The following is a 72,089-nucleotide window of genomic DNA, read 5'->3' on the forward strand; positions in this document are numbered from 1 at the left end:
TCGTGGAGTCCGGCGGGACCAAGAGAATCTGTGGGAGCCGCGAGTCACTCAGCAGGGCTCAAGTACAAGTTCGGAGGTCTTACGATCTTCAGGGAGCCGCGAGTCACTCAGCAAGGCTCAAGCACGAGTTCTGAGGTCTTACGATCTTCAGGGAGCCGCGAGTCACTCAGCAGGGCTCAAGCACAAGTTCGGAGGTCTTACGATCTTCAGGGAGCCGCGAGTCACTCAGCAGGGCTCAGGGGTTTTCCAAGGCGAATCTGCCGGACAGTCCCAGAGCACCCCTTGTTATAGGGCGACTCCTCTTTGATGTCCGGAGTCTGTGCAGGCAGGGGTCTTGTCACCTGGGGGTCGCTTGTTGGGGTTTCCTGCCATTGTCCTTTGATCCTTTCAGGGCCGGGTCGGGAGGAGTCCCAGACACCCAGCAGGCGTGGAGCCAGCCCTCGGGGAGGCCGGTGGGTCGATCGAAACCCACCTTCCCAGGGAAGCGCAGAGGTGTGATGGAAACTGCTCCTCCCTTTCTCACCCCAAGGGGAGCGCGATGTTCTCCAGCCGGAGTGGCGCCTCTAGGCCAGGGTCGCGCTGGGGCCGGGCGGCCATCTTGGTGCATGAAGTGGGCACGCGGGCCCGGTGTGGCCGAAAGGAGGGAGGCCACGGACGGGGAAGTCCGGGTCGGGTGTGTGTGTTCTGGTGGGAAGGATCGGCTAGGCCGTGGGCTCGGGGGCTGGTGTGAGGTGCAGGGGTCAGGTCTGGCTATGTTACGAGGGCCGGGTCTAACACTGTATTTTAGGGTTGCCCGGGGCTTTGAATGGGCCACATCCCACCGGGTCTGAGACCAGGTAGTGATTAAAAAGGGACATTGAAACAAGTCTCTATCGGGTTCTATGTTCATGTCCTTAACTTTTTTGCAGTCAAAAGCACTGATTTATTCCGGAACAAAGAATGTAAGACATCTGAAGGTAATCCACGTTAGCTATTTCGCTCCCTATTATATTTTACATGTTTTACTTAATTTTGCATTCCTTGAGAGTGCCATCTGATTGCAGGATTTTGTGTTTCTGTATGTTTTTATGTGCAGCACACTACTCCCGGATAGTGCATATTTTGAACTGAGCTGGGCAATAATTGAGCGATCTAGAGTTGAACTCCAGAGGTGTGTGAAGTTGGTACACAGTTGCCTAAACATTGACAAAGCATAAGTAAAAGAAAATACAATGCTTGCAGGTGAGTGGATGTGTTGTATGTTTGCAGGGTGGTGAAATGAAGGAGATGCAAGGAAGTTCATTCAGGAGAGAGTGAAAAGAGGGGGCTGGAGAGGAAAGATATGAAGTTTAAGATATGCAGATTAAAGAGATGTGGAGAGAAAAGGGGGGTCCATGTTCCACAGAGTGAACAAAACAAAAATGAATAATACACTCTGAAGACCACTACCCCTTCCACAGGCTTCAGTAATGTTTAATTCACAGTCTCACAAATTCAGAATTAAATCACTTTCAATATTGGTTACAAGAACTGATTGCTGTTACTCACTTATCTTAAACAGCTAACACCCATTGACAAAGTCAGTAGTCCTGAGTGGATTTAGGTGCATGTTACTTGTTGTGTTATATTTCGTGATGCAATACCAAAGCTCAGAAGAATTAAAACTCTGGTCGCTCGGCACACTGTGGGAATCACAAAAAGTAGTTTGAGTTTAAGCAACACCTATATGCCACGTCCCTTTTAGAGACCCCTGACTTATTTCATTCCACTTAAAACCCTGGGGTTATCTTGTACAAATTGTATAATCCACATTGTAAGAAATATAAAATGAATGCAAAGCTATTTGATTATATGTATTATGCTGGACTGCTGACTTTACCATTTTGGCAGGTTCTCTATTCACACATCTCAATAGCACATCATACGAGATAGCAATCCCCCTTTTCCTGTGTTTGTAGGAACTTCACAAGCTTCGGGTACACTATCTTCTGCCAAGCGTTGCACCCATTACCAATGAGTAGGGACATTGAGATGACATGCCGGTGAGAAGCACGCTGCATCCCATACCTCGCTCTGATGCAGAGCCTCATTTTACTTGTCGCGTGCAGCAAATTCACTTCATAAGAAACAGCGACGGATTACTTCTGCACCACTTCCCTTAGAAGGATCTCAGGACCGACAAGGTGCTCCCTTTCATTAGGACAGGCAAAGGCTCTCTCGCAGAAACATTACATGTATGCCAGTAATCCTACTGTCCTGATGAGTTCCGCATATATGTACAAGGGTCCAAACGTCGTCGACAATAATACAACAAGCAATTATGGATTAAATATTGTTGTTTGTTGTAAAAAAAACTCACAAAAGAAATACTGCATTTCTTTATGTTTTTTCCACTTTTGGTTGTGGTTTTTGCACAGTGCACTGGGTACACATACCCCTAAAAACCTAATATCCTTTTGTGAGTTTTTTTTTACAACAAACGATAACAATATTGAGTCCATATTGTATTCTACAGTGTTGAATAATTTGTTTGTTTGTTGTATTGTTGCTGACGAAGTATATATATATATATATATATATATATATATATATATATGTATATATATATATGTATATATATTATCTACTGGCGGTCGCCAGTAGATAGTTATAGTTAGGGCTGTGTTTCCATAGGAAATCTCAAAATTCTATTTTGAATAACTTTGGCGCCGGTTGACGAATCTTCGCGAAATTTTCAAAACTAATGGGTCGCTCCGCTCAGCTCCTACCCTGAAAGTCAAGGGGTGATTCGTCAAGCGGGGGCCGAGAAAAAAGGGGGGTCCCAAAACGCGTTTTCCCCATGCATTTTTCCATAGGACCTTTAGTCGAAGGTACAGCCCGAACGGCTGAACAGAATTACTTGAAATTTGGCAGAGAGGTAGTCCTCAGGTCAGGGAAGTACCTTTTGCAGGTCTGGTGTCAATCTGTTCAGTATTTCCTGAGAAAATAGCATTTAAAAGCATATAAATATCTACACGCGCGCACGGTGCGCGCACGTGCACGTACGGTGCCGTGCGCGAGCGAAATTCTGATTGGTTGTTAGATGTCAGTCAACATTCGAATCGGTCGAAATCAGGAAGTGTCGCCGCCATTTTGTCTCTTGCACTGAAAAGGAAAGGGGGAAAAAGGTGGAAAACGTGAAAAGGGGGCAGGGAAGAGAGTTCCTGACCCCTAGCCTTTGTCAGGGGGTCACAGAAGGACCCCCCAGGGGAAAGAAAACATTTAATGTTTTTTTTAACAAATCGCGGGGTGCGCGCACGGTAAAAAAAAAAAAATATATATATATATATATTAAGAAATACATAACTTAGCATTTAAAAAAACGTACAAATTCCCTTAAAAAACCATAGGTTTCACACACGTTATAGTTAGGAATTAGCATTTAAAAAACCTTGCAAATTCACTTAAAAAACCATAGGTTTCACACAGGTTATAGTTAGGTGGATATTTCTCTCGTAAAAAACCAATGAAATTCCCCCGTTATAGTTAGTTCAGATAACTATAACTCACGCGACCGCCACTCTATCACAAGGATGATGTCATCAGTGATGTCATGAGTGATGCCACTGACCATGTCTTGAGTGATGTAATAGGTGACGTCATCAGCAGTGGATTGCGGGCGCGCGAGTTATAGTTATCTGAACTAACTATAACGGGGGAATTTCATTGGTTTTTTACGAGAGAAATATCCACCTAACTATAACGTGTGTGAAACCTATGGTTTTTTAAGTGAATATATATATATATATATCACTTTCTTCGTTTGCTGCCTTCGTGGTTTCACCTTCCTACGGTGTTGGTGCCTGCTGCGGCGGCAGCCGCCGTAATGTTTATTCCATCAAACTCCTTCTCTACAATTCCAGACAAAGAAGCAAGTGGCACACCAGGGATTATTGCACAATCTTTTAATGTGCACCAAGTCTTAAAAGATTGTGCAGTAATCCCTGGTGTGCAGCTTGCTTCTTTGTCTGGAATTATAGAGAAGGAGTTTGATGGAATATATATATATGCATATATTATCTACTGGCGGTTGCCAGTAGATAGTTATAGTTAGGACCTATTTTCCATAGGAAATCCGCAACATTCTATTCCCAATAAGTCTGGCGCCGGTTGACGAATCTTCACGAAATTTTCCAGACTTTTGGCCAGCTCTACTCCGCTCCTACCCTGAAAGTTTCGTGGTGGTTCGTCAAGCGGGGGCCGAGAAAAAAGGGGGGTCTCAAAACGCATTTTCCCCATGCAATTTCCCATAGGATCTGTTGTCGCAGCTACAGCCCGAACCGCTGAATGGAATTACACCAAATTTGGCGAAGAGGTAGTCCTCAGTTCAGACTCGTGCCTTTTGCATAAATGGTGTGAATCCATTCAGTAGTTCCTGAGAAAATGAGAGTTAAAAGTACATATATATCTATGGCCGGGGAGGATCCGCGCACCGTAAGCGCACCCTCCCCGAACCGAGCACGCACCCTCCCGTTCGTGCGCTGAATGCTAATTGGCTGTGGAGTGTCTGTCTACATTCAAAACCAGGAACTGTTGGCGGCCATTTTGTGCCTCGGTAGAAGCGAGGCTGAAGAAGCAAGGGGAATAAGTGCATAAAACATATAAAGGGGGCAGAGTGGAAATACTCTGACCCTCTAGAGGTGCTTAGGGGTCCCAGAAGGACCCCCTGTGGCCCCCTTTTTAAAAAAAACAAAAAACGGCAAAATGCGCGCAGGGTGCGCGCATCCTATCGCGTTTGGTGCACGGATCCTCTTGCGTTGGGTGCGCGGATCCAAAAACATGGAAACAAATATATAAAATAAAGTTTTGAACATAATATTTTGAAAAATATAAAAAAATATGTTTGAAAAACCCATTAAATTCAAATAATATTTTTTAATTTTTAAAACAATTAATTGAAAAATAAGTTTAAAAAATGGTGATAAAGTATTTGAAAAAAACCATAATTAATGAAATTGACACACTGAATTGGAAAAATATAGAAATCCAATCAAAATCATTAAACATATCTTTAGAGATAAGTTATAGATAGGAATTAGCATTTAAAAAACCTTTGAAATTCACTGAAAAAACCATAGGTTTCATGCACGTTATAGTTAGGAATTGGCATTTAATAAACCTTTGAAATTCACTGAATAAACCAAAGGTTTCAGGGGCGTTATAGTTAGGAATTGGCATTTAAAAAACCTTAGAAATTCACTGAAAAAACCATAGGTTTCAGGGGCGTTATAGTTAGCTGGACATTTCCCTCGTACAAAACCCTAGAAATTCCCCTGTTATAGTTAGTTCAGCTAACTATAACTCGCGCCCCCGCAATGCACTGCTGATGACGTCACATATTACATCACTCATGACATGGTCAGTGACATCACTCATGACATCACTGATGACATCTCAAATGACATCACTGATGATGTCATCCATGTGATAAATTAGTGCATCTTCTCACACCCTAATATAACCTTTGATACACCGCCTCAAAATTTCAGACGGCCATTTTGAAAACCATAGATACTCCAATATCAATACCTACATACCCACTCATTAACTCTTAGGTCTACATACACCTCCACTCACTCACCTGTACAGTCACTCATACTTACAGTCACTCCGTACAAGACTATCATATGCATTTATACACCTATATAGACACTCACACACCGCCAATCATCCATTGAGGTACTGACACACCTAGTCAGTCGTGCAAATAATTAAACACAGTCCAATTTACTCACCTATACAGTTAAACACACTCAAGTTCACTTAATCATAAAAATAGTACCACATTCTTACGCTCTTATACAATCATTGATACAAGCACACACTCATCCATACAGCCACTCTCACAATCACGAACTCTCACATATACCCACTTATATACTCTTACACACATATATACTGCCTTTCACATATGTAGTTAGTCACACATGTACCACTGAGATATACATTCAATCCCTAACACACCCATACATACACTCACCCAACCATACAGTCCTTCACAGATGCACTCTTAAAACCATGCACCCATAGAATCACCCACTCACACATCTATGCAAAGAGTCACACACACCCTACCCACACAAACACTCAGGAACCCATACAGATACTCAGACAACCAATCAATAACCCATATAGACACTCATATAGATATTCACAAAACCATGCAGCCACTTCTACACCAACACACAGACACATACAGACATTCACACAGTTTAGTCACTAGTCTGCAGTAAGATACATTTAATGACTCACTTATAGAGTCAGTTACGCACCTAGAAAATCATCCATTCACACACTTGTACACCCACTCATTCTTCAACAGACCTTTCCCTATTTATATTAAACATATTAAAACTGTACAGAAACACATACTCACTGGATGATGTCATCAGTGATGTCACTGACCATGTCATGAGTGATGTAATATGTGACGTCATCAGCAGTGCATTGCGGTGGCGCGAGTTATAGTTAGCTGAACTAACTATAACAGGGGAATATATATATATATATTCAATGTTCCTCAAGAGCCTCCTTCCCAATCCCGGGACTTCGGCGAAGGATTACAGCACCACAACCCATATATGTATATGTATATGTAAATGTATATACTAATTTGAAATTAATTGAAGTCTGGAATACATACAATCTTGGTACAGTTTGAGGAGGTGTTGCAGTTATTGAATAGCATTAATTGCATCCAGCGATTAAACTGAAAATTGCTTTAAATTGTAAAAATTACTGTTCGTGTGAACCACTATTTTCAAGAATATCAAATTATCCCGCATTTAAGAAGATGATGGCTCCGACGCGCCCGAGATAGAGAAGGTACCGGTGTATTTTGGGGGTAGACCACTGCTGTGGGGGACCTCCTGTGATGATTTGAACAACACTACTTTGCACAATTGTTTTTAATTTAGACGCTTGCTTAGGACTTGCAGTGTTTTTAACTTTAGCGTTACCGGTGTGTTTGGATGACGCTCACCTGTATTCTTGGCCTGCTCCTCCCCGTTCCACTGCAGCAGTTCCGGCTGTTTGAGTGGAGGGAGGATCAGCTAGGTTTTAGCGCACTTCCGCTTGTGGCCATTTCACGACGGCCATTCCTGAGAGGTGACGCTTTAGTATTTTTCACAGGCTCTCCTTTAAGCAGATGATGGCACCGACGCGCAGCGGACGTGCCGCTTTCGTACTGCTGACGCGCTTAAGGCAAGCCCGTCTGTGCCCGTCCACACCCGTCCACACCTGGACGACGCCAGGAGCCATACCCCTGCCCGTTTGTCCCTAGATAGTGATTCTAGGCATTCCTATACGCCCTCACAACTTCTTCAGCTGAAAAACCGTTTGACACCATGCCCACTTTCCTCAACATTTGCTAATCTTGAAGGTCCCTTCGCCTGTGTGTACTGCCACTTTCACAGCTGTGAGGATATCTGTTTCTCCCCAGATACACGGGGCGGCAACACTAGCTGCAATAGACTGGTAGGGGTGAGTGGGGTGTCTCACAGTCAAGTAAGACCCCTCATTTCAAACCGGACGTGTTCTTGCAAGGGGTTTCTAGCAAATGTGCGCTCTTTACCTAAACATGCCATGAAACCGTGGCATCTGGTGAGTTCCGATTCCCCAGATTTAGGCTTCCTAACGGAGACCAGGCTTCAATCCACCTCACTGCCGGATATTGCCCTTGCCCTTCCTGAGAATTACTGGATTCTTAGACTTGACAGAGAATGGAAAGTGGGAGGTGATGTTGCCATTGACTCCGCCTCAGACTATACGATGGTAATTTGTATATTCAAAATTGACCTGACCCCCCAGGATAGTCTAAAGGGCGCTCTTATGTATCGCCCCCCAGGGCTACTTAAAGACTTTAATTTAAAATTGATGGAGAAAATTGCCCCTCACATTATTACCTCCAAACACTTCTTGTTACTAGGGGACTTTAATATTCATAGCGACGATAGTGAGAATACAGAGGCTGCTAATTTCTTGGCCGATATGGCCTCCCTGGGTTTGGCGAAGATCAATGCTGGCCCTACACATTCGGCAGGTCATACCCTGGACATCATATTTACGAATTCACCCTTCATATTTTCTGATCCCCCTTGCCCGGTGATGTGGTCGGATCACTCTCTGATTCCATTTCGGATTAATAGTTGCATTAGAAACCAAACTGCTGCGGGTCCCCAAAACAGTCTCCGAAGGCAATGGCATAAAGACTCGTATGACTCTTTCAGCAAAAAATGTGTTCCTCCTATTTTAAATGAACATGTGGACAGTACTAAGAAGCTTAGGGTTTTAAATGAGGCCATCACTTCTGTGATAGATACTCTTGCCCCCATGAAACGACAACAAATTAACACTAAAAAAAGGACAGATTGGTATACTGTTGAGTTACGCAGTGAAAAATCTATATGCAAACACCTGGAGAAAATTTGGCGCAAAACCCATTCGGAAACGGAGAAGCTAACCTATAAAACTGCCCAAACCTCTTGCCATAAGAACTTAAAAAAGGCATGAAAAGATCATGTAATGTTAAAACTCAACCAGGCAGGAAATTTAACTAAGGAACTTTATAAAATTCTCAACTCATTCACCAATCCTACAGCTTGCTCCCAGCAGATTCTCCCCTCTCAGGGATAATGTGACAATATAGCGGAGTATTTTGATGATAAAATAAATCTAATTTACAATCAAATTTCTTACACCTGGATTTTTCTAACTCGAGACCCTCAGCTCTAAGAAGTTCTAATGAAGGCCTGAAACATTTTAATGCTATTCAGATCTCTCAGGCGGAAGCCATGCTTAGAGTAGCGAAATCTAGATCGCCCCTTGATGTGATGCCGGCGCATATATTCGCACTCCTAGCTCCTCTCCTGGCCCCCTCCATTTGTGATATTCTTAACACTTCTTTATGTGTAGGAGCCATGCCACATGATTGGAAGGCCACTCAAGTGCCTCCAATTAAGAAGAAAGCTCAGTTACCTGCCGAAGTGCTTTCCAATTATCGCCCCATTTCACTTCTGCCGCTTATGAGTGAATTGGTGGAGGGTTAGGTCAACACTCAGCTGATGTGTCACCTGGAATCTCAAGGCATCCTTGATCCTTCCCAGTCTAGGTTTAGACCCAATCACTCTACAGAGACTACCCTCATTGGGGTTATGGACTATATTAAAATGGCTTTGGATAATAACAAGGCAGTGCTGCTGGTCTTATTGGATCTGACAGCAGCCTTCGATACAGTCTCTCATCAAAAATTGATTTTTCAACTGAGAGAGGCCGGTTTGCAGGGACAGGCCCTTAATTGGCTCATTAGCTTTCTAGACCAGTGTACCCAGACAATTAATCTGGGTCCCTTCTGCTCCCAAACCTTGAAGCTTACTAAGGGGGTGCCCCAGGGCTCTTGTTTGAGTCCTATCTTGTTTAATATCTATGTGGCGCCCCTGACCAAGATCATTAAGGAGTATGGTTTTACTCCATTCTCTTACGCTGATGAAACACATCTACTCCTGTCCTTTGATAAAGACACAGAGATAGTTGAAAAGCGTTTTGCAAAGGGCATGCTAGCCATATCAGCCTGGATGACGGAACACTTCCTCCAACTGAATGCGGCCAAGACTGAAATCCTTCTGTTTGGCTCGGCTCAAGCATCCTTGCTCCCTAGGTGGTGGCATGCTGTTTTGGGCCCTGCCCTTCTCCTCCTATTGTGGCTAAAAATCTAGGGGTCCATCTAGATGTATTGTTGTCTATGAGGGATCAAATCATGACTACCACAGGGACCTGCTAATATACCCTGAGTCTTCTACACAGAGTGTTCCAGTGGCTGTCTCATTCTGTTCAAAGAACTTTGATTCAGGCTTTGATCATTGGTCGTCTGGATTATTGTAATGCTCTACTGGCATCTGCTAACGAATCCCTTCTGAGCAGATTACTGATTGTACAGAATGTTGCCGCACTCCTGACTCTCAAAAAGCCATCTTTTACCTCCTCGGGCCGTTGCTACAACAGCTTCACTGGCTTCCCATCTGCCAGAGGATTACATTCAAGCTTTGCTACCTTGTCCATGAAGCACTTTATGGTATGAGTCCTAGCTACCTGTCGGGCAAGTTTAAAGTTTACTGCCCGAACCGACTATTTATATCCGAAGGTAAAGGGCTGCTAGTGGTCCCCCGCTACAGGAAAATTCAAACAGGTGGCAAAACTGTCGCCTATCTTGCCCCGAAATATTGGAACATCTTGCCGGAGGCCTTACGCAAATGCCCCAGTCTTTTTTGTTTCAGGAAATTCCTGAAGACTGAATTATCTTGGGACTAATCTGTGCTTGTCCTATACCCTCTCTTTGGTAGCGTGGAGATACCCCTGCGGGGGTTATTCCAGCGCTTTATAAATCCCATACATACAGGTTTGCATGGGTTTAAGGGTAGCTTTTGTTTTGAGATATTAGACAGTAAATCGCAGCACCTGCTTTGATTCGCTTTGCATCACTATAGCGCTGGCACAGGCCTTAGTAAATCTGGGCCAGTATCTGACGGCCAAATAACTAGATTCTTTCCCAGGGAGGGCCTTGTGAACTAAACAGAGATCTTGAGATGAACACACATTTCCAGATTAACTTAGTAGGTCTCAGCAGTGGCCCCGCCCCCAAGCACGGCGCGGAACAGGGAAAAAATAAAATAGTAATAAATTCATTTTGTCATCATATTATTTTTCACCTTAGCTGCGCTGGCAGCAGGAAGGCGAACAGTGGCGGCTACAATATATAAATATGGTGAGGCGCAATATGCTCAACTCACCACAAATGATGCTCCCGCCCAGTGCGGCACTGCTTTCCCGTTGATGGTGGTGCCCACTATTGGGAAAGGAAAGGACTTCCCTTCCTCCCCAGGGGAACATGAATCTTGCCCAATCCTGGAGCTACTCTCATGCTGTTTTCAGTATAAAAGAAGCTGCAGGATTGGTGGGAGCAGGCTCACCCTGTGCTCATTTTGAGGCTGGGTGCCTGATGTAGCAATCCCTCTGCTGTTTTACAGCTGGGGGATTGCTGGGTCTACAGTGCGCATGTCAGGTTGGCTGTAGATAGCCAGCTGGCCAACCTGACATGCCCACTGAAAGGGGCAGCAGTAATCCTGCAACACTGCCTCACGCTGTACACAGTGTGAGCTGGTGGCAAAGTAAAATGGCATTATTATGTCATTTTATTTATTAGTGTTTGCCTCCTGCTCTCACAGCAGGCAGGGCGATGCTCCTCCCTATTTAGCAGGAGCCACCCCTGGAGGCGATGCTCCTTCGCCCTAATGGTGGGGCCGCCGCTGGTAGATTTACATCTCACCGTTACCTGGTTATATTTTTGACTGCCCATGGACATTCTCACATCAGCATTTGAGCCTAGCTGTAATCTGCTGATTAAGTACTTAACCCCTTCGGTGCTCATGACGGCCTGGAGCCGTCATGATACACAGTTGGCGTGTGCTCATGACGTCATGGCACCCACCAACAGGGGAAGCGCTGGCGCTCCCCCCCATGGGTAGCCCATATGCACCCCCAGGCAGGAATGGCAGCGGAAGAGTTTCCGCTGGCACCCCGACCCACCCCTCGGCGATCCTGTGACATCAGCGCGCAAAGCGCGCGCCGAGGTCATCAGGAAGTGCTTGGACGCCTGGAAGCCATTAGCTTCCAGGCATTCCAAGGAGGAAGAGGTGAATTTTGGGCTCCGGTGCGGCCGGGCGGGGGGCAGATCCACACGCCTTGAGCCATCGGGGGAGAGGAAACAGTGTTTCCTCTCCCCTGATGGCTCAATTCAGGGCATTCCTGCTGCACGATCGCGCACAGCGTCGCAATCGTGCAGCAAGAATGTCCCCACTAGACACCAGAGATGTTTTGTAAAAGGAAGCGACCCCCTGGGCAAGGGTCGCTTCCTTAGGGTGATAATTTATTTTAAGACTTTTCTGCCCACCCTGGGGACAGATCACCCGAATTGTGCGGTATGTCTGGCCGGGGGAGGGGGGCAGAAAACCCCACTAGACACCAGGGAGTTCTTTAAAATTAAAAAGGAAGCGACCCCTTGGGCTTGGGTTGCTTCCAGGGGACTGATGTATTGGTTATCTTTTTTTCTGCCCCCGCAGTGGCGGATCTGCACGTTCTTGTGGCCTTTCTGCCCCGGGGGGGGGCAGAAAACCCCACTAGGCACCAAGGATTTAGTTTTGTGTGTAAGGTGGTAAAATTTGGTTAATGTTTTTTCTGCCCCTTTTTAGGGGCTTTCTGCCCGAGGCGGGAGGCAGAAATCCCTACTGGGCACCAGGGAGTTATTTCTTTTGCAAGGGGGGCACATTTCTGTCTGCTGTTTTCTGCCCCACCTGGGGGACAGATCAGCCTGGCAGACAACCTCACCCGATCCCTTGGGCAAGATCACCCCCCATTTTTCTCAGCCCTATTTGAAGGCCCATCTGGCAGATTGACCATTTGGGTAGTGACATAGTGTGTTATAATGTTAATTGTTTTATTTCTTGTGAATTGCAATTGTAATGCTTTATTTCTCCCTTTTTGTTCTAGTGAAAGACGTTTTCTCTTTAGACTGTTCCGGTTTGCGGTTTCGTTACTGGTGGTTCTGCTGTTTGTGTAGTTGCATGTGTTTGGTAAGAGACTTTTTTTTGTACAATGTGTTTCATTTCCCTACATGAATGTGTTTTTTGCAAATGGTGTAATAATAGCGGTATGTTTGGCTTCTGTGTTTTGAGTGTCAAAATCTTTTTGCATTAGTGCTCAATGTGTACTTTGTTGTATTATGAGTAATTGGTTTTGTTTTTTCTTTCTGGGGGGATATCGTTGCTTTTTGCTGTGTCTCTGCAGAGAAGGTGTTGGTTGAGTGTAGCTATCTTTGGCAAGAGAGTTATATTGTTTTTGAATATATAGATCTTTGTGCTAAAGCCACACTTTGTTTATTACTTATTTTGCACAGTGTTGGTTGTTGTTGACTTGTTTGTGCAGTCTCCTTTCTTAGTAAGGATAATGGCTAGCCGCAGGATTACTGCTCAGCAGGTTGATGGTATGCTTTTTGAGTCTTCCTCTGACCATTGTTCTGAGGCAGAGGTGGGAGGGGAAGATTCAGGCAGTGAGTTTTCTCTCCACATGGAATCATCGGATGATGAAGCTACTCTCAGTGCGGATGAAGCTACTCTGTGTTAGAGGAGGACACTGATGTGTCGATAGTGCAGCACGAGGCATCTGGGCTGCAGCTTAGGGCTGCAAGGCTTCCCGTTGGTATAGTGCGGCAAGAGGCATCTGGGCTTGAACCTGGGGCTGCAAGGCTTCCCGTTGAAAGTGCTGACTTCTGGGTTGCCCCAGGCATGGTGCATCCGGCATTTCCAGACTTTACTGGTGTTCCAGGGTGTAGAGTGAATACTGAAAACTTTTTGCCGATCATTTTTTTTCAGTTGTTTATGGACGATGTATTTTTGGCAGAGATTGTTGAGCAGACTAATTTGTATGCTGAACAGTTTTTGAGGGACAACAGTGCCAGCCTTAAGCCCCACTCTAGAGCTACCCGGTGGACTCCCACAAAGAAGTTCTTGGATTTAACTTTTTTGATGGGCTTGCTAAGGAAGCCATCAATGTCTTCTTATTGGTCTACTAGTCCCTTGATGGCAACGACTATATTTCCGACAGTCATGAGTCGTGATAGGTATTAGCTACTGCTTCGGATGCTGCATTTTGTTGATAATGGTTTAGCGTTGGCAAGAGATCATCCTGATTGTGACCGTCTTTTTAAGATTCGGCCTGTCCTTGATCACTTTGTTGATCGATTTTCTGAGATCTATGCTCCAGGAAAAGAAATAGCAGTGGATGAGTCTTTGGAGTTGTTCAAGGGCCGCTTGGTTTTTAGGTAATACATTCCTAGTAAGAGGGCACGCTATGGAATTAAGCTAGATATGCTGTGTGACAGTAGGACTGGATATGTCTAATTTCAGGGTGTACACCGGTAAGGAATCCAGGATTAACCCCCCTGGTTGTCTGTCCACTTTTGGAGTGACTGAGAAAATTGTGGGGAACTTTGTAGAGGACTTTTTAACAAAGGCAACCATTTAAATGTAGATAACTTCTACACTGGTTTGTGGTTGTTCAGGGAATTGGCCAAAGTGGACACTGTTGCTTGTGGCACAATCCTCTCTAACCGTAAAGGTTTCCCAAAAGAACTTGTTTGTCAACAGCTTGTGCAGGGACAGTGCAGTGCGTTGCGTTGCAAGGAACTTCTCGCTGTGAAGTTTTCAGACAGGAGAGATGTCTACATGCTGACTACCATCCATGATGACTGTTTGGGGTCAGGTTGCGGAAGCGTGCAAACCTGAGTGCATTTTAGACTATAATAGGCTCATGGGTGGTGTTGACAGAGTAGATCAGAGTTTGGAACCTTACGCTGCTCTTCGTAAGGCTTACATTTGGTATGTTATGTTATGTTAAATTAATTTTATACAGCGCATCGCTACCCAACAAAGGTTTCCCAGCACTAAGCCTGACAGAGGGCAAAAGAAATAAAGGAAATCGGAAATACAATTCAAGGTAAATTATTGGTTAAATAACCACGTTTTTAAAAGTTTACGAAAATTCATATATGAAGTTTCATTACGAATTGCAATGGGAAGAGAATTCTATATAGATGGACGAAGACAGGCAAACGAACGACTTCCCATTCTTTTGAGTTTAATTCTGGGCACCAAGAATTTACCCTGAGTGGCCGAACGAAGTAAACGAGGGGGCTGGTAAGGGTGAACTAGAGTTTGCGAATATTTAGGAGGAGAGCCAGCTTTGATTTTAAGCATATAATCATGGCCTTAAACTTCCCATGGTTTTCAACCTTAAGCCAATGAAGCTTGCGCAAAGCACTGGAAGTAGAAGAAGTTTTAGAGAGCTAGCAGAGCAGCCTGGCAGCAGAGTTTTGTACCACCTGTAGTTTCCGTGTGACTTCCTTATTTGATCCCAAATAAAGGATGTTTCCATAGTCCATTCTAGATGTCGCAAGCGCCTGGACTACGGTTTTCTGAGTGGAAACCGGAAGCATCCAAATAATTTTTTTCAACCATTTTAAGATGGTGAAACAGGTGGCTGCCACCTTTACTGCCTGCTGCTTCATAGATAATTTGTCATCAATAAGGACTCCCAAATTACGAACATAAGCAGAGGGCTGAGGAAGATCGCCCATTTCACACGGCCAATGCTGGGGGCCCCAAAGATTTTTATTTTTTATTCAAAATAAGGACCTCAGTTTTTTCGCCGATTAGCTTGCATCCAAGATGCAATATTTCTCAGACCAGTCTGAAGAACTGAAGGTCCAAGCGTCTTTTCCGTAGAAAGGGAAAAGATGATCTGGGTGCCGTCAGCATAAGAGAAAAGGCACAGCCCCGCCTCCTCTGCTATTGTCGCCAAAGGTTTAACATACAGATTAAATAGAAGAGGACTTAGGATAGAGCCTTGGGGTACCCCATAAGAAAAAGAGTGAATTTTAGAAGTGGCTCTTGATGAAAACACTTGAAAAGTCAGTTTAGCAAGAAAAGATGAAAGCCAGCCAAGTGCTGAGCCAGTAATGCCAAAGGATTGCAAAGATTTAAGTATAAGACATTGGTATAAGAAGTTGGCTATCCATCTTTTCCACTTGGCAACCTTTAATGCTTTTGTTGTGTTCAAGGATTCTTGTCCTGAGTCGAAGATGACTTTTGCTAAGTCTCAGGAGTCTGTAATAGGCAGCCTTGTTCTAGTGGAAGAGGCAAGTGTTCCTAGAGTTGGAGTGGTGGAGTATGTGGCTACATTGAAAGATCGCCACTTTCCTGATCACATTCCTCCCACTCCCTCAAAAGACTTTCCCACTAGGAGATGTAGAGTCTGTTGGCGAAGAGGTATGCGGAAGGAGACACGTATGGACTGCCCAGAGTGTCCTTCTAACCCTGGGCTGTGTGTGCCGGCTTGTTTTAGAACATACCACAGGCATAAGAATTTTTGGGAGCATCCATGAGTGGCAAAGTGAACTGCCTGGTCTGTATTGTTTAAAAAAAATTGTTCTGTTTCAAGGTTGGCATTAGTGCAATGTATTTAGTTTCAGATTTTGTGTTAGTAGATTTGTATCTATTTGCAATTTCTTGTGCTTTCTTTTTTGTATAAAAAAATCCTAAATGTGATGGCGGTGTGTGTAGGCTGGCACTTGGCTGGTGGTGTGCGTGGACTGGCGCATGGCTGGCGGTGTCCGTGGACTGGCGCTTGGCTGGCGGTGTGCATGGACTGGCGCTTGACTGGCGGTGTGCGTGGACTGGTGCTTGGCTGGCGGTGTGCGTGGACTGGCACTTGGCTGGCAGGGTGCGTGGACTGGCGCTTGGCTGGTGGTGTGCGTGGACTGGCGCTCGGCTGGTGGTGTGTGAGTAGTGACTTGCTGCTGGTCACTACACACACTGCTAGCCGAGTGCCACTTCAGGCAATCCATCAGCTTGTGTGGTTGCTGTGTCAGGAATGTGGGAGTGTGAAAGTGATGGGTCCTTGAATTGCGCTGTCTGCTAGTGTGAGTGTTGTAATGTGATGGGCCCGCGGCTGGCTGTGTGAATGGTTTTGTATGTGTCACATGTATGAAAGGTGTATGAATGGCCTGTAAAGAGGTTGATGCCTTGTCGTAGCTTTACAGCTCACGAGCATGAGGTGGAAGCCGGGAGCCAACCTTAGCGTATTCGCACATTTTGCTCTCTTTGCACTCGTGATTTTAAAACTGTTTAATATTGATTTTAGCATTGTATTTTGGCTTGTAAACCTGTACTCACCGCAGCTTAGCCGGAGATAGTCGCTGGGAGGGGAGGTGAAATCGTTGCCCTCGGGAATTGCCGGCGGAGCGAGCCGCCATCTTGGGGGAAATTGCAGGGCAGTGGGCTAGTTCTTTACCCTTGACACCATAAATGCACGCGCTAACGCAACCGCACATTAGAGACTCCTGAGGCGGAAGCCGGGAGCCAACCTTAGCGTATTTGCACATCTTGCTCTCTTTGCACTTGTGCTTTTAAAATTGTTTAATATTGATTTTAGCATTGTATTTTGGCTTTTAAACCTGCACTCACTGCAGCTTAGCCGGAGATAGTCTCTGGGAGGGGAGGTGACATCGTTGCCCTCGGGAATTGCCGGCGGAGCGAGCCGCCATCTTGGGGGAAATTGCAGGGCAGCGGGCTAGTTCTTAACCCTTGATGCCATAAATGCAGGCACACCTAAGGAAGCCCGTCTGCGCCCATCCGCGCCCAACTGACCCCTGAGGCCAGGAATGCTGGCCAAAATGAGGTAAATAGCCCATATTCTAGCCATCTAGCATACTCTGCTAAATCCCTGTTCTCGATTAGAACACACGAACATGCTAGGCGTTCAGTTCATATGAGCTGTCCCAGGAAGATTCCGAATGTGTTGGAGGGTCCGGTAGCCTGTGGGCACTGCCGCTTTCAAAGAGATTTGACAATGGTTAGCCCATCAATTCCACTAAAGAGCATGGATCGAGATGTAGTTGGTTTAAACAGTATACTGTGTAATGTCAGATCTTTAGCAAAGCACCCTATTGAAATATGGGATTTGATTACTTCACATTCCCCAGACATCTGTTTTCTCACAGAAACCTGGTTAAACCCTACAAATCATCCTTTGATAACTTTGGCCATTCCAGACAGTTATAAATGTATACACCTGGACAGGGAAGGAAAAACGGGTGGCGGCATTGCCATTGCCTTTAAAAATCACCTTAATGTGAATTGGATTTCTACCTTAAGTAATAGTAGCATGGAACTGGGGCTCTTTAAGATCAATATATCACCAACAGACAGTTGGAATAGAGCATTGATCTATCGTCCCCCAGGATCTAGGGCCAATTTTATTGATCAATTGGTAGAACAAATAGCCATGCACGTGCGTGCACCTAATAAATTCCTTTTATTGGGTGATTTTAATTTTCATGGGGAAGACTACACCAATTTTGAAGTTAATCAACTTCTTTTTGGCCTAGACTTAATTGGACTTACTCAAAGAGTCAAAGGCCCAACACATCTGGCTGGCCATTCGTTAGACTTAATCTTTTCCAACACAGATTACCTGACTTGTAACCCTCCGGACCCTCTTACATGGACAGACCATTCTATGATTATGTGTTCTATTCAATCGCCGTGCCTGACGGGCTTAGCAGTAAACATAGAACCGAAAAAAAAGGTGCGTAGACCATGGCGCGACCTTACTTTGGAAGCTTTCAGTGAGGCATTCCATCCTATATTACCAGATAACGACTTGGAAGTATCCAAACTGTTGGAAGGCTTTAATTCCGCCTTTGTGACAGCACTGGATACAGTAATTCCACCAAAACATTATGGCTCTCTACAGCGGCGTCCATCAGCCCCTTGGTATACATCTGATTTAAAAGCTGAAAAATCCAAATGTAAAACTTTGGAGAGACTCTGGCGGAATAGTAAAGACCCCCAAGATAGACAACTGTATAAACAGTCTCTGTCCAGCTATCATCAGAATATAAAAACAGCCAGACGAACTTCTATCGTTCACCAAATGGAACACGCCAGTAATTCCTCAATAGTTCTTTTTAATATAGTAATGTGCTTCCTGTCCCCACAAGTTTGTAGACAGTCCCCAGTGGAATCTCAAGAGTTCTGTAATTCATTAGCGACCTATTTTCAAGAAAAGATCTCTACTATCTTTTTTTTTTCTTCCCAAGACCTTTATTGACAGTTTACAAGCAGACACAGCAAGATGCCTACATCCCCGTGGGCCGGCACTGCATCTCATTGGAGTTCATATCAGAAGGGGCAAAGGGATATTCACAGCAAGCCGCCTAAAACCCATCGGGCCGGCCGCGTAAGGGGGGAGCATGTAAGTTATTCAGCAAACTATTCAGGTCTTTAATGAACATTAGTAACCCGAAGAGAGAGAACAAATAAGAAACCAAAAAGTTAAAAGGCCACAGTTTTCTTACCACCGTTCCTCATCTACAATAAGGATCATTACCACCGTTCCTCACCATGTTCCCGCCTCCCTCTTCGCCGCCCCACTCAGAATCGCAGCTGGCATATCCCCCATCAGACCGTCCCCGCTATCCATTCATGAGTTTTCCTTCTCTCGGGGGTCCCTCCCCCGGCAGTCGGGCTGAGTTGGGATCATCGTCAGTGTCAGCATGGTGCAGGAGATAGATTTGCAAAGGGGCCCAAATGTCCCGCGGGCGAGTTGTAGGTGGGAGTAGTTCGGCATAAGTATGAAGCTGATCTTGAAAAAGGATAAGGTCGTTTATCCACTCCTTAAATTTTGGGGCTCGCCCTCTCCCCCAGCAGCATGCAATCCGTCTTTTTTCTACCAGAAGGGCCAAGGAAGTATATTTTCGGATCTTAACAGGCAATTTCTCAGTGTAGCCCAAGAGAGCCACAAGGGGGGTGTCAGGAATGTGCATCCTGGTCATCTCATCCAATGCGTTAAAAACCGCCCCCCAGTAGGTCCGGACCAGTGGGCAGCCCCAGGCCAGGTGTCCAAACCCTGCCCCCCCTCTCCACAGCGGTCGCAGCGGTCATGCTCCCGCAGCTGAAGACGATGCAATTGGGCAGGGGTATAGTACAGTTGGTGTAAATATCCATAATGTATGAATCGCAGTCTGCTGTTGGCCGAGATGTCCCCAGTCTGCCGACAGCAGAAAGACCACTGTTCTTCCGTGAGAGGGTGTCCCATGTCGTTCTCCCATCTGACTTTAGCCGGAGCAGGATCCCATTCCCTCTCTCTCTGTGTAGTGTTGTACAGGCGCAGGAATACGTGTTCTGGGGAGTCCTGTTGCAGTAGGACGTGCAAGGGGGCCATAATGGACGGCTCCAGGGGAAAGCAGGGCACGAGGGCATGAACAGCTTGTCTTAGTCGCACATAATAGAACCGCTCTAGTGGGGTAGAGGAAGAGAAGATCTCTAATATCTATGCTAATTTTCCATCTACTGCTTTACAGAATTCAGAATCTAATATTAGACTAGGGGAACTAGGAAAGGTGACACCCAGTACCTTGGACTGTTTTGAAACAGTTACGTCAGAGGAGGTTGTTAACTTTCTGTCTACAGCAAAATCCGGTTCGCCTCTAGATCTTTGTCCCCCGAAGACGATGGCTCTCCTAGCCACTAGCTGCGCCCCAGAAATTCAAAATATTTGTAATTGTTCGATACAAACGGGTATCATCCCCACGACATTGAAGGAAGCATATGTGCGGCCAATACTGAAAAAACCTACGGCTGACCCTCAAGTACTCAGCAATTACGGTCCTATTTCCTTGCTACCCCTACTGGGTAAGCAGTTGGAAAGTATAATAAATAGGCAGCTGAGTTTATATCTTGAATCCAACAAAATTCTGGACCCCTCACAATGAGGTTTCCGTCCGGGTTTCAGTACTGAAACTGCTATTCTGGCCGTGACTGACTCCCTTAGGCAGGTAATGGACGCTGGAGGATCAGTAGTATTGGTCCTATTAGATCTCTCTGCGACGTTTGATAGCATTTCGCACTCAAAGCTTGTGGAGAGATTATACGCCTGTGGTATCCAAGGCACAGCCTTAATATGGCTGCAGAACTTCATGTCAGACAGACAACAAACCATTATGCTAGGCCCCTATTTTTCAGAAAAAATGCGCCTGGATAAGGGCGTACCTCAGGGTTCCTGTCTAAGCCCGACCTTATTTAATATATATATGGCCCCTCTGGCAAAAATTGTGGAGCAGCTCGGCTTTGAGATAGTTTCATATGCTGATGATACTCAGCTCATGTTTACTGTCGGTCCCAATTTAGAAACAGAGAAAATCCGTTTCACTGCCGGAATGCTTGCAATCTCCAGCTGGATGACGGAGAATTGCCTTCAATTAAACCCTGAAAAAACGGAGGTCATGTTAATGGGGAAAGCCTCATCTATTTGGTCGGATGAATGGTGGCCCCAACAGCTGGGAACAGCTCCCGTACCCAAACAATGTGTAAGAAATCTAGGGCTGAAACTTGATTGGACATTAACAATGAAAGATCATATCGCTGCCACAACCAGCTCTTGCTACTACAGTCTGCGTCTTTTGCGCAAGATCCTCCCCTATCTGCCCGTTAACTGTTGTAGAACTTTGGTTCAGACCATGGTGATTAGCAGGTTGGATTACGGGAACGCTCTGCTGGCCGAAGTAGGAGAGACATTGCTTGCTAAACTACAGGTGATTCAGAACACTGCGGCAAGAATGATTCTGAATCGCCCGCCAGGCTTCCCCTGTGGCCCTTTGTTGAAAAAGGCTACCAGTGAGGAACCGATCATATTTTAAGATCTGCTGTCTTACATACAATGCCTTGAAAGGCAAAGGTCCCTGTTATTTGCAAAAGAAACTTATAAAACATGTACCATGTCGAAATCTTAGATCCAGCACATTAGCTCTCCTACAGGTGCCCCGAATACGTTTGAGTCGTACAGGGGGCAAAGCTTTTTCGTACCTTGCTCTAAGATACTGGAATAAATTACCTATTGCTCTGCGTGAAATTTCCACTTACAGTACATTTAGGAAACAACTAAAAGCGTACCTGTTTTAATTATGTATGGTTCTAACTTCCCAGTTTCAGGTTTGTCTCTAAGCAGCGCCAAGATGCCCCCTGGTGACTCGTGCGCTATAAAAGTAGAATTAACATAGCATAACATAATGAGCTGTGAGTCAATGGTTCAGTTTCTCGTCCTTTCAATTATTAACAGTGCATTTCATTTTTGTGAAATCACTTGTTAATACAATTATATATACTGAACCATCACTCACCCTCGTGCCAAATCCAACCAGTATGTGTGTGAGCCTGAGGATTAGATGGCTGCACAGTAATATTTGTCTTTTTTGTCTTTCTCAAGCAGTGTGTACCTTGTCCCTTTTTGTGAATGTTCTAATGTGTTGGTTTCGTGCCTGGTGGTGTGAACGGTCTTGTGTGTATCACGTATCAAAGGTGTGTGAATGGCCTGTAAAGCGGTTGGGGCCTTGACGTGGCTGTACAGCTCACGAGCTGCGAGTCACTGGTTCAGTTTTTTGTCCTTTCAATTATTGACAGTGCATTTCATTTTTGTGAAATCTCTTGTTAATAAAATTTTATATACTGAACCATCACTCGCCCTCGTGCCAAATCCAACCAGTGTGTGTGTGTGTGTGCTTGAGGAATAGATGGCTGTGCAGTAATCTTTGTCTGTTTTGCCTCTCTGCCAAGCTGTACATTTCATCTAAGAATAACCTAACAACTGTAGTTTTTGTTGTAAAATAAACACCCATGGGAGTACATGGTGATGTCTCTCTTGCGGATCCCAACAAGTTATCTTACCCAACCTCAAAATGTGACTATGACATTTTCCTTGCATTATTGTGCTCAAATTGTCACACTGTAGAAAGTAACAACAAATTTCCAACCCCCCAGCATTTCTCCAAGTATCCCAATAGAAATGGTACCTCACTTGTATGGGTGGGCCAAGTACCCACAACAGGGAAGGGCCCAAAATCTATTGATGCGACATCAAAATTACCTAACACAAACCAACCTGGTTTTGCAAGGGGGGTCCCATGAGTTTTTGGCCCGGGGCTCAGCGGCCATCTTGGGGAAACCTACCAAACCCACACATTTCTGGAAACTAGACACCCGGGGGAGTTCAGCGACGTATGGCTTGCGTGGGTCCCCCAACATTGTCCTACCCAGACTCCCCTGCTAACCTCAAATTTCGCTGAAAAAACTCACTTTTTACTCAAATTTCTGAATGGGAAAGTTCTGGAATCTGCGTGGATCCACAAATTTCCTCCCACCCAGCGTTCCCCCAGGTCTCCCGATAAAAATGGTATCTCACTTGCGTGAGTGGGTCAAGGACCCACGACAGGCAAGGGCCCAAAACCTATTGAGGCAACATCAAAATTACCTATCACAAACCAACCTGGTTTTGCAAGGAGGGTCCCTTGAGTTTTTGGCCTGGGGCTTGGCGGCCATCTAGGGAAGCCTACCAAACCCACACATTTCTGAAAACTAGACACCCGGGGGATTCCAGGGAGGTGTGGCTTGTGTGGATACCCCAACGTTTCCTTCACCCAGAATCCCCTGAAAACCTCAAATTTAGCTGCAAAAATCACTTTTTTCACACATTTTTGTGTGGGAAAGTTGTGGTATCATCGGGCTGACACAAATTCCCTACCACCCAGCGTTTCCCCGGGTCTCCCGATAAAAATGGTGCCTCACTCGTCTGGGAGGCCCAAGTACCCGCAGCAGACAAGGGCCCAAAACGTATTGAGGCGACATCAAAATTGCCTATCTCACAACGACCTGGTTTTGCAAGGGGGGTTACCTGGGTTTTTGGCCCGGTGCTCGGCAGCCACCTAGGGAAACCTACGAATCCCACACATTTCTGAAAACTAGACACCCGGGGGATTCCAGGGAGGTATGGCTTGCGTGGATCCCCCAACGTTTCCTTACCCAGAATCCCCTGCAAACCTAAAATTTAGCTGAAAAATCACTTTTTTAACACATTTTTGTGTGGGAAAGTTGTGGCATCACCAGGCTGACACAAATTTCCTACCACCCAGCGTTCCCCCAGGTCTCCCGATAAAAACGGCGCCTCACTCGTCTGGGAGGCCCAAGTACCCGCGACAGGCAAGGGCCCAAAACGTATTGAGGCGACATCAAAATTGCCTATCTCAAAACGACCTGGTTTTGCAAGGGGGGCCACCTGGGTTTTTGGCCTGGTGCTCAGCGGCCACCTAGAGAAACCTACCAAACCCGCACATTTCTGAAAACTAGACACCCAGAGGATTCCAGGGAGGTATGGCTTGCGTGGATCCCCCAACGTTTCCTTACCCATAATTCCCTGCAAACCTCAATTTTAGCTGAAATAATCACTTTTTTCAAACATTTTTGTGTGGGAAAGCTGTGGCATCACCGGGCTGACACAAATTTCCTACCACCCAGCTTTCTCCCCGGTCTCCTGATAAAAATGGTGCCTCACTCGTCTGGGAGGCCCAAGTACCCGCGGCAGGCAAGGGCCCTAAACGTATTGAGGCGACATCATACGTTTAGGGCCCTTGCCTGTTGTGGGTATGTAAGCGTGTGTGGAGTGCGGGCCGGATATACAGAGGCGGAGGCCGGATGTAGTGAGCAATTTTGTAGTGGTTTTATTAACAACAGTCCATCAGTCTTAACATTTAGGACATATAAGGGCTTCTTGGCTCGTTCTTCATCTGTTGGGCTTCCCGTGGTGTCTTGGTGGTTTGTCTTCTCCCGGATTATGACTGGGATATGGCGGTGGGCTTGCGGAGGCTTGTACAAGAGGAAAGAAACAAGAAGGAGCCGTCAACCTTTGTCTTTTATGGCATTCAGTAGCTATTGCTGACTGTCACCACACCCGGTAGGTGATAGCGGGTGGAACACGAGGAACAGGGAGTGAACGTGTAATAGGTAAAAGGGGAAAATAGCTGTGATTGCGAAGTAGACGGAATCCTAGAAGCAAGGTGAGAGGAAGTAAGGGTGGACTGGTTTCAGGTGCCTATAAGGGGTTGTGCGGGATGGCATAAAACAATTTGCTCGTGTCTCTTAGTGCTGTACACCCCAACGCTCCCTAACCCACCCCCGCTATGATCTCCCCTCTCGCCTCCCCGGTTCCCACTACCCGTACTTTTCTTCTGGGGGACTCACCGGCTCCGCCGCAACTCTCAAAAGTTGCGGCCGTTCTCCAGCATCCTCCGGTGGGCTCCACCAGTCCTCGCTCCACTCTTCATCCTCTCCTGGTTCTTCTGCTTCCTCTGCTGGGCTCGCGCTTTTCTCTGTCTCCTCTCCTGGGTCGTCCGCTTCCTCTGCTGGGCTCGCGCTCTTCGCCGTCTCCTCTCCCGGGTTGTCCTGCTCGACTTCCTTGCTCTCTGCAGACGCACCGCCGTCTGTCCGTTTTCGGGTTCCCTTTACCGGCCTCTGGTTTTTAGATCCGAGGTCGTTTCCGTCCCCTTCCGCTGACTCCGACCTCGAGATTGGCTCCTGTAGGGACACATGAGAAGGGGGCGGGGTTATCCTCAGTGGCGTTGGCTTGTAGTCCTGGAGGAGTCATGGGGATTTCGACATGTTTGGCCCAGGTCGTTCAAGATGTCGAGGTACTGTGTTGTTAAAGTCCTCACGCCCCTCACAGGGTACTTGGGCCTCCCAGACGAGTGAGGCACCATTTTTATCGGGAGACCGGGGGGAACGCTGGGTGGTAGGAAATTTGTGTCAGCCTGGTGATGCCACAACATTCCCACACAAAAATGTGTGAAAAAAGTGATTTTTTTCAGCTAAAATTGAGGTTTGCAGGGGATTCTGGGTAAGCAAACGTTGGGGGATCCACGCAAGCCATACCTCCCTGGAATCCCCGGGTGTCTAGTGTTCAGAAATGTGTGGGTTTGGTAGGTTTCCCTAGGTGGCCACCGGGCACCGGGCCAAAAACCCAGGTGACCCCCCTTTCAAAACCAGGTTGTTTTGAGATAGGCAATTTTGATGTTGCCTCAATACGTTTTGGGCCCGTGCCTGTCGCGGGTACATGGGCCTCCCACATGAGTGAGGCACCATTTTTATCGGGAGACCTGGGGGAACACTGGGTGGTAGGAAATTTGTGTCAGCCCGGTGATGCCACAACTTTCCCACACAAAAATGTGTGAAAAAGGTGATCTTTTTAGCAGAAATTTAGGTTTGCAGGGGATTCTGGGTAAGGAAACTTTGGGGCATCCACGCAAGCCATACCTCCCTGGAATCCCCTGGGTGTCTAGTTTTCAGAAATGTGTGGGTTTGGTAGGTTTCCCTAGATGGCCGCTGAGCACGGGGCCAAAAACCCAGGTGACCCCCTTGCAAAACCAGGTTGTTTGGTGCTAGGCACTTTGATGTCACCTCAATACGTTTTGGGCCCTTGCCTGTTGCGGGTACTTGGGCCTCCCACATGAGTGAGGCACCATTTTTATCGGGAGACCTAGGGGAACACTGGGTGGTAGGAAATTTGTGTCAGCCCGGTGATGCCACAACTTTACCACACAAAAATGTGTGGCAAAAGTGATTTTGTTACCTAGATTTGAGGTATGCAGGGGATTCTGGGTGACGAAACATTGGGGGGCCAAAAACCCAGGTGACCCCCTTGCAAAACCAGGTTGTTTGGTGATAAGGCAATTTTGATGTCGCCTTAATACGTTTTGGGCCCTTGCCTGTCGCGGGTACTTGGGCCTCCCACACGAGTGAGGCACCATTTTTATCAGGAGACCTGGGGGAACACTGGGTGGTAGGAAATTTGTGTCAGCCCGGTGATGCCACAACTTTCCCACACAAAAATGTGTGGAAAAAGCGATTTTGTTACCTAGATTTGAGGTATGCAGGGGATTCTGGGTGAGGAAACATTGGGGGATCCACGCAAGTCATACCACCCTGGAATCCCCTGGGTGTCTGCTTTTCAGAAATGTGTGGGTTTGGTAGGTTTCCCAAGGTGCCGGCAGAGCTAGGGTTAAAAAACTACAGCTAGGCACTTTTCCAAAAAAGGGTCATTTTTCACAGTGAAATTGAGGTGTGTCCACGTTGTGTTTTGCGCACTAGGCCTACCCACAAAAGTGAGGTACCATTTTTCTCGGAAGACTTTGGGGAACGCGGCCTGGGTGGAAATTTGTGGATCCACGCAGATTCCAGAACTTTCCACCACAGAAATGTGAAGAAAATGTGTTTTATTTTACAATTTTTTAGGTTTGCAAGGGATTCTGGGTAACAGAACCTGGTGAGAGCCAGTCAAGTCACCCCATCCTGGATTCCCCTGGGTGTCTAGTTTTCAAAAATGTATAGGTGTGCTATGTTTCCTGAGGTGCACGCAGAGCTATGGTTCAAAAACTACAGCTAGGCACTTTGCAAAAAAGGGTCATTTTTAGGTTTCGGCTAGCGAAGTCTGCGCTTGCGCAGTCTCGCTCGCGAGATATAATGACTTGGAGAAGAGGGGCTTGAACCCGCCCCTCTTCTCCCCTCTTCTCCATTGGCTGGCCTCTTGAATGCTGGCCAGCCATTGGAGAAGAGGTCCGTCACTCCGAACAGGCCCCGTCCTTTTCGGATTCGGGGGCGTGTTTTTTGCAACTTTTCTAATTATCTCCTCAAGCCAATGGCAAGAGGAGAACATGCCCCCGAATCCGAAAGCGCCGCTGCCTTTCTCCGAGGCATTTCTACTTCGCCTCGGAGAAAGGCGGTGGTGTTCAGGGCGATTCCCGGCAGTTTGTACGTAGCCGTGACTTTGCTTTTCATTGTTAAATGCTCGCGACAGAATTGCTGTTGTAAAGCAGTCTTCCTTTGCTATGTGCCTGCATATAGATTTTAATTTACCCGCCCCCACCGACCGTGTCTCTTTAGACAGATATGAACTGCGAGGCCTCGGCCCCAGGGTTTGAACTGGGAGCAATTAACAGGAAGCACCCGCCTCTCTGGACTGAGGGCTGGCCAGTAGTTCACTCTGTCACTCATCAGTATGCGCGACCGGGTACTGCATTCCACATTATCCAGATATTCTCCCTCGCCCGGTAAATATATCCAACAGCATCCACACGTTTTGAAATCTTTCCACCCTTAATCTGTATTTATCACCTTTCTCTTGGAAAAAGGGTGCACGCACCCTCACCTTTTGTGTCTAATGGGTTTATGTTTTTCGCTGCAAGTACTCGAACACCTGAGATGCTATATGCATATTAAGATGTACAAACCTATTTGTATTTTCTTCAGCGTACTCCTTTGTACAAGTCTTTCCTTCCCTTTTCACCATTTTGTGTGGCTCACCGAAGCTGCTGCGCTGAGGATGTTCCAAAATAGAAATGGGAGGTGGATAAAGAGGGGTGGGTGGAGTAGGTTTAAATGTGTGTGTGTTTTTGTTGAACATGTTTCAGTATCACGCTTTTTCACAGAAACGGAGATTGATGACCGGGATCTCGTGTTATTAAATTTCAGCCTAAATTACTTCTGTGCAGCTTTTTTGGCAAGTTTTGACGTTTCTTTGTGAGGGGTGCGCTCTAGGCTCGTGTCTTTCTCGGCAATAGTATGCACCACTGTTGTCGGCGGCTTGTTGCCAATTCGTGAAGAATCGTTTCGCATTTATTTTATTTATAAGTAAAGTACACAAATACACAAAAAGACCGGAGCATCGAATTCAGGCATTCCCTTCCTTCATGTCTGGAAGATTATCTCGCGTTCAGACATTGCAATCGATAACTTGTCGGATACGATAAACAATCCTGCCCTTGAACTGCCTCATTCTTTTACACGTTCCCCCGTTGTTATTTCCGCGAACAACTCACACCGTGTTCTTATAGGCATGCTGTGAGGCTGAATACACAGCAAACTTTCAAATATGTTTACTTGTTCATTTTTACTCTAACAATAAAGACCCAGTTCCCTGTGGCCTAAATGCCAGCGTGTTTGTGTATGTACACATTCATTCTGCTCAGCGAAGCTGTTATATTTGTACGCTTCTAAACACTTATGCCCTCTTATTCCACTCTCACTTTTACATTAAACATATGCAGTCCATATTTTGTGCGCATTGGCTTTTAGTCTGCCGGTAGAAGCGCCACGTGGTTCCTAAGGAAAGCTTCAGGCGCTCTGAGAAAAACAAGAAAATATAAATTTCAAGAAATGTGACACACCAGATCCCATACAGGTTGTCATCTAACATGCAAAGCCCACAATAAAAATAATAAATAGTGTTGGCAAAGCCTGTTTTGTCATGTCTCTGCTTCTCTGCTCTTGCGCAAGGAGTGTTTCGTGGTTAGTTACCTCGTTTACCGGGCATGTGCAGTTGGACCGTTTGCTGGCCCTTTTAGGTTGTCTATGTACCAGTTCTGTTTACTGCGGAGGCTGTGTGTTTGTTGTAGGATCTGATGAACAGCAGTCATCTATTATTTAGTAGTATTTGTGTGTGTGGCTCTGTGTGTGGGTGCAAATGCAATAGGTCTAGCATTTGAGAGACATTAAGCTATTGACCTTGTAAATAACAATGCCGTTTCTTTAAATGTTTTAAAAACATAAACAAAAATAATGTCATGAGAAATGCCAATAGCTCTAACTTTAACAATGCCGAGACCATTGCATTGTAAATGCTTGTTCACTGTGAAATTGTGGTGTGTCCATGTTGCGTTTTGCGCCGTTTCCTGTTGCGGGCACTATGCCTACCCACACAAGTGAGGTATCATTTTTCTCGGAAGACTTTGGGAAATGCGGGGTGGGTAGAAATTTGTGGATCCACGCAGATTCCAGAACTTTCCACCACAGAAATATGAGAAAAATTTGGTTTTTTTGACAATTTTTTGGTTTGCAAGGGATTCTGGGTAACAGAACCCGGTGAGAGGCAGTCGAGTCACCCCATCCTGAGTTCCCCTGGGTGTCTAGTTTTCAAAAATGTATAGGTTTGCTAGGTTTCCCTAGATGCCGGCAGAGCTATGGTTAAAAAAACTACAGCTTGGCACTTTGCCAAAAAAGGGTCATTTTTCACTGTGAAATTGTGGTGTGTCCATGTTGCGTTTTGTGCCGTTTCCTGTTGCGGGCACTAGGCCGACCCACACAAGTGAGGTACCATTTTACCCGGAAGACTTTGGGGAACGTGGGGTGAGTGGAAACTTGTGGATCCACGCAGATTCCAGAACTTTCCACCACAGAAATGTGAGGAAAATTTGGGGGTTTTTTGACAATATTTTAGGTTTGCAAGGGATTCTGGGTAACAGAACCTGGTGAGAGGCAGTCAACTCACCCCATTCTGGATTCCTCTGGGTATCTAGTTTTAAAAAATGAATAGATTTGCTAGGTTTCCCTAGGTGCCGGCAGAGCTAGGGTTAAAAAACTACAGCTTGGCACTTTGCCAAAAAAGGGTAATTTTTCACTGTGAAATTGTGGTGTGTCCATGTTGCGTTTTGTGCCGTTTCCTGTTGCGGGCACTAGGCTGACCCACACAAGTCAGGTACCATTTTTCTCGGAAGACTTTGGGGAACGCGGGGTTCGAGGACATTTGTGGGTCCACGCAGATTCCAGAACTTTACACCACAGAAATGTGAGGAAAATATGGTTTCTTGGACAATTTTTTAGGTTTGCAAGGGATTCTGGGTAACATAACCTGGTGAGAGGCAGTCAAGTCACCCCATCCTGGATTTCCCTGGATGTCTAGTTTTCAAAAATGTATAGGTTTGCTAGGCTTCCCTAGGTGCCGGCAGAGCTAGGGTTCAAAAACTACATCTAGGCACTTTGCCAAAAAAGGGTCTTTTTTCACAGTGAAATTGAGGTGTGTCCACGTTGCGTTTTGCGCCGTTTCCTGTCGCGGGCACTAGGCCTACCCACACAAGTGAGGTACCATTTCTCTCTGAAGACTTTGAGGAACGCGGGGTGGGTGGAAATTTGTGGATTCACACAGATTCCAGAACTTTCCACCACAGAAAGGTGAGGAAAATGTGTTTTTTTTTTACCATTTGTTATGTTTGCAAGGGATTTTGGGTAACAGAACCTGGTGAGAACCAGTCAAGTTACCCCATCCTGGATTTCCCTGGGTGTCTAGTTTTAAAAAATGTATAGGTTTGCTAAGATTCCCTCGGTGCCGGCAGAGCTAGGGTTCAAAAACTACAGCTAGGCACTTTGCAAAAAAGGTTAATTTTTCATTGTGAAAATGTGGTGTGTTCACGTTGCGTTTTGAGCCGTTTCCTGTCGTGAGACCTATGCCTACCCACACAAGTGAGGTACCATTTTTATCGGGAGACTTAGGGTAATTCAGATTTGCAAAGCAACTGTTATTACCTATTGACTTTCAATGCATTTCTGCCTTCCAAATGAAAGACAATGTGTAAAAAAGAAGTCATTTTGAAAAAGGACCGATAATTCTCATGCTAGTATGAGTGTTCCCAATTTCGGAAATGCACAAATATCTACTGTTTCTAACCTCTATATTTTGTTCCCATTTCAGAAATACATAGGTGTCTTTCATACCAATTTTTCCATGTATACATTTTCCCAGAATAATTGCTATAGACCCGCTACATAATAAAAAACCATTGCAAGTTGCTGCTCAGTTTTTGGCTGTGGGTTCGTCGAGTTCTTGGTGAACCTACAAGTCCTATATATCACCAGAGCCAGTAAGGTCCCACGGATGTAGTAGTATATTGCTTTCAAAGAGCTGTCATAATTAGAAGAAGTTACAGGTGAAAACGTTGACACAAAAGGCTGTTTTTTTCAACTAATTTTCCATTTTTCCTATATTTAACTGTTAGTTTCTATAAAGATCTACACAAATGACCCCTTGCTGAATTCAGAATTTTGTCTACTTTTCAAAAATGTATAGCTTTCCAGGATCCATTAATGCTTTCATACCCATTTCTATCAATAACTGGAAGGAGGTTGAAAGCACAAAAAATAGCTAAAATCGGCTATGTCCTAGAAAAATGCCAAAACTGTGTCAAATATTTTGATTTTCTGACAAAAGTCTGTCATTCCCTAAAAACTGGGAAAGTGGTGATTTCAGCCCCACACCCCCTTTTTTGATACCATTTGCAGGGAAAAACCCAGACACTTTCATTTGCAGCACTTTTTTCCCATTTTTGCCAAAAAAACTAAATTTAGCTGTATTTTGGCTAATTTCTGTGACCACTCCAGGGGAATCCACAAACCCTGGGTACCTTTAGAATCCCCATGATGTTGGAAGACAAGGACGCAGATTGGGCGTGGATACCTTATGTGGTCAAAATGTTACAGGGGTCTAACCGCGAACTACCCCAAATAGCCAAAAAAAGGCTTAGCACAGGGGGGGGAAAGGCCTAGCAGCGAAGGGGTTAAAATTGCCACCTGCAAACCCGTTAACAAAATCATGACAAGAGTGAGCTATGACTCCCTCCACAAATTTCCAGTTCAACAAGAAACAAAATGAATCACCGTTTTCGAACGTGATAAGTATAAAAAGATCTTTTGACATCTTCCTTGGCCTGAAGTGACATTGATAACACCCCATCAATGATCCCCTGAAGTTCCTAACTTCTTTGAGGGATTGTCCTACACATGAGGAACAACGCATATTGGAGATTCAGCAAAATATTATTTCTGTTTCGCCTCCATGTAGCCAAAGTCAGCTGGATCTCATACAGATACTTATCTGACCTAGACATACCTTAAGAGTTTAATATTGAATTTGTTACCTGTAGCTGGGTATACCAGTATAAGATTGAACAAGAATATATCAATCCTTGATCATATGTAATTGGGATGAAATGTAAACATTATTAAATATGATATAAGTTGATCCAGAGGGGACTCCACAGTCTGATTCCCTGGAAACCTTATGAAAAGCCAACTTTAATGGTCCATCTGCGTCCAGCCACCTATATTTGGAACCATTATAATGGCCACCAATTTCTGTTACACGTGTGAAGCAGGTCAGCAACACCTCATGGCCCACAGTGCCAAAGGCAACAGAGAAGTCCATTCTATCTTTGAGAGAGCCTGGTGATAAGTGTGACACCAGGCTCTCTCAAAGATAAAATGGACTTCTCTGTTTTCTTTATGTAAAGCTTTAACTACTCCTAAATCTCTCTTAAGAGGAGATTAAGGGCTGGAAAAGCCACTTCTTGGGTAATTACTGAAACGTTTCTTTTCCTGGTGCAGGTACTTGGTGTGTGCTTTCCTGAAGCAGCATCTTTCTTTTATGATCAGACTATCATGGGGACGGACAGGTTATTAGAAATGGTTCAGTTTGTTCCAACTTCTGACCTTCTGTCTGCCCCCACAATCTGAGGAATATGTTTTGCTGTGTACATCATGTGAAAACTGCAGTCATTGATCCACAGTGGACTCTCTCCACCGACTTCTAGAATGATATTGCATGATTTCAAGTCTTTCAATAAAAGACTGAAGCGGGATAAAACCCAAACCCTCACTTGAGGGGATGTCTGCATACTTAACAAGGAGTGATGATGACATATGTTTGGTACCAATTGTATTTTTCTACACAATAGAGATCACAGGGATCAAGAAAGGCAGGCGGTACTAATTCCGAAGAAATGCTATATATAACACGCGGTACGTTTGGCTGTTTGACAGGGGGTAGGAGAGGGAGGTGCAGTGTCAGCGGAAAGGAAATAGAGCAAGAAGGCGAAATTCCTTTCAGGATGAAAACCCTCACTCACCGTTAGGTGACATGCTTCATCATACGGGTTCCCTCCTCACACCGAGGTGTGGGCTACAACTCCCCGAAGGGAGGAGCTGAGGTGTTTTTCTCAAGATGAGCGTTAGGTAAGAGGTGAATGAGGGGCAGATTGCGAAAAGAAAAGGTGATTTAAAAATGTCTCTTTGGGTCCACTAATTCTTTATTGGGTGGTCTCAAGGACACAGTAAAAGGAGAGAGGACTAGATATTGAATAAATATATCTCTAGATGTAGGTCAACATATTTCTGCCATGTATTGGTCCTCTAAAGAGATCCAGTGGCATTCGTCAGGACCATATTGAGTAGTCGCTCTGCAAATGTGAACAATTATAAATATATTGGCCACCACAGGAACAGGGCGGTCAGGTGTTCCACGACACAAGTGAATCCTACAGGGTTCGTCTTTTCTAAAAGGTGACAGACCAAACCAACTCTCCAGGTTCTAGGTAGCCTCAGTGTGCACAACGTATTTGTATGGTACACAGTCTGTGGACGTCCAGGCGAGAGCTCTCTAATTTTGTCAGAGTTGTTCGGCCCATGATTCTTTGGTTTTTCTACGTTTGGACTGAGGGCACAAAGGACAACTGCATATACCAAAATGGTGCCTTTAGCCGCAAAAAATATGTCATAATTGGGATAGCAGTGGTCCCCGACCCCCTTGAGTCTCTGTGCCACAGCACCTGCAGCGCTATTAATAGCTACGCCCCTGGAATAGTCAACACTTCTGTCACACTCTTGGTAGCCCCCCTCCCTACCCTCGCCCCGTCACCCCGGGTTACAGTTCGAAAACCTAAGCATAGGAATTTATAATATGGCAGTAAGGGAGCACCTCCAAACCCAGCCAGTTGGCTTGTTACCTGACTTCTGTTGGCATAAGCCTGTAGCTTCTCAGTACTCGTCTCCTGTGGTATTTTTTTTGTTCCATTTTACTTGATTTTTTCAGAGGCGGCGAGAGGGCTGACATAGGCTCCCATTATGGTTGGCCCAATTAAAGGAAATATGTAGCTCATCTTTCCGCACATATCGCTATTACGAGTTGTGCAATAAGCACCGTACCCCCCGCATTTTCCTTAGATACATTTTGCAGGTCAAACCTACTGAAAGTTACCCAGTGAAAAATGCCAGTTAAACAGCGGAGCATGTTATATCCCATTTTGAGGACAATAATTATAATTAGGGCTCCCAGTATTATGGTATTTTTTTTTTACTTTTCCATCTGTATTTATCCATATTTATTTCTTGGCCATCTTATTTGTATTTATCCATATTTATTTTGTGTTTTGAAAATGGAGCCATAAAATGTTATATTTCCACATTTATTTAACTCTTGAACATACACTCATACATGGATGCTTGTCACGATTTAGCAAATTAAGCATTCAGCAATATACTACAAATAGATGTTAACACATGCCTGTATTTAAGGAAATCTCATCCTGTTTATTAACTCTCTATACTGTCTATCTGCTCAGCTGTTGCCTGGAATTGATGAAAGAGAGCAAGGTAGAATCTCTAACAAAAAAAATCATAATTTTCAGTATTTTTCCGCTTTTAAAAATAACTACAAATAGGAAACACATAGTTTTCTGCCTGAATTTATCTGTAAAAATCAGTAAAAAATGAAAACCGTAAGTCTTAATTATAATTAGGTACAGTGTTGAGATGTGATAAAAATTACACCCTTTTATGGGCCAGCCATAATGGGGGCATGAATCTTGTCTGCCTTCTTTCCGTATCCTCCATTGACTTTCTGCTCCCAGAGAGATCTGCAACTTTACCACAACAGACAGAGGTGGCGCAGAGGAACAAGCAGGACGCGGCCTGAGCCATCCTAACCTGTGAAGGCACCTAGATTTTTTACAGACCTGTGTATGTGTTTGCAAGAACCTTCAAGGGGGGCCTTTGCCTAGATAGTGCTATGGGTGGATTCACATTTTGCATTCTTTAACCACTTTACCTACAGCCCCAGAATATTGTGGGATGCCAGGGACAGACATGCATGCGCCACCCCCTGAATGCCAGCGCCCTATGCACAGGCCTCGCTCGCCCATGCCAAAGTATGCCCGTGATCTTGGAGATGGAAGCGTATTACAAAGTTTACTGAGATCTATCTTAGCGAAGGGCACACCTGTGGGAGGGTCCAACCTTTGACCTTCCCCGGCACCAGCGCATGTGTGTTGTATGTGCATGAGCTGGCTTGTTGATGCCATGTTAGCTTCTATGAAGAGTGGTATATTGCGGCTGATTCTGCCACAGCCCTACCAGCCTGCCATAGGACTGGTGATCACTCGGAAGGTTTCCCACTAGCCCACAGGTGTGGGGGAGCAATGCATGCTTAAAGGGGTGCCCCACTTCCATATCATCCCCAAATCCCACTTTGAAATGTTGCCCAGGCTTATTTCTTGTGCAAGCTGAGGTGACTAAAATGGTAATTTTTGGTGAGCTAAAAGTGAAGGACTGCCACTCAAAATACAGGCTACTTGCCCACCCTTCTACTGCCCCCCCCCTCAAACCTGCTCTATTCTTTTCTCTCCTTTCAGGCTATTTTGGGTCCATTCATTCCCTGGCCGTCTCAGAGTTCGACCCCTCTTTCTTTTTTTTTTGTCCTGGCTCCCCCTCTCATGAAACAGCTGCTATGCTAATGAGCCCCGGATAGAAAGAGAGAGTGAGGGACCCCAGACCCAGCGAATGCTAAGCAAGCGCAGCGCCTCGGCAGCCATGCCGAACAAAGCGCGCCCCTCCCGCCTCCCCCTCCAGGAAGGCCACCTTTTCACATTTAAATCCATTAAACAGTAATCAGAAAGGCTCAAGGCGTTCGGAGTAATGCATAATCAGCCCCCCTTCCCCGCACTGCCCCTCCAGATCCCCATCTGTAGGGGTGTGCGGGGAGGGGGGGGGGGTGTGTGTGGAGATTTCCACAGACAGGCCTTTATGCGGCCTCCTGGCGGTGTCTGCGCCGGAATTTGTAAATGTGTAAATGCGAGGAGTGCCAGAGGCCTCAGGCTGCGCCCGAGATCCCCCGGCCCCCCTCCCGCCCTGCTGTCCTCGACTCACTCACACCCACGAAAGGGAGGGGGCGGGGGGCGCCAGCTTTGAGCACCGTAGGGCGCGCGCAGGCTGTCACGGCGCTCTCACGTGGGCTCTCTTTCTCAATGGAGGACAAGGTATGTGTATACAATGGGGACGCAGCCGGTAGCGAAAGCTAGTGTGTCATAGACACCTTGGCTGCTGTTTGAATGATACAAAAAAATAAAAACAAAAATCAGGGTTCGGTGGGCCCTTCAGGCCTGCTGACCCGGTGCCCCTGCACCTGCTGCACAAGTGGAAGCTACACACCTGCACCTCTGTGTGTCGGAGGCGGTGTGCTATGCATGGTGCCCCAAACCTTTCTGAGAACATATGCATCAGTAAGTGTTTCATGTTTTTGAGGTGACTCGAAGGTAAGTGTTTGCAACAAAATTAAAATCAGTGTTCGTGATCCACTGAAGTTGGCTGATGCGCGAGGATTCGCTGAACTCTACTAGTGACATTAACAGTATTTAAGAAATAACATTCCCAGCAGTAGGCCATTTCGACAAGTGAAGGATGAAGCCGACTGTCAGTGCCCACCGCCGCCTGACCACCCACAGGTTTTTGGCCAGTTTTCTTTTATGTTGGAGGATAAATGCCCGAGATTGTAAAATAGCAAAAACTAGGCCGTGCTTTTGAGCACTTTGAAAAAAAAACTTTGGAAAAATGTTCATTGCAAAAAAAAAAAAGGGGTTGTAAGTACGAGATCTTCCTTTGTTATGCTACATCATTGAATAGCGCACATTCTGCCATTAGTATGGCCCCGCAGCACCACAGGACACAATACTATTACTGTGTGGGTTCCTAGGTTGAGTGATAATTGTGTAACATGTACAGTCTAAAAATGCAACTTTTGTAAATAGATTATTTCACTGTTTTTATACACGCGGAACAGAAACTTTATAATAAATATCTCCCCAAGCCATTAGAAATGACATTACTGTTTGGTGGACTGGTACCTATGATAAACATATTTAATGAGCCAATCAGTGGCAAAGGATTTTTTTACTCTGGGTGTCCAATGTACCGTTGGGAGATGCTCAGAAAGATTGTTCCATAAATACGGCGCATGAGAGAAAAATCTGGATATTACACTCCTCGCTGAACTAATCTGCAAAATACGGCTGCCTAGGAGCAAAACGAGAAGAATATACCTGTTACCTTGTATTCAGTCTTACACATAATGACCTTATAGAAGCCATCCATCTTCTTGGGTCACCCACATTGGGGCAGTGATGTCCCATAATGAGAACTCGTGATCTAAACAGAATTGCAAAAGATGTAGAAACACCTTATGCTATAAACATCATCTGAATGCATACACAGAACAGCAATGGGTACTGGACAGCTAACAGCGCATTGCAGGGCGCAAAACAGAAAGCAGCTGAAAATTACGGGTACAGATGCTGCACAGCGTAACCTCAGGGCACTGTACTACATACATGCCAGCATTTTACGACTGTAAAGTGGGAGATATTGAAGAAAAAAAGATCAGGGAAATGTCTTTTCCTCTTCATTTATATTAAATCAGACCCAATTTTAGGCTGAATTTAACCCCTTCAGCGCGGCGCGGATTTCCGCGCTTTGCTGAAGGTTCGGTGTACGGGCGGGGCCATGACGGAGCGGTTCCGTCATGCACACAGCACAACCAACGCGCATGACGGACCCGCTGCGTCATGCGCATCGAAAGGGTTAAGGGAAAACGAAAACTGAGAAACCACATTGGAGGAAACCAAATCATGAAAAATCAATTTTAAAGATAGACAATTATTAAGGAAATAAAAACAAATAAAAAATTAAAGGAAACATTTTAAAGGAAAGATAATTTGAAGGAAAAATCTAGGGGTGGGCGGAGTTTGCAGAGTTTCACTCCATGAAATTCCACGCAGTTACATGAAAACTCCACGAGATTCTGCTGAGTTCTGCAAGCGGGCGGAATCGGCACGTTGCACTGATTTTTAACACCAGGAGCTTGTTCCACGCTGCAAAATCAGCGCGAACGACACCATGCAGCGCACCAGTAGATTTTCTACTCGAATGGCAGCTTTCTCACAGCAAATGGTCGCAATAGCCCGCAACCGCCCACATTGAGAAAATCTCGTCGGGTGCCGTCCAAGCGCCCAAAAATCATGCTGGAGGAAGCCAATTCTCATTCACCAACTTTCTGTTGTCGATCCGTGTGCGAGAAAATACTCCATAACGTGACGGTTGGCAGAGTTTTGCCGGAACTCCATGTTACAAGCGTAACAAGGAGTGGCCAAAACTCCAAAAATTGCATAGGCAGAGCGGAATATACCTCTCACCCTAGAAAAATGAAAAATTACATTAAACTTGGGTGGAGTTTAGGACTACTGTGGGGTTTTTGGTTCACAAATGGGTAATGTTTAGGGTGAATATGGATTTTTAGGGGTCCGGAATAATTGGAGTTTGGGCATAGAAAGGAGGGTGGTGAGGTTTTTTTTTATGGTTCACAAATAAGTGGTGTTGAGGAGTGTGCTGTGCCTTTAGGTTTCAGGGATGTGGTTGAGTGTAAGAGTTTTGAGGGTTTTAGGGGTCATGGATGGGCGTAGTTTAGAAGTAGAAAGGATTTTTTATGGTTCAGGGATGAGTAGATTAGGGTGATTAGGAGTTCTTATGGCTCATGGATGGCTGGTGTTTAAGGATGATGAGGGTATTTTAGGATTGAGGGATGGGTGCAGTTTGGGTGTACTGAGGTGTTTTAAGGGGTATGGGATGTGTGGGGTTTAGGCGTAGAAAGGAGTTTAGGGCTCAGGAATGGGCAGAGTTAAGGGTAGGGAATGATTTTATGGTTCAGGGATGGTGGATTTTTTGGGGTAGAAAGGGCTTTTAGGCTTCAGGGATGAGTGTAGTTTAGACCTGGCGAGGGTATCTAGGGTTAAGGGAGTGACGGTGTTTAAGGGTTATGAGGGGTCAGTGATTTAAAAGCATCTGAAGTAACTGCTTACCGATGTAAAATATATAAATATAAAATAAGGACTCCCGAAGTAAAGCAGTGAAAGAAATATCTCCAACAAAACTGTTTCTGAGATTAAGACCTTCAACCATTGCACTTACACTTTGAAAATAATCATTCGACATTCAATTCCACTCAAAAAGACATTCTATGAATTAGTTCTACAAAAAGGCCAATGCCATTAATTCAGAAAGTTTCCATCAAACAGTTTAGGTGAAATGGTTTCTCAGTAATTGCATTCAGTGAAATTGTTTTTTATGAAATCACATGCAACGATTTTAGGCAGTAGTCAGCTGACCTAAAGCCATTTTTTGCTTTAGAAGCCTGAGTCTCCCATCTGTCTGAATCAGGTGTGTTGGCATGTATGCTATACCCATAAGGCCATGCTTCTTATGCATAGCTGTCATGCTTCCTAAATTCATGTGTGATGTGCTGCTCCAATTCTAGGTTTTTCTCCTTTGAATTCTGGTACTTGTAGCTCTGCTTTATAAAGGAATAAACAAGACTACAAGACCCAGAATTCAAGGAAAAAATGTGGACAGGAGCAGCTCATAACACATGGACCGCATGGACCGCATGGACCTTGGAAACTTGGCAAGGACTCATGGCTTGGCAGTTCGGGCTGGACTGTTCCCATGAGGCACAGGGTCAAGACTGATTTGCATATGGCCATGTCTGAACTGGGGTGGCGTGGTGAGCAAAATAATGATGGATTAAACCCAGATCTGTGACTGGGGATGAATGTTTTGCCAATGTGCAACATTCCGTCCATCATCTTGTGTGTTTTGCTGTTCGCCCTATGTGGGAAGGGTATGCCCAGACTTGGGTCCCGTGCTCACTACGCCACTGGAGTCAAGCTATCCTGGCTGAAGAGGGGTGAAACCCCGAAACCGGTCCTAGGATGCTTGATTCCGGTCAAGGGAAGACATGGCTTGGCAGTTCGGGCTGGACTGTTCCCATGAGGCACAGGGTCAAGACTGATTTGCATATGGCCATGTATGAACTGGGGTGGCGTGGTGAGCAAAATAACGATGGATTAAACCCAGATCTGTGACTGGGGATGAATGTTTTGCCAATGTGCAACGTTCTATCCATCATCTTGTGTGTTTTGTTATAAAGGAATAAACAAGACTACAAGACCCAGAATTCAAGGAAAAAATGTGGACAGGAGCAGCTCATAACGCATGGACCTTGGAAACTTGGCAAAGACTTATAGCGCTTACTTCCCCTGGTGAGGCGTTGAAATTCCAATGTATGCATCTAACTTAAAATCCACTAGTTCCATTACCGATGACCACTCTTTCTCAATAGACCTGGCACCTGTATGTGTATGTGACACCCTGCACATTCATGCTCACGCTCATTCCACGGGTTACACCTGGAAACTGGAAGATCACGGACAATAGCGATTACATTATGTGTCATAATAGCGATACCATCCACCCATCAGGATACTAGCATAGCATCATGCCAAGGCCCTAATAGCCCTGTATAGCCAACCCAAGTGTACAAAATATACAAATGTATGCACATAATTCTTGTTCATTGTGTTCTTGTATGGACCCACTCATCATATACTAAGTGCTATCCTGGTCTCCTAAAGTAAGTTCTCGATCTGCTGTGCGATAAAGCACTCCTTACTATTATATAGAGCACTTCTAGTAGAAATGCTGGATTGCACTGAAGAGATATAAATATTAATAAATGAAATACAGCCTGTAGGATTCTTACTAAACAGCCAGCGAAACTCAGCGACACCTACTGATCCCAATAGAGATGACAACATCCTCTCAAGGGCCTGCTACATCCATCCACTGGATAGTTGGTATAAATTTAAAAAAAGATATATATCTGATTGGACATTGAACAAGCATGCCGTGCAATCCCCTTCCGTCATGCTTTACTCCCTGAAGTTGATAAACTGAACACAATCAATCAATCAATCAATAAATCAGGGAATTGTGAAGCATGCTACTCACCCATGAGGGTCTCAAGCTGCTGGGGGGAGGGAGGGTGCAGCTCCGGGTCAGCCTAAGAGCCAGGTCTTGAGGCTCTTCCTGAAGGTGTGCTGAGTAGGAGAGAGTCTGATGTTAACTGGGACCTTGTTCCAGGCCTTGGCCACGACGTAGGAGAAGGTTCTTCCACCCTCCCTGGTTCTGTGAATGCGCAGGGTTTCTGCTAGGGCGACGTCGGTGGAGCCGAGGTTTCTTCTGGGTACGTGGAAGGAGACTCTTTCGTTGAGGTATTTGGGTCCGGTGTTGTGGAGAGATTTGTAGGCGTGGGTGAGTAGCTTGAAGGTTACTGTCTTCTCGACGGTGAGCCAGTGAAGGTCTCGCAGGTGTTGAGTGATGTGCTCATGTCGTGGGATACCAAGGACGAGTCTCGCCACGGTGTTCTGGATGGTCTGGAGTTTGCGTAGCAGGGATTTGTTGATTCCAGCGCAGAGGGCATTTCCGTAGTCCAGTCTGCTCACATGGGTGACGGTCTTTCTGGCTTTGGGGGGATCCACTTGAAGGTCTTACGAAGGATTGAGAGAGTGTTGAAGCAGGTGGAGGTGATGGCGTTGATCTGGCTGGTCATGGTGAGGGAGGAGTCGAGTATGATGCCGAGGTTCAGGGCGTGGTCCGTGGGGGTGGGGGGTTGCAGAGGGCGGTGAGCCACCAGGTTTGGTTGCAAGCTGAAGGGGTGGGTCCAAGGACGAGGACTTCTGTCTTCTCCGAGTTGAGCTTCAGACAGCTGCTGCTCATCCAGGCTGCGACGTCTTTCATTCCTTCCTGGAAGCTGAGTCTGCTGGCTTCGGGGTCCTTCATGAGGGAGAGGATGAGCTGGGTGTCGTCGGCGTAGGATACTATGCTGATTCCATGCTGTCTGAAAATGGTGGCGAGGGGGTTATGTAGTTGTTGAAGTGCGTGGGACTGAGCGATGATCCTTGGGGTACTCCGCTGTTGATCTCTGTGGATTTGGAGAGGAAAGGCGGGAGTCTGATCCTTTGGGTTCTGCCAGCGAGGAAGGAGCGGAGCCAGTCGAGGGCAGTTCCCTGTATGCCGGCGTCGTGGAATCTGGCTGCGAGAGTGCGGTGGGAGACGGTTTCGAAGGCTACGGAGAGGTCTAGTAGGTTGAGGGATGCAGCGTGGCCTTGGTCGAGGAGCATGCAGATGTCGTCTGTGGCAGCGAGAAGGGTGGCCGTGGTGCACCTCAATAAAAGATAACGCACCAGCTGTTCGTAAGAACCACTACTCTGCAGGGACCAAAAATCACCATGCTCCCCCATACACTGCTTGACTGAATCTTACAACAATACCTATAAAGCATAGAGCAAACTTGAAAATATCCAAAGCAAAAGAACGCCTGAAAGTTTTCAAGTATGAACACTATACAGCACAGAAACCATGGAGATTGCCAGCAGACATTGTCCACAAAGAAACAGCATGGATAGACTGGCCTGTAGGGGAATCTAGCAGTGGCCAAAGGGCTGGTCTGACAGATCAGTGTCTGGGCTGTTTTTTGGCTGGCTATGGGCCTATTTTACGGTCTGGTGGCCACGGTGATATTGCCACAAACATTGCCTGTAGCAAACACAAATGCATGCAGTCTCTCATACCTTGGAAAACACTTTTACGCTACTTTTTGAGCTATCTGTTTCGATAATGGGTGCCTCTTTTATTTTGGTGCCTGGGCCTAGTTTCTCTTCCAGTCTGACCATGAGGAGCCGGCCTGAAGGCAGGCCCCAGGGTGAAAAACACATAGCTGACTTCACAAAAGCCAATGGTGGCCAACGAGATCAAGCTATAAATCACTCTCCTATACCATTTGCAAAACCCAGCTAGGAAGCATAACTTCCAAAGATATGGCGAGCAAACTCAACACAACAGAATGGTGTGACAGCACACAATCGAATACTGTCAAGAGTAATTTCCAGGCAAACTTAAAAACTAGCTGCATCAGCTGCAAAGCCATCATGACCAGCACACTTGATTATCTGGCTGAGAAGCTCACCGTCACTGGTGGCTCTCACACACCTGTAACCCGGACTTCAGCCAATTAGAGATGAAAAAGTACAAAATAGTGCCATTACCTATGTCTGCATACAGCACTCAACTTTTGGATGGGTTTATGCTATACAAGAATCACATACATACCCGCATCGAGGTTCTTAAACTACATACAGGACCACACGTACTCTGCTCTGATTTAGGTAAGAGATGAACACACACCTTTTTTTAAAGAACACTACATCACAATGCAGCACTAGTCCACTTCTGCTCTCAAAATGTAGCTGCCCCTTCAATCACTAATTGACTTTATCTTTGCTTTTGACCCCATACAGTGCTCCGATGACTAGGGCAAAGTAGGATACTCGGACAAGTAGTGGGGCAAGTTCTCGTTGATGTGTTGAATTGTAGGTGCGGTGTGAATTTGAGGAACTGGTGGTAGGGAACAGGGTGTAAATTAGAGAGTGGAATTTAGGTAGAGAGTGAGAGAAAGAAATTGGAGAGTACAGTGCAGGCCTTCGTTTTGGGAGCAAAATTGTGGTGCCGAAGGGGTACAGCGTGAGAGCATAATAAACTGTATATAGTAGGATGTACTGTATTGTGGTAAGGTGTGATGTTATCTTTTGATGTGGAAGGTGGTAGGTGGTGTGGAGCTGGTTGTGAAAGGGAAATGTGAAGAGGGGAGAATGTATCCAGCCTGAGAGGCGCATAGGACGTGTAGTGACCGTTAATGGGAGTTGACCCTAGAATCTGGGGGGCAGATCTACAAGCCCTGTGCGACACTTTTGGGCTGACGTTGCATCACTTTTGTGATGCAACGACAGCATTAAAAATGCGGCAAATTTATAACTTGATGCATCTAGGGAGATGCGTCACGTTGTAAAGCCCTGTGTCACATTATACCTGCGCCAGGTATAATGTATGCAGGGTAGGCGTTCCCACGCAGGAAAGCCTAGTAAAAGTGACACAGTGAAATTTTGTAGATTTCACTGCGTGACTTTTAGGACGCCACTGCGTCAAAACCTTACGCCTACTTAAAACAGGCTAAGGAGTGACGCAGTGTATTGGGAATAGGCTGCAACACGCACTTCTGAAGTTGCATCTTGCTTGCAACACAACTCCAGCAATGCATGACTTTTCCGCCAACAGATGCGTCAGAATTTCTGACGCATCTGTAAATCCCTGCGCCATAGTACACCGTATTCTAAATACAGCAAATCTATGGTGGCGCAAGGGTTTTTCATGCAGGCGCAGGGAAACTGGTGCATCTATACAGATGCGTCAGTTTCTGGTAAATCTGCCCCTGGGTGTTTGAGGGCAGTATGGGCACTCAAGCACGAGGACATGGTTGTCATCTCAGTCTCAATTTTAAGGGTTATGCAGGTGGGTTAGACTTGTCATGCATTTCGGATTGCCCATCATATAACTGTAAAGTGGATTCTAGGCTAGAATAATGCTGATCTCTATTTTCCCCCTGATGTAAATATATTTCTTATAAAATTAATGTAAGATAGTTTGTCAAATTTCATATAGATTTTAGATTCCGCATTCAGGATAACGCTTTACCAGTTAAATATGATGGCGAAAGCTGATTCATGTTTTTTTTGTAAATGAATAAAAATCCATACTTTCCAAAATACTTGGGTTTTATTTCGTTTTGGAGCGTGTGAGGTCTGTGGCTTCCTAGTCAACATCTAGAAAGCGCTGCAAACTTAATGCTTGACGTTATCAGCAGAGCAAGCTTACTGTTCAAGCTAGCGCCTTGAGGCAGGCTTTGGCAATAATAAATGGTGGGTAGCGAACGAACATACCCCAGCCACACTTAGCGACGCTAGGCAGACATGGCTTCCCCTGGCTGTTTCCATAAGGGGTAGTATTAGAGATTAAATATGGAAAGCGCGTTTAGCCTTCTCTTTTCAAAGGCACAGCAAAATTCGTGTGCTGTGCAATTCTGCTTCCGCCCATAATGTTTTTTAAAAAAAGGGTGGGCCCCTTTCAAACAAAATAAAAGCGGGCTCTTTCCTGACTACCTGCGGCGGCAGGTGCTCTGGGCGGAGGGGGGCCGCACCAGGCCTCCCTTGTGGGGAGAAAGGCCTGCTTAGTGATGCAGGAATGCAGGCCCTGAATGGGCCTAGGCGGGCCTGCTCCGGAGCCCCCGCCGAGAGGCCTTTCTTCAGCAGCCGGTGCATCTCGCTTTCAGGCCTGGTCTTTATCCCCCTCATCTCCCCTCAGGACACCCCCCTCCCTCGTCCTTTCATGGTCCCGTCCAATGAGCAGGCAATGCACCAGGAAGGACATACAAAAAAGCCTCATGGTTTGGTGGGGGCGGGGGCGGGTTAGAGATGGAGGAAACGAAGGGAGGGGTGGGGGTGACAGAGCTGGAATGGGAGACAATCCCCGAGTTAAGGTGCCAGTCCTTAGACATTCAATAGCCACATTCACCCTGCCCAGCCACACAGAAAATCAGGGTCACCCGGGACCCAGGGCCTGCCTGGAGACAACTGTAGCTTTATTCTTTTTAATTGCCAAAAGAGGAGGGATTCGAAGAGGGAGAGGAGAGAGGAGGGGGCGGGTGGAAGGGAGCAAGAAAGACCACTTTGTGTGGTGTGTGCATCCCTGCTCCCGTGCCACCGAAGGGGGGGCAGAAGTCTGGTGGGAAGTGGGAAGGAAGGGAGGAAAGGTGCTTAGGAAAGGGAAAAATCCAAGCAGCAAAATCAAGTCTAGTGTGGGCGAAAGGGGCATTTAAGGGAAATCAGGAATTTGGATGTGTGGTTTTAAGGGCTAAATTGGCTGCGGGCGCAATTCAAGACAAGAGCATACATCATTGTGGGACATTTAGTTTCGCTTGCAATATTTTGTACAGCATGGGTTCCAAAATAACAGAATCCATAGAGCTCGTTGGTACAAAAAAAAAACACGTTTGTGCTCCCACAAATAGGGCTTTTCTAATTTCTTCAGTTCAAAGTAGACGTTTATACTCGAGAACTCTCAGGGTTTGGGCCTGAGTCTGTGTGATTTTGCTGTAAACTGATGGTTACAGGCTAATCTCTTAAAATACAATGTGCATCCTAGTTAATGTTATATATAAATATATTCATTGGAACGTGCATTGGCGGAAGAATGGAAATAAAAGAGGGAACACATTAGTAGTTAACACATTTTCTGTCATGTTTTTCTGGGTCCATGAGGAAGGGCGACATGTTCGAAACGCGTCGGACCAAATGAACTGTGGGCAATCATGCCTTTGGATTGCCGTTGAATTGTCAGAAGCGCAACTAACCTGGGTGTGCCAGCGTTTGTGTAACTTTGGTGTTAATATATATATAGTCAGCAAATGAATTCACACACTCAAGAACTGAACTCTAGGCCAATTGTTGTTGTATAAAAAATCTACTGTTGTTTATTTTTAGAACCAAGCAAGCCTGGCACAGGTAAGCATTAAATACTTTTAGGTAATAAGATACTGGATATAGAACAGTTTGAAAATGCAATAGAAATTCTTCTTTGTTTGATTTACAGGGGAGCAGTAGTATGCAACACTTAGCAAATGCAGTACATTGAAATGAATAGGCTTTTTCAGTAAAGTACAGGTAAGGTACTTTTTACGTTACTTTTCTAACTCAGTGCTGGATACTTAGATTCAGCACTGTGACATTTCCTGGAAACAAGTAAGTAATTACGTTTTATTTATTCGCATGATTTTTAAAGAATATTTTCAGTTTTCAAAACTCCACACTTTGAAACTTTTTGGAGCAGTACATTGAAATGAATGGGCTTCTACAGTAAATTGCAGGTAAGTTACTTTTCACGTTACTTTTCTAACTCAGTGCTGGATACCTAGATTCAGCACTGGGACATTTCCTGCAAACAGGTAGTTAAACATGGTTTGGTTATTGGTGCGCTTTTTAAAGAATATTTTTAGTTTTCAAAACTCCACACAAACGTTTTGGAGAAAAAGTGTCAATGTTATCATATGGAAGGAAAACAGATTAACGGTTCACAGGTAAGTAAAGGACTGTGGGAGTTAAGGTTCTGGGGTAAGACTCAGAGGTCTCCCAGGGTCAGTGATGCACTGTTGTTACACCCTCAGCGGCACTAGGGCGGCCGGGTGCAGAGTGTTGAGGCCCTATGTTATCCAATGGGGGATAGGGGGCCTCCGGTTGGTGGCTGCTGGCAAGCAGGCCACTGGGTTGTAGGAGCAAAGCTCCAAGGGTTAAGGTCAGGGCAAATGGGGAAACACAGTAGCACAAAAGGTGCACCCTCAGCGGCACTGGGGCGGCCGAGTGCAGAGTGTTGTTTCGACGTCGGGCGCCCTGTTGTTTTCTATGGTGCACCTCCGGTTTGCAAAAGCGCTGCAGGTAGGGAGACGAAGGACTTCTGGGTGTGACCACCACTTGGAGAGGTAAGTTGGGAAGTTAAGGGTTGGTTAGGCACCATCCGTTTGGGTATACAAGGCCGTGGCGCATCGGGTGCAAGGGTGCCTCTTGGGGTCGGATCTTCTTACCAGCACCTGGTCACGGTTAGAGGGGGCTTCTGGATTTAATTTGCAGGCGTCGGCTGGAGGCTTGAGGCAGGTCAGGGGTCACCGGATCTTGGGTCAAGATCGACGGGGTGACCTCTTCGTGGTGTTTTTCCACTCAAGCTAGGGCCGGGTTCGGCGGGTGCAGAGTGGGCTGGATTTGCGGTCTCTAGTAGGCAACTAGAAGCTGCAGTTTGAACAAATCTGGTGTTCACGGGAGATTCAGTCTTGGAAGTGAAGGCAGGCAGGTCCAGGTTTTTGAGGTTGCTGGCTGCAGGACACACCAGGATTTCGCAGGAGAAGGTTCAAGGGGAGACAGGCCTGTAGGGCTGGGGCCAAGTCAGTGGGCGTCATCCTCTTGTTAGCTCTGCATGGCTCTCCGGTCCTTCTTCTTATCTTCTTTTCTTGTCGTTTCTGGATCTGACTTTTTGGTTGAGGGCTGCCCTCTAAATACTGTATTTAGGGAACGTTTTAGGGGTCTTGAGGTCAGTAGCCAATCGGGCTACTGACCTTAGGGTGACTACACCGTTAGTGTGCTCACCCCATGTGGGGGAGTGAGCACAATCCCTAGTCCTGATTGGGGAGTGCCTGACAACTGCAAGATGGCGAGCACTGGAGAGTGGGCTTCACCTCTCCTCCCCCACCAGAGGGGTGGAGTTGGTAGAGGTGGGCACACCTCCTGTGCTGGCTAGTTTTTAGGTCTCGGGACCATCCGGTCGTCAGACCGGAAGTCCGGAGATTTAATGACTTTGAGAAGAGGGGCTTGCACCCGCCCCTCTTCTCCCCTGTTCTCCATTGGCTGGCCTCTTGAATGCTGGCCAGCCACTGGAGAACAGGTCAGTCACTCCGTTGAAGCCCCGTCTTTTTCGGATCGGGGGGCGTGTTTTTTGCGTTCCGTTTCGTTAAACCGCAAAACACGCCCCCGAATCCGAAAAAGACGCTGCCTTTCTCCGAGGCATTTCTACTCTGCCACGGAGAAAGGCGGTGGTGTCTTCCGGTGCCCTCGGCTTGTTTTTTTTTCTGGTATGATCAGTTTTCTGTCACAGTTCCGTAGTGCACTAATGTTTCCAGCCTCCAATGACCAAATCACACACCCCTACCCCTCGGCCGCCTCGCAAAGGCAAGCTGGTGACCCCCGGCAGGTCGCCCCTCCCGGGCAACAAACACGTGGCTCTAACTCTTCCCAGCCCCAACGCAGACTACAGACACCCTTGACAGAATGCAGCGAGATCTTGCCGAAAAACTTAATTGTTTCTTCCGACGATGCCGGGCACCTAAGGGCCCAGAGGCAGAACCATCCAAGAAGGGGGGAGAGGGCGCCCGGAGGCTATAAGTAATTGCCGCAACGGGCCCTGGACTCCCCTCCCGCTACACCGATGCTGCCTACACCAAAATGCAGCGCAGTGCCTCGCGGACAGCATGACCTGGAGGGGACAGCCTCACCGTTGCCGGAGCCCCCAGAGCCCCCCACGATGCGACACCACCGGACCACTGCCCCAAAATCCCACCTCCGATCAGCAACACCCGCGCAAGGAGTGTGCCACTCAACGACACAGCGTCAGGCACAGGCTTCCCCGGACCGCCCACACACAACACGGCAGCCCCCGTCCGAGGTACGAGTGCAAAGCGGCCTCACTGCCCCTCTTCCCGCCACTTGGTAGTCCCCCGCTGCGGCCCTGGAGCCGGCGCAGCCGGACATAAGATAGCGAAGGGGAGGAGGAACCTGGTCAGGCAACATTCGCACTGTACTACCCAAACGCCTGAGACACTAAGTGGCTCACACATTCCATATAAACCACACAGAATGCCTTGACGCTTTGGCAGCACCCACGGGAGGAGGGTTGAGTCACCACACATGCCACTCAATGGTTCCACCCGCTCCTGAAACCGATCTCGCCAAGATGCCGGTAGCTAGAGTCCTTTTCCCTCCCTGACCTCGAACGCAAACTCTGGACCCAGGGACATGACACTGCCACAGCCACAGCGCAACCGGGGGGGGGGGGGCTGCACTAATCTCCCTGCCCCCATGGCGAAACCAGTCGAACCTCGAACGGCGGGCTGGGCTCCCATAACCACACCCCTTATGAGCCAGGCTCAGTCTGTGCCGTTGGGCATTTAACAACCCGTCAGACCCGGGCATGAACATGCCACTGACCTTTCAACATATGTTGCTCTTTTGGCCCCCCACCGCAACCTGAAAACAATGCAATAACCCGGCAGCCATAGCCACCAGCTCGTCCCCACTCGACGGGATGACTGGCCCGCGCTGAAAAAATTCCGCAGACACACCCCCTTACAACCAAGTTGGGACCTGGTACAGCCCCAGCCCCCAAGCTTGGAACAAGCAGGAGGTCGGAGCCACAGGATTCTTTATTTAAAAAAAAAAATAAAATAAAGGGAAAAGAGGAGGGGTGTCTGGGGGGCTGAAAATGACCAGCACTCACCGCAACAAGACTGATGCAAGCGGTATCGCCAGACCAAGGGACGTGACACACCTGGTAAGCGGGGGGCGCCACCCGGCGCTCCCGCCCCCTCTCCCCCCCGCGGATTTACTCATGGCCTGCTCAAAAACCCACCCGCACGCAATACGGCCAAGGACTGGCCTTGAGTGAGTAGGAACGCCGCGCCACACACTTCCATCACTAGGGTTCCGTAGTGCGTGAGTAGCCGCCCCGCGACTGTTCCAACAGAACCCTAAGCCGGCACTGATGGGAAGAGTCTGCGGGGGGTGGAAGCCATGCGATCCTCGCTGCTCCCCCAACAACATCAGCCCCCCCACCCCAGGTCGAGGCCCTCGAACGGCTCTGCAAAATAGTGCAGCAACAGGCCCCCATGGGCGAAGGCCACGGCCTGTACAGAACAAGCTTTTACAATGCAACGGTCTCGGCATTGTTAAAGTTAGAGCTATTGGCATTGCTCATGACAATGCCGTTTCTTTAAATGTTTTAAAAACAAAAACATAAACAAAAATAATGTCATGAGCAATGCCAATAGCTCTAACTTTACCAATGCCGAGACCATTGCATTGTAAATGCTTGTTCCCTCCTGTTTTCCCACCAAAAGGGAGGTGGGACAGGAAGGGGGCCTGCTCCTGATAACAGGAGAGGCTGAGGGTCGTATTACAATGGCTGCCAGGCCTTTGAAGCTCCCCTGCCACAGATGGCTCTTCATGGCCTGGGGGAGGTGTGAACGCCTCCGCCCAGGAAATACTTTGTTTCTGGGCTCGGGGAGCGTAGGCTCCCACCCTAAGGGTCCAAAAACATGTCTCGGGGTGTTAGGCTGGTGTGTACATGAGGAAAATAAAATATCATGAGGCCTATGTGTCCCCGTGTGTTCCCCCACACTCATGTGCACATACATGTCACCTACGTATTTCCCCTCCATGGCCTGTCTATCATGATGCTTATGCTATAACGTAGCCTGCCATAATCCAGTCTCCCATGAGAGAAACGACAAATCTGCTCTGAGGCCTACACGTTTTGCATCATGTTTTCCTGCATTTCCATTATTGTGGCCCAGCCAGAGCCGAAAAGAGGCTTCAGGCCTCAGAACGCTCTGAAAGCTGTAGCTGCGTATCCTTGGCCTTGCACACTTGGGCCTCAGCCAAAGGGGCCCTGTCCGAGACAGTATTGAGCACGGTTATCTGCTTACTCCTACCAAAACCACATTCCTGCCTGGAGAAGGAGGGATAAACATGACATCTGCAAAGGAGAAAGCCTAGCCTTTCTGTCTTTTTTTGTGTGATTACAAAGCTCACGTCAGTGAAAAGCCCATAGCCCCGTGCAAGACTTCAGCAGTAAACGAAGAAATAAATGCCACATTGGCCCTTGGTGATGGGCAACCTATGTCACGAATCAGTCCCTGCTCCAAACTTTAGATATCAGATAATACGAGATGTGCTGGTCACCCTGACACTGAAGGCCTCACTTCTAGACTACAGACTCCCCGGTTGCATAGCAACCCTTTTACACGTCAGTTACACGTCATGCTCGAGTTGAGCACAAGTAAGGCAAAGTTCCAGTAAAGTTCCAGCTGATCACGCAACCCCCTCTAGGCATCCACCCACCTATGACACTTACCTATTATCATCAAGTGGACGCCCACCTTCACGCCTACTTACACGCCCACATGCTCTTATCTCATTCTCTCTTGCTCCGCCTGAAGCGCTCTTGCTTACGTATATTATTACAAACATATATATACTGTACCCTGTGAATAAAGTTTGAGAATACCTTTTTGAGAACCCTGGTCCTGATCCCTTGTGGTGATGGAACTATTCTCCCTATAACTCGAGTTATTTGAATAAAGCCCTTTTGAACCTGATACCACGGACTCAGCCTTTTGCTTCATGTATAATTGTATTGATATCTAGAAATTCTGAAACTCGTAATAATTTATTTACGACATAATGGCGCCCGAATAGGGACGCATCTCCTTCCCCATGCGCCGGAGATGAAGGTCCAGTTTTGCCCCCTTCCACAGCCGTGACGGACTTCGAGTGTACACGACGCGGGTTTTCCCGCCAACTCCCTCAGGCCAACGAAGGAGACGGACTGCGACCAGGCATCCATACGAGGCGGTGAGGATTGCGGATCGTCCCGACCCAGAGCCCACCTGCGAGAGAGCTGTGTCCGAGGTTTCAAGAGATCCACCTAAGATACGCCATTCCCTGCGCAGCGTCAAGTTTCCGAGGCCTTCAAGTTCAAGTACAAGTTCTGCTTCCCGGTGAGTTTCTCATGGGGGTTGCAATCATGACGGGTTCATTTAATGAACACGGTAAAGACGTGTCTCACTTGTGAGACCGGTATGTTCAAGAGCATGCGTTCAAGAATTAATGTTTCAAGATTTAGAGGCCAAGTTTTCAGGTGCACCGATATAGCTGTATGAATGTTATCGTCTTAAATTAGGTTCAGTTAGGTTTAAATGTGTCAGGTTTGTGTGTAAGTTTGCTGCATTGTGATTTTTTTTTTTTTTTTTGTTCATTGTGATTTTTGTTTTCGGTTACATTCCAACATGCCGTTATTTTCGAAACTGCGTAAGATAGGTACCAGGAAAGGTGTACTAGAGGAACCAGTTAACATTCCGCCTAGAGACACACCTGGACATTTCATGTACTGTAAGCATGGTTTAGATGCCGTGTTGTTTTTAGAACTTTGGGTGGATTACACGAAGGATTTAGAGACAAAGTATAAATGGCCCATTACGGGAACGTGGGATGCGGAATGCATCATGAAGGTAGAGGAAGAGATACGGAAGAGAAAATCTAGACCTGCTCAGAAGGATGCCATTGAGTTATGACGCAAGGAATCTCATAGAAGAACAGAGAAAGAGTTCCACAAAGCAGAGAGAAGTAGACAGGAGTCCGAAAAAGCAAAGGAAGAAAAATTACAGGAAGAAGGGGAGCGGGTAAAAAGAGAGCAGGCTGAAAGAGAAAGAAATACTGCCGTTGCTGGTATTTATCCCGTCCTTTCAGAGGAACTAGCAAAAGTGGCCCCAGTAGAAAAATTAGTTAGAGTGCCACCGCCAGTACCCCGAAAAATAAAACAAACAGCATCCGACACGTTCATTAACAACTACCTAGAGGAGCCCCCACCATCATACGTGGACGGAATTTTCCCTGCACCCCCAACACAAGAACAGCTCCAGGAGCTCGAGGACGGCGGGGAGGGAGGATCCGGGACAACATCAGGAGGGGGACCGACAGTAAAAGTAGCAATCTCCGAATGTATATATGACCCAGATCCAGGAAAGGGCAGAATGCTCGTGTTTTCATTACGTCTTAGACGAGCAGTCGCAGATTTGGAAAAATTACCAGATATGGATAGACATCTAAAGAAAATGTACACGTTCATAAGAACAGGGGAAGGTCCTGAATGTATAGCAGAAGCCGTACAAAATAGAAAGGTAATTATTAAGAACTATATCCTTCGCTTCCTAATTAATTGTCTGATCAGAGAAAAAGACGAAGGTGATGGTGATGTAGACCGTTGTTATACTGGTTGGAGTGATCGCATAGATGCCGGTCAGCATGATAAATCAGGCCAAACAGACAACATGTTGACCAAAATCCGGAAGGCAATAATAGCATCACATGAAGGAAGCCCGCACGAAACAGCTGAGTTATCCTCTGATGACGAAGCAGGGGACACAGACAGAATACATTATGTGGGCCGTGCCCGGCGATTCGAAAGGCCCAAGGGCCTCAATCACCGTAAACAGGGAACTGCCATAAAAGAAAGATATTCCCTTGAAAGTTTGTTCCAGATCACCGAAAAAGCGGTGAATAAATGGCTGGGTAACGATCAGCCCCTCACCCCGACCGAAAATGAATTAGCACGATCAGCTACCCTGTGGATATCCCAATATGATACATATAATAATGATATCGTAGCCCAAACGTTCCTGAGCCTCCCACCAAACGAACAGCGCATAGCTGGTGTTTACATGGTCCAACATTTGATCACGCTATATGAGAGTCAATATTCTGGTCCTGGTCTGTTGTATAAATTGCTGGACGACATAATACTAGACAGGTGGATGAACATGGGTACTGAACTGATTAATGTCATTCTGGATCAGCGACACAAGTATATAGTATACGTGACTAGATCCCTGCTTCCCGCTCCACCTCAGGTTAAGGAACAGTCGTACGACAAGCTGAACCCCCTACGAGAGGTTCATCCTGTAAAGGATGCAAACAATGACCTGCAACGGGTGTATGTCTACACCCCCTTGTCAAAATTAGAGATACTAGAAATGAAGAAAATGTTACCATCCCATGATAAAGACCCGGGGGGTTTTCACCGAGAACTAAAGGACATTCTTCGCCTAGGAGAATATACATATGCTGACATTCTAAAGTTATTAAAAGTACTATTGCCCGCTGGTATTTACGAGAAATTGAAAGGACAGGAGTGGGAGGTAGGAGACAAAAGACTCAGTTGGGATATACTGGAAAGAGAGGAGGCAGGAAGAGGCCCGCGGGTTGGTCTGGGTCCTCGAGCTAAAGACCTACCTGAACTCCTTGTACAAGTTTTGCCCAGATTACTAATCACCAAGAAGGAAGACTGGGATGCTATTTCGGCCTGTAAACAGAAACCAGACGAAGACACTAGCGATTTTTACTCTAGGTTCGAGAAATGTTTCACTATCAATAGTGGTCTTAAGCCCGGTAGTGATTCATATCCCCATCTTTTCGTGAGCAAACTAGTAGAAAATTCCCTACCAGAAGTGAAGTATAGGGTACTAAAGGTTGAGAGTACTTGGCAAGCAAACAGCCCTTCACAAATGTTACAGATGTTACAATACCACCAGAACAGAATTAGAGAGGAACACGAACAGGATAAGAGACGCATGAGAGACACAAAAATGAAGATGCTGGTGGCCCAATCAACACCGGCAAACACAAACACGAACAAGAATAGCACGAAACAAAATACTGGGACCTGTAATTATTGCAAGAAGCCAGGTCACTTCGTAAATGAATGTGCGGTCCTGAAACACAATATAGCGATAGGTAAAACTAAGCCACGATCTTATCATCCCAAAGAAAATAACACACATCAGACATCAGACACCTTTCCACCACCGCCGCCGCCTGTCCATGCACCTGCACCAGCCCACGCCACAGCACAAATGTATGAGCACGCTCAGACTAACTATCCAGAATACCAAGCATATTCGTGAAAAAGCCCAGAGAGGGAATTCGACTTGCCCCTTATTCCAGTTCCTGTGGACCAAGCGGGTCCCTATGTGCATGCACGTTTACTAGGACAGAATAAAAAGTTTTTGATTGACACCGGGGCAAGTAGAACTACCATCAGTCATTCTGAGGTTCCAGGGGCACCCCTCTCGGGCTCAAAGAGTATATCCCTGGGCTTTTCAGGAAGGCCTATTATCAATGAGGTTTCAGAACCAGTCTCTTTAGGAGTCGGTCCACTAATACATACAACAGACTTACTGCTTACTAAATCATGTCCAGAAAACTTACTTGGCATATAAACATTAAAGGAACTGGGAGCAGTTATCTGTTGCTCGCCAGAAGGAGTGCGACTGTATTTACGTGATTTCAAGGGACATTTTGTTATGAAAGACGTTGACATCAGGCTTCAAAATGTACCGCAGCACCTATGGGCACAAGGCCCGACTGACGTAGGTTTCATGAACATTACACCATACCAGGTCACCCTCAAGGAAGGAGTGGTGCTGCCGCGGATTCGACAATATAAAATTCCACCTGAAGCTGAAGTAGGGTTGCTGAAAATTATCTATGAACTCATTGCACAAGGGGTGGTGATAGAGACAGAGTCAAACATATGCAATTCACCTGTTCTTCCTATTCTTAAGAGAACTGATCCCAATGCATCACCTGTCTATAGATTAGTTGTGGACCTGCGAGAATTAAACAAATGTGTGGTGCCACAGTACCCTGTGGTCCCGGACATTTCTTCATTATTGACTGCCATTGATGCGAAGGCTACGTTCTTTACAGTTATTGATCTAAAGAACGCCTTTTTCAGTATCCCAATACATCCGGACAGCCAATATCTTTTCGGTTTCAGTTTAAAAGGCCGCAGCTTCAGATTCACAAGAGCACCACAGGGCTTCACGGAAAGCCCTAGCATCTACAGTCAGGCGCTCAAAAGACAACTAGACAGTATTCATATGCCTACCACTACAGCACTGATACAGTATGTAGATGACATTCTCATTACGGCACGATCGGAAACTGACTGTGAAAGTGCATCACTCACTGTTTTACATTTCCTGGCTGACAAGGGGCACAAAGTGTCCCCTTCGAAGTTACAATTCTGTGAACAGCAAGTGGCGTACCTTGGGCACTTGCTATCCAAGGAGGGTAGGCGACTAATACCAGAACGTATTCAATTGATTTCTGGTCTTTCACAGCCCAAGACACAAAAGGAGGTACGTGCATTCATTGGCCTCACTTCATATTGCAGGCAGTGGATTCCCCAGTATGCTCACATAGCCAAGCCCCTAATACAATTGACGACACAGGAGGTAGCTTCTACTAAAGTCCTCCCTTGGACACAAGAACACACTGTGGCATTTGAAGAATTAAAAAGAGCTTTATGTCAAGCACCAGTTTTAGCAATCCCTGATTACAACAAATCTTTTATGCTTTTTGTGACAGAGCGAGATGGAACAGCACTATCTGTCCTCACACAAGATCATGCAGGAAAACACAAGCCCTGCGCTTATTTTTCTAGTACATTGGACCCAGTAGCACAGGCTTTGCCTGCGTGCCTAAAATCTGTTGCAGCAACAGCCCTAGCCATAAGACAAAGTGACTCGATAGTGCTGGGCCACCCCCTGACAGTACAAGTACCACACGCAGTAGAGGTTCTCTTGAACCGAACACAAACACAACACCTGACTGTAGCGAGACTGACAGGTTATGAGCTGACGCTATTTCAACCACACATAGAGATCAGACGATGCAACATATTGAATCCTGCTACTCTTTTGCCCTCCAGTACAGAAAACGTTTCCCCACATGACTGTGTTGAAGTAATACATACCGTGACGAAACCAAGACAAGACTTGACAGATGTTGCACTCCCAGACCCTGACCTAACACTCTATGTTGACGGCTCATGCATGAGGACGGGGGCGGGAGAATTAGTGGCAGCATATGCAGTGACCACTGCTACTGAAATCATAGAGACTAAAAGAATAGACATACTGTCAGCACAAGCAGCAGAGCTCATCGCTCTGACTCAAGCGTGCATAAGAGCTAAGTACCTGAGAGTAAATATTTACACTGATTCACAATACGCATATGGGGTAGTTCATGACTTCGGCGTCCTATGGAGGGAAAGAGGTTTCTTGACTTCTCACGGGGCCAAGATACAGCATGGCCCCCTTATTCATGCCCTTCTGGAAGCGATACATTTACCAACAGCCATAGCTATCCTGAAATGCAAAGCACATACTAAAGCCACAGATACCATTTCTCAAGGCAATGATCTGGCAGACCGAACAGCTAAACAGACAGCTCAGACCCCACTAGACATGACGAAATCACAGGTACCATTAAGGTCCAAAGCCATGACAGTTAGGGATCCTTCCAAGGATGTACAAGACATACAGACACATGCTACTCTAGACGAATTAAAGAAATGGTCGGAACAAGGAGGGGTACTGACTGATCAGGGTTGGATTACTAAGGGCAAAGAAACATGGTTTCTTCCTGATTCAATGGTACAAGTGATCATAAATACCGCACATAGTCCTGCACACTTAGGAGAGAGAGCAATGCTAGACAGCTTACAGAATATATGGTTCAACAAGCACCTGCGTGCAGCAGCGAAACAAAAAGTCAGAACATGTATGATCTGTTGCCAATTCAATCCAGGTAAAGGCATTCCGATGGAACAAGGTGGTTTCCATCCACCTGACCATCCTTTCGAAGTCCTTCAAATGGATTATATCCAAATGGACAGATGTAGAGGTTACAAATATGTCCTAGTAGTAGTATGTTCCCTATCAAGATGGACAGAGGCCTATCCAGTCCCTGATTATACTGCTGTGACTACCGCCAGACAACTGGTGCGAGAATTTTTCCCACGTTATGGATTACCGCGTGTCGTATATTCCGACAACGGTCAGCCTTTCTCTTCTGAACTCATGAAACAAGTGTCCCTTCTGTTAGGGTATACCTGGAAGTTCCATTGTGTACGACATCCTGAGGCAGCAGGCCTTGTAGAAAGACATAATCAGACCTTAAAAATAAAACTAGCAAAGATTTGCGCAGACAAAGGTGTGGATTGGATGGTAGCCCTGCCGGTTGCCCTCTTTTACATGCGAATGGTAGCCCATTCTAGAACAGGCTTATCTCCCTATGAAGTGATCTTTGGTAGACCACCGAATATGTGGGGCACTCCAATGCCTAAAAAGATCGCTGATGTTGATAGTAACATGCTGACAGATTACCTGGCTTCCTTGATGTCTGCACTACTCTCTTGTCGTTCGCAGGATGCTGCCGCCTTCCCTGACAACACCCAGGTCAAGGAACATTCCCTCGCTCCTGGGGACGTTGTTCTCATAAGGAACTTTGACAGAACGAGCCCTCTTGAGCCAAGGTGGAAGACGCCTAAACTAATATTATTAACTACGAGGACCGCTGTTAAAGTCGAAGGACGAAAAGGATGGGTTCATCTACATCATTGTAAACGCTACTTTGGGAATAACGATTCGTTTAAAAAAGACATAAAGACTTCAGACTTTGAGCCCCCTTTATTAGAGGAGACTCCCCAACAGACTTACAAAACCAAACTTAGATCTAACAAGTCAGAACCCGTTTGATCAATTAAGTCCACTAGGTGGTGAAGCGGTTGAACATGTATTCTGGCTCGCATAAGATCTTGGATACCGGAGATGAGAAAAAGAGCAAGATGAAAACCAAATACTGTAAAATATTACGTGGTAGATGTATAGTGACTCTGATATTTTTATTTCTTCTGTGCATCACGATGATATGTATCAGCTTAATACTACATGCTATTTTTCCTCCTATTGCCTCACTCTTACACTCTACCAATGATACCATAAAGCACACATTCAGTGATCTGCCATCCCATGAGCTATCGTATCGACTTGCCTTACGCAACAATACTTTTATCCAGATGCTGCACCATTCACATCAGACTAGCAATGCTACAGACTGCTGGGTCTGTGGCCGACTTCCCCCATATCAGAAGGTGAAGGGAGTGTTGCCTCTTTTCCCTTTTCCATTCTCCCATAATGGTTCTTGCGGAGCATGGTTTGCCTTAATGACATCCATCAACGGTGATGCCAAAGAATGTCAAGATAAGGAATGTAGGGGCGACTGGGTATGGGGTAACTTGAACAAAGTCATGAATAAAGCATGTTTCCCAGATGAAGAAGGTCTTCCCCAAAGGAAAGGTACCGATCTAGAAAATGAAGAGTATCTGCAAGGAAATGCGACCCTTGACTTTATAGTGTTGAATGTCAAGCCCATACACAATTTAGGTCCATCCTCAATCACAGTCCTGCCAGTAAAAGGGAACTTGTGTGTCAGAAAAGAAGGCTCTGTACAGTTGGGGCACAGCGAGTGTAACACTATACTAGTGTTCAAAGACAAAGGAAAGTCTTACTTCAGAGCATCACAACACACCTACTTTATTTGTGGCCAGACAGCCTATGTACAACTGCCCTTAGACTGGGGTGGGACGTGCTATATATAATTTCTCCTACCACCCGTTTTCTTGGCCCCATCGAACTATCATCAAAATCTTCAACTAGCACTTATCAGGCACAGACGAGGGCTCGATGCCTCTGGCATTGACCAGACTGAAACAGCTTGGGAACAATATACAGATTTCAACAAAGGATTCTTTTTCTTCGTAGGTCCCGTCCAGAATAGTAAACTTATCCGCAGACTAACAAGGATTCTAGAAACAGTTGCTAATGAGACTGCATCAGCCCTGGGGAACTTGACCCAGGAACAGTCTGCTATGAGAATGGTCGTTCTTCAGAATCGTCTAGTTCTTGACGTCATCCTAGCGGATAGGGGCGGGGCCTGTAGGGTCATCGGTTCCAGCTGCTGCGTTTTCATACCTAATAACGCACCGTCTGTATACAAAGCAATAACAAGACTCCACAAGATTGCCCAAAGCATACACCAAGACCCAGGCACGTGGACTTGGTCCAGTTGGCTCTGGGAAATAATATCAGCATGGGGATGGAAAGTGTTGACAGTCTGTGGACTAATACTACTGATGATATTCAGTTGTTGCCTATGTCTGCAGTGTGGCCCGGCCATTTGCGGCCTGTGTGCTACTGCATGTGTCCCACATCCCCATTTACAAAGCATTGAAAATGGAAAAATAATGCTGCAAGAACAGATTGACTGTCTAATGAGAATAGATATGACGTAAGGGTCCACTAGGGGACAAGGAGGGAATGAGGAAAATAAAATATCATGAGGCCTATGTGTCCCGTGTGTTCCCCCACACTCATGTGCACATACATGTCACCTACGTATTTCCCCTCCATGGCCTGTCTATCATGATGCTCATGCTATAACGTAGCCTGCCATAATCCAGTCTCCCATGAGAGAAACGACAAATCTGCTCTGAGGCCTACACGTTTTGCATCATGTTTTCCTGCATTTACATTATTGTGGCCCAGCCAGAGCCGAAAAGAGGCTTCAGGCCTCAGAACGCTCTGAAAGCTGTAGCTGCGTATCCTTGGCCTTGCACACTTGGGCCTCAGCCAAAGGGGCCCTGTCCGAGACAGTATTGAGCACGGTTATCTGCTTACTCCTACCGAAACCACATTCCTGCCTGGAGAAGGAGGGATAAACATGACATCTGCAAAGGAGAAAGCCTAGCCTTTCTGTCTCTTTTTGTGTGATTACAAAGCTCACGTCAGTGAAAAGCCCATAGCCCCCGTGCAAGACTTCAGCAGTAAACGAAGAAATAAATGCCACATTGGCCCTTGGTGATGGGCAACCTATGTCACGAATCAGTCCCTGCTCCAAACTTTAGATATCAGATAATACGAGATGTGCTGGTCACCCTGACACTGAAGGCCTCACTTCTAGACTACAGACTCCCCGGTTGCATAGCAACCCTTTTACACGTCAGTTACACGTCATGCTCGAGTTGAGCACAAGTAAGGCAAAGTTCCAGTAAAGTTCCAGCTGATCACGCAACCCCCTCTAGGCATCCACCCACCTATGACACTTACCTATTATCATCAAGTGGACGCCCACCTTCACGCCTACTTACACGCCCACATGCTCTTATCTCATTCTCTCTTGCTCCGCCTGAAGCGCTCTTGCTTACGTATATTATTACAAACATATATATACTGTACTCTGTGAATAAAGTTTGAGAATACCTTTTTGAGAACCCTGGTCCTGATCCCTTGTGGTGATGGAACTATTCTCCCTATAACTCGAGTTATTTGAATGAAGCCCTTTTGAACCTGATACCACGGACTCAGCCTTTTGCTTCATGTATAATTGTATTGATATCTAGAAATTCTGAAACTCGTAATAATTTATTTACGACAGGGAACTCACCATAGGCTGGTCGTTTTTCAGGGAGCATCTCAAATATGCCCTCTGTGTGCATTTCTCAATAAATCCCACACTGGCATCAGTGTGGGTTTAATGTGATACCAAACTTCTCAATTTTCAGTGTAGCCATTATGGTGCTGTGGAGTTCGTAATGTCAAGCTCCCAGCACCATATACTCTCAATGGCAGCACTGCACTTACAATGCCTAAGAATGGACTTAGACACTGTAGGGGTACAGGGCTCATGCACCTGTACCCTCACCACTGGCATAGGGCACCCAGCTAGAGGGGTGACTGATCTATGCCACGGCAGTGGGTTGTAGGCATGGCACACAGGGTGCTATGTCGACTCTTTACTTTGTTCTGCACCAAAACACGCAGCCTGCAACGGCAGTGAGTGTGTGTGTATGTAAAGGTACAGGGCCTCTAAGGGTGGCACAATAAATGCTGCAGCCCTTAGAGGTCTTCCCTGGTCACAGTGCCCTGGGTACCTGTGGTACCATTTACCAGGGGCTGACCTGTGGCCAGAGATGCCAATTGGGTTAGTTTTGGGTAAAGAACACAGGCCCTGGGAACCTGATTGGCAGGGACCCAGGGCACACCAAGGAAATGTGCATCAGTAGTCTGGCAAAAAGTAGGGGGGTTACTGCAACAGAAAGCCACTTTCCTACACAAGCCCCCCCTCCCCTTCAGCCCAAAGGCCAGGAGACTCTGCCAAATATGGGAGAGTCTTCTTGGTCTTTCTGGCGAGGAAGAAATGAGGAAGTGGTTTGAAAGTTGCAGGGCCTACTCAGCCTTACATCCTTCTGTCCAGGTCAGTCCCTTTGGGGAGCTGGCCTACCTCAACAGTTTCAGGACCTAATTCCCAATACTCCTTTCCTAGCTCTTTAGTGTCTTCACCCCATCTTTTTAGTTTGGGTTCAGAGGTGCCCACCTTTGCAAATTCTAACTTAGCCAGGGCAAAGCCCAGCTTACCCACAGAGGTCACCCACAGCTTGAGCAACCCCTCCATGTCCAATAGGGTCAGGGGGCCTAACTTGCTGTTTGGCAGGGTGCTAAGCCACCATGCCAAGGACAGTGCTGCCATGAAGGCTAACACCCAGCAGAGGCCGCTGACAGCTGTCAGTGCCCAGAACCACACCTTTAGCTCCTGACTGGTAAGTGAAGGGGCTATCTTACAGGCTTCTTTGGGTTCTGGCTGCCTGTCTGCTGTTTTAGGGTGGGGGTCACTACACCTGTTAGTGAACACCCTTCCTCCACCCTCTGTTCAGCCAGTTGAGGAGCCACCAACTCAGGCTGGACAGTTGCCTGACTAGTCAGGTCTTTTTGTTGGCTAGGGAACTTTACCAGTGCCACGTTTGGAGTTCTCCCTTACTGGGATAGAATCTCCCTGGTCCACTTGAACAGTGGGTAACACCTTTCCTACCCTGTTTCTTCTTTTCCTTATCGGGCTTAGCTGCACTAACTGCAGGTTGAGCCCCCCCAGGTTTCTTGGGAGAGGACTGGCATTGGACCAGTACCTCTCTGTGGCTCAGACCAACCTGTGAGTGGTCATTCCCCAGGAGACAATCAAGGGGGAGGTCTTTACTGACTACCACCTTTCTCCATCTAACGGACTCAGCTATTGCTAGGAGCACTACAGCCACAGGCCTAACAGTGACACCACCTGGGACAGACCTTACTCTTCTTGTTTCCCCTGGGACATACTGGTGTGGGAGTACCAACCTGTCATGCACCTCTGCCTTGAGCACTCTCCTTTTTAACGCCTACTTTTCACCTCTTGTGGCACTCGTAGAATCCTGCGGCGTGAGGGTGATCGCCTACGCGGATGACACCCAACTGGTGTTCTTCTTTGAAGAGCTTTCAGAAGCGGCATTTTCTAACTTTAGAAACTGCCTAAGTAACATCTCGGCTTGGATGTTATTGAACTGTCTCAAGCTTAACTCAGACAAAACCTAGGTACTCTTTTTTAACCAAACAAACTCCGCCCCCCTCCGGGGTTTTGGTGGCCATCAGAGATGAATCCTCCCCCCAAGCCTGTTGACTCGGTGAGAAATCTCGGCTTCAGATTAGACAATGAACTTTCTTGCAAATCCCAAATTAGACAAGTGTCGTCCTCATGCTTTGGAAAGCTTCGCATGTTGAGCAAATACCTCCACTTCCTTCCCCTGGAGTCCCGTCGGACGGCAATTCATGCTTTAATTACATCCCACTTGGACTACGCCAACAGTCTCTATCTGGGGGCTCCCCCTTATTTGACTCGGCGTCTGCAGATAATACAAAACACGGCAGCCAGAGTGATTTGTAAAATTCCTTTCCGCCACACGATTACCCCTCATTTGATGAATTTACACTGGTTACCGGTGATTAAACGCATTGAATTTAAGGCTCTTACACTAGCATTCAGAGTATTCCGGGGACATGGTCCAGCGAACCTGAGAGCTAGACTCAAGCACTATCATCACGACTGTACCCTTAGATCTAACCACCTTCGTCTCCTCGCTATCCCCTGTTTTCGCAAGACAAGAACTGTTGACCGAGCCTTTGTGGTCATAACTTCTAAACTCTGGAATGGCCTGCCACTCTCCATCCGCTCACTAGAGTCAGAACCTATTTTTCGATGTGTCTTGAATACCTGGTTGTTCACCAACCTCTAGTTCTCTTCTCCGCGCCTGTCATCTGTCATCTACCTCAGCGCCAGGACACCCCCGTTGGGGGTAGCTGTGCGCTTTATAAACTCCCAAATAAATACATTTTTCATCCCAGATTTCTCCCTTCAACACTATTCTCCTATCTTTTGCGTTCTTTCCCCCTTTTCTGCCTTGCTCCCCCCTGCTCTGGGTCAAAGCTTGAGGGTGAAAAATCAATCAATCAATCAAAACATTTGTAAATCGCGCTACTCACCCGTGAGGGTCTCAAGGCGCTGGGGGGGGGGGCTTGGGGAGAGGCAGCTACTGATCATACAGCCAGGTCTTGAGGAGTCTCCTGAAGGTCAGCAGGTCCTGGGTCTTTCGTAGGTGAATGGGAAGGGTGTTCCATGTCTTGGCGGCAAGGTGGGAGAAGGATCTGCCGCCAGTGGTTGTTCAGTGGATGCATGGAACAGTGGCGAGGGCGAGGCCAACGGAGCGTAGCTGGCGGTTGGGGGTGTAAAAGGTGAGTCGCTTGTTGAGTTATGCTGGTCCCATGTTGTGGAGTGCTTTGTGAGCGTGGGTGAGGAGCTTGAAGGTGATCCTCTTGTTGACGGGTAGCCAGTGCAGGTCCTTCAGGTGGGGGCCGATGTGGCTGTGATGGGGGATGTCGAGGATGAGGCGTGCTGAGGCGTTTTGTATGCATTGGAGTCTCTTCTGGAGTTTGGCCGTGGTTCCCGCGTAGAGGGCGTTGCCGTAGTCCAGCCTGCTGGTGATGAGGGCCTGTGTGATCGTCCTTCTGGTTTCGGAGGGGATCCATTTGTAGATTTTGCGAAGCATACGGTGGGTGTTGAAGCAGGAGGAGGAGACGGCGTTGACTTGTTGGGTCATTGAGAGCATTGAGTCTAGGATGAACCCTAAGTTGCGTGCGTGGTCTGTGGGTGTCGGCACGGTTCCCAGCGAGACTGATCCCCAAAATCGAGTGTCGGTTCCCACCACCTTCAACCTCCAGCTGAAATTAAGCACAAGGCAGAGACACCCTTTAACAAAATGTGTTCATGTTATAAATCTTCAGTTCACTAAAATGTGCCCTGTATATCTACAGTTTTCTGTTTTTGGAACTTTTGCCAATATCTGCAAATGGTAAGGACCATCATCCCCTTGAATCCAGACATGGCAGTTGGTCCCTCAGGTCTTGACGTGTCACAACCAGATCAAATTCAGTTTAACCAGACCTGAAGCTCACACCCTCAGGAACAACGCTTTGGGGCCTTCAGCTCTTTCAGGATCAACATGTGGAACCTTCACCCTTGTTACACACAGGCCTGAGATTAGGTTTGGAACTCTCATCCTCTGGGTTCAGACTTGGACTGAGATCCTCTGTATCCAAGCCAGGAACGCTCATCCCTCAGGTCCCAAGCCCAGGATTCTCACCACTGCCATATCTGAGCTTGAAACCACCCCACTCCTGACTGCAATCAGGCAGAAACTACTCTTTCCCTTTGTGTCCAGGCCCCAAATTCTCGCATTTTACCCATCTTACTCACTCTGCCAATGTCGGGCATAGTAAGTTCATCTGTATACAGACCTCTTGGCCTCAGGAGCTTTACTTTCTGGTTTGTAGTGCTCACCCAATTAGTTTTTATGAAAATAGCCTTACTGTATCAAGGCCATGGGAAATCAGATGCTCCGTATCTATGCACAAGCACCACAGACCTTATTTATTTATGCCTAGAACTATCAGTTTAACTGCATTATGGTCTGAAACCCTCATGATCTCTATATGCAAAGCTGACATCTTCATCCTCTCTGTATAAGGGACTGGGACCCTAATTGTGTCTGTACACAGGAATGGGGCCCTCAGTACCTCTGTGTCAGGTTTTGGACCCTTGTGGAAAACTAGCTGAAATCGCTGTTAGCATCTGCTGAAGCCATTTTGTTTGTGGCAGCCATTTTAGTTAGCCATGTGCTCGCCATGTGCTTTCTCCCTCATCACTGTTGACTGCCCTTGTATTCTGCTTGTGTCATATGATATAGTTAACTCCTTCAGCACTGAGCCAGAGCCTTGCACATGCTCAGAAAGACCTGTAGCTGCCAATACACCTGCTCCTAGTGTATAACTGTCGGGCTGTTCTTACTGATGTAAGGAGAAATGTCTCCCCTCCCACTTTGTTGAGCAAGCAATTTTTGTATACCCATATTAGTCAATAACTATTCTTGTATGTGCCAGTACCTCCCCTTGGTCTCATGCCGACTATGCAACAAATGCATATATAATGCCCCTGTTCTCTGTAATCCTTAGACTGTTTCCTACAGTGGCCTGAGGGTACTGTATGACTCAGTCTCCCTCATTTGAGGTTAATAAATACTTATTTTTGATATTACATCTTCCATGCCAATCTGTCTCTATATTGGTCTGAGGACTAGTGCGCAAAGAAGGGCGAACCCCTAGCACCGGTAGGCCCTGGTGAGGTCTACTTCTACACCCTCACCCTCCATGTATCTAGAGCCAAGAGCATCCACCCCATGTATCCTGGGCCAGAACCCTTACAGTCTATGTATCCAGGGCCAAGACCCTTACCCTCCATGCACTGAGACTCGAGACCATCATCTTCCATGTATCCAAAGCCAGGACACTCAACCTCTTTGTATCCTGTTCTTTAGTCTGTCATCAGACCCTCACCATATTTTTTTTTAAGTATTGAGACCATTTCCTTTTCTGTATGCAGGGTTGGTTTCCTCACATATTCTGTTGCCAGGGCTAGGATCGTTTGCCTCTTGGTATCTATGGCTCGGGCATTCACCGTCTTGTCTCCAAGGATGATACCCTCCCTCTCTAAGACCAGAGGGCTTGGACTGTCACCTTTTCTGTAACCAGGGCTGAGATCCACACTCTCTGTATACAGGATTACAATCCTCACTCTCTTTAAGGGCTGTGACTCTCATTCTCTCTGTATGTGGGACTGGAACGCTCACCCTTTCTATGTCCATGGCTGGCAATCTCACCCCTCAGAACCCTGGACTTGAACCTGCAACCTTACTATATCCAGTCCTGGTACTTCAGTCCAGTCTATCTCAAAGGTCTGTATCCAGGTGCCTTCTGTGTCCCTGGTCGGATCTATCGACCTATGGATTTAGGGTAGCGTGGGCAGGAAACCCATATCCTCTGTTTTAGGCCCACCAGGGGTTTGGATCACTGGGAGACTCCAACTTCAGACCTAACCCCAATCTAGAAGATACAGCACTAGCAGTGACCCCAGTGCATAGAACAACCATCAAGTGAAAAGGTCAGCCTTACTAAGCAGTGTCATCGAGCACAGCAACAGCAGCACTGCTATCAGTAAGAGGCCAGAAGCACAGCACTGCCGCCAATGTACGATCACGATACTGCCCCCGCCCATGTATAAATAAACAGCAACGGACAGTACTATCATCGAGCTAAAGAGACAACACAGCATGAGCTTCACATCACTGATGTGACCGACCAGTCATTGATGATCTAATGTATCATCTAAAATACCTAATAAGTAGATAAACGTAAGCATGTCTCCTTTGACCAAGCATGGCTATCAGTTAAAGAAACTTAGAGAAACAAAGCAATTCACAATATAAAAAAACACTCCTAGCTTAATTACATCCTATCATTCAACCTCTTACACCAGTGTGCTAATACGTTTGAAGTCCATTGTTTTGCATTTGTGGGCCAGAACTCCTTAATTAAATGTCAAATGATTTAAAGTGGCCATTTCGGAAAAAGGAAACATCCAGTTCCTTTTATCCAATGCCACATGGCCCTAAATCACCACTAAAAGAAGAGCTAAAAAGCCTGTTAGTTTGATGATGTCTGGTTGGGTTTTGAGAGATATTGCGACGTCATTCACTGGATGATGTAAACATTTGATGAAGTTCAATAACCTCCAAAAAACAGTACTCCTCAATGAAGGCACACAGTAATCCCTGGCAGTCACCACATAAGGAAATCAGCACCAGAAAGCCATTGCGCCAATAGCATGTACTCTACAATTGTACATTCACAATTAGTACAATTTAAAGGCCCAAAAAGACTTTTAGGTCAGTTAGACCCTAGCAGGGGGTCAGCCTGCCCACTAGGGGCATGGGGGCCAAGCTCCCTGCCAGTGTTTAGTTTGTAAAAGAATATCTGTGTCCAAAGTTTTGCTCAGATGCCCACGGCTGGAGCTATTGAAGGTCGAAGTTGCCAAATACCAAGGCTTGGTTCCACCTCATGCCTCTTTAATCTACCTCCAGGCACTCCCCGCCTCTTTATCTCCCTCTTGTAGGTTGTTTTTCATCCCTGATTACTCCTTTTGTCACTGTTATCTCTTTTCCATCCTCCTTTCTTTCCCCCGTTTGTGTTTTTCTCTGTTGCTCTGGATCTAACTTTGTTGAGGAAAAGTAAGTGCTGGTCCAAAAGAATGAGCGCCACTGAGCTCCAACTGCAGTCACAAGCTCAGGGTAAGTCATAGGTCTCTCCCCTCCTGGCTGAGACCCTCCAGCCCTTTTCAGAGATCTCCGTCTGCCTGGCAGGATCTCGTGCCCTGAAGGGGGCTGCCATGCCTAACCTCAGCGCAGTGAAGGTTTGTCAATAGGGTGCCATGTTTAAAGCGTCCACTTGGAAAATGCATATTATGAAAACAAACTTAGCAGGAGTTTGTTTTCGCGAAACAAAAAATAAATGGTCCTGGTGCACAGGGAGCTTTCTCCCTGAGTGTGGAGCCATTCTACATATTCCTCGAAGGAATTAGGTTGCACTGAAGAAAGTGAACAAGGGATCCCGGGGAAATGTTCAATCTAATCACTCTTAATAATATATCTAGGGCGTTTGATTGCTTAAAGTTTTGCAGGAGAAAGTCAGCTAGTTTCCCATAAAAACTTTTCAGCAGTAAGAGTGCTACTTTGAAGTGTGAGAAACTCTCTGTTCTCACGAAGACCACTTAAACCCTTGTTTGGGGTCAAAAGGTCAACAATGTTATCTAAGCTCTAGACTGCTTATTCATTGGTCCTTCACCTTTGATTGCTTACTGTTCCTCATGCAATATCTCTACCACATCTCTGTTGTTGGCCTTATGATCGTCTTTGCCAGCCGTTGGTTGTCATCCCTCTCTCGAGGTGTGTTTTTTCCTACCTGCGCGAAAAAGTTTGATACACTGAGCACTGTGTTGCCACTTTAGATTGCAACTATTGTTTGACTCCTTTGAACTTTTACTATTATATTAAATGTGTGCAATGTTATATCACATATATGTATTATTCGCATTGTATTGCGGGGTTCTCATTCTTCTACATTGGGTTGTACTCGACATGCTGATTCAAGTGATATTGCATAGCATGTGACGCTGATTATGTGTGTGTAAAGTTTTCTTGAACCTATCCTGAGAGTACCACTGTTCCATAAGCCTATACCGTACCCAGGTTCTTGGGGAGCATTGCCCCTTATTGTCTCCTTTACTTTCATTCGCTGACAAAACTGGCATGACTTAGAAGGTGTCTGAATGTCAGCATGTTCCCTTGTCTAAATATGAATTGGCAATGCCAATAGGTCTTGCCCTTATCACGCAAACACCAAGCTATAGGCTTTGTCTATGATTGTTTACAAACATAAAAGAAAAAACATTTCAAAATACAGGAGGGAAAGCACACATATATCTTAAAAGCATATGTTGGTTTATTTTTCAAATGCTTTTCACTCAGGAAACTCTGAATAAAATGTTGAAATTATAAGGAAGACTAGAAATGTAAACGAAAGCACTCGACAAGGCCTAATTTATTTTCCACAGGGCTCAGAACTGAAACATACACCAGCCATTTAGATCTTTGTAGTAGCTCAGGTAGCAGCTTTGTGGGCCTCAAGGAAGAGACTTTGTCTTTTCAGCCATGCTAATAATTTCTTGTGCCTCCATCACCAGTCAAGGGAGTGCAGCAACTGTCCTATCTCCCAGGACCGAGAAGCCTTAGTGTGCCATGGCCTGTACTTTTGCGCAATATATGCAGTGCCATTGGAATTATGCGACAGATGAGGACTAAATTATGCGGCAGGGTTGATTACATTTTTAGGCAAGAAAAAGTAAATTTTGCGGCATAATGCGGCACATTTAGTGATAGTATTCTCTCATCATTTTGTCATTTTCCCACTTGTTAACTCTCTCTGGGCATAGGTTGCACCTCATTGGTACCTATTAAATGCCTAATTATAGGAATAAACAACAGAAAGGGGACAAGTCAGTCTTTGCAAAGGGCCGTACACTGCACTGCAATGCGTGCCGCTGCGTTTTATGTAACTTTTGAACGTCTAAAAATAAAAAGTTTGTTATAACTTGCTGGTTATGCAGCAAATAATGAATTATGTGGCAAATGCGGAAAATCCATAATAATGTGAAAAACACTGCTGCCGCACAATAGCAAAATTCCAGTCTCCCTGAATATATAAATAAATACAATATAAATCCGTATTTGTAAAGCGCAAACTACTCACCCTTACGGGTCTCAAGGCGCTGGGGGCCGTTGTGGAAATTAAGTGAGCCATTACCCAGAGTCACATGGTGCTGAGCTGAGCTTCCGCCAGAGCCGGGGATTGAACTGTGAACCCTGTGCTCCGAAGTCAGCTGCCCTGGTCGCTGCACCACACCTTTCCACATAGAAAGTAGAAGGTTAACAAAAACAACCCTTAAAGTCTGTTATGCAGTTATACGCTGACAAAATATACCTGATGCTCTGCTTTGACATACAAGCTGACAGGGGTGCGGAGTCACACTAGGGTGGTGGGGAAGAAGTTGAGGGGAAACATCACATGAGGGAGAGAGCAAGAAAACACTTGCACTCTTATAGAGTGTTGGATGAAAAAGAAAAAAGAGTTTCCATGAACGTGAGCAGTGGAAAGGCACAAGTCATCCAATCAAAAGGAGGGTAAAAAGAAGCGGTGCTCTCAGGGAGGGGTGGCACAAGAAGAGGAAGGAAAACCACTGAGTAAGAAGCTTAGCAAATGAGTGACAAGCAAGCCAACCAGTGGAACACAATGCACTGGTAGAAAGACCACTGAAAATCTTTGGTATGAGCCAGAAAGATGTTTTCAAAAACAGACAGCTTCAAGTTGCCTGTAGGCAAGACCTAAAAACTAAACTTTAATTGAACATGTATATATTTTAGCGCTATATACTTTATGCCACAAGGAGTCTTAATACATACCTACATATGCCCATCTAACATGAACTTAGCAGTTGTGATATCACAACTGTAATGTTGGTGCAATTGTGAGGCCATGCTAGTATTGTGTAACTGTACAGCAATGACATCACACAACCCACTAGCTCCCCGACCTTGCTCGCTCTGAAGAGTGTAATGTCTTGTAGCTGGATTAATAATCATAGTGGTTTTATATATGTGTTTGTAGATACCAGTAGGATGAGAAGTTCCTTAATTATTTATTTTATTAGAATGGAGGAAAATGGTAATGGAGGTTATATATATATATATATATATATATATATTCACTAAAAAAACCATAGGTTTCACACACGTTATAGTTACGAATTAGCATTTAAAAAACCTTGCAAATTCACTTAAAAAACCATAGGTTTCACACATGTTATAGTTAGCTGGACATTTCACTCGTAAAAAACCAATGAA

Source organism: Triturus cristatus, chromosome 1_2 (assembly GCF_964204655.1).
Source record: "Triturus cristatus chromosome 1_2, aTriCri1.1, whole genome shotgun sequence".
Classification (NCBI taxonomy): Eukaryota; Metazoa; Chordata; class Amphibia; order Caudata; family Salamandridae; genus Triturus; species Triturus cristatus.